At 35.0% G+C, this 72,089-nt stretch overlaps 1 protein-coding gene across 1 annotated transcript; it reads left to right on the forward strand.

The window, feature by feature from the left end:
- The first annotated feature begins 20,169 nt into the window (after nt 1–20,169).
- LOC101244625 (potassium transporter 7) lies at nt 20,170–46,238 on the forward strand. The gene is made up of 10 exons (XM_004248753.5): nt 20,170–23,823; nt 29,915–30,143; nt 30,242–30,490; nt 30,645–30,695; nt 31,326–31,586; nt 40,836–40,888; nt 41,058–41,172; nt 41,366–41,620; nt 44,350–44,872; nt 45,262–46,238. Exons 1-10 carry the CDS (start codon nt 23,542–23,544, stop codon nt 45,797–45,799), a joined length of 2,556 nt encoding a protein of 851 aa, XP_004248801.1. The 5' UTR covers nt 20,170–23,541; the 3' UTR covers nt 45,800–46,238.
- The last annotated feature ends 25,851 nt before the right edge of the window (nt 46,239–72,089 follow it).

A 72,089-nucleotide genomic window follows, 5' to 3' on the forward strand; every position in this document is an offset into this window, starting at 1 on the left:
TTTGCTATTATATTTTCCCTATAAACTATTTTATTAAATCAAAGAGAGACCGTGTAGGAACAAGTAAATGGAGAAGCAACAATCAAATAAGAAAATCAAATTTAAATACAAAGTAAACAGAACAATAACCTTATCCAAATCGTAGAATAAAACAATCCAAATAGAGGGTATATCATAAACACAATTTATACTAACTGAATTACAAACAAGGCCACATTAGTGGAATTAAATGAGCAAGCAAATTTTTGCAAAATCAAAAGTGTGACAAAAATAAAGAAAATAAATGATTAAAAATAAATTAATAAATAGACAAGCATCCATAATTAAAACAAAATAAAACTTAGTGGAACTAATTTCCTAAACTAGATCAACACCAAATCCATAAAATAATCTAAATGATATCAACAACATTCTTATTCATTAAAAAATAATAATAAAAACACAAAAAATTTTAAATAAATCAATAAAACAATTAAATACAACTTCACAAACATTAAACTCAAAGAAGAGATACATAGTAGTCAAAATTATGGAATAAAAAGAGAAGAAAGGTGTTTGGTCACCTAGAGATAGCAAATCCGGTGAGATCTAGTTGTTGAGCGCAGTGGCTCCATTTTCCGAATGGTTTTGATTGGTTTGCCGGTGCTTCGGAGCTCACAAGCTTGTTGGAGAGATAGAGAAGGGTTCGTTTCTGGTGGTTGTTGCTGGTTCTCAAAGCTAAAATCTAGAAAGTGGAAATTGGGTGGTTTCCGGTGACTATTGCACCGGAAAAAGGAGTAAAGGAAGAGGCTTTTGGGGTTGTTTGGCTGGTTGATTTTTTTTTTTTTTTGAACTGGTGGATTTGGGTGATGGTGTTAGCTGGAAAATGAAGGAAAGAGGTTGGGTTTCTATGGTGAGGAAATGGTTGGAGAAGAAGAGCAAAAATGGGTCTGTTTGTTGGCGGTTTTGGGGATTTCAGGTGGTGGTTTGGGATGGTCTGGAAGCTGGTCGGAGAAGGAACAGGTTTAAAAGCTGTGTTTAGTCAGTTGTTTGGTGGTTTTGGAGTCGGTTTGGTCACGATTTGGAGGTGGTGCTCCAGTATGGAGGGTTGTACTTTGATTGTTCTCCGACAGTGACATGGGGAGCTCAAAAAAATTGAGATTTTCAAGGTGGTTCTCTGGTTCTTGGCTGCTGAAAAAATAGGTGAATGGAGGTTGTTTCAGGCGAGATTCTGACCGGAAGAGAGGGGTATTGTGGGGTGTTGTTTGCTGAAAAAAATGAAAAGAAAAATAATTGGGGGTTTTGGCTTCGTTGAAAAGTGCTCCGGCGAGGGTGGTGACCGGAAAATATGAGCTCTAAAGAATTTTCTTTGCACATAAAAAATCTGAAAAATTCACCCTAAAACTTATCCACTACCCCCACCCCCCATTTTGACCTAATCTAAACTAAATAGAAAAGAATATAATGGCCCAAATGTGTGGGCTTAGAATTGCGACCCAAAATTATCGATGTAAATTTCATCTGTAATTTTAAAGAAAGAACTTAATGAACATAACCTACGACACGTAAAGACGCAATTTTAAAATTAAGTAAAAAGAAATTCTAAATTCTAACAAAAAAGGATAGTTATCGATAAACTTATTCAAAAATTAAAAATATATTTTTGAACTGTTAAATAAATAAACTTAAAAACAATGAATTTTTAAAATGTTAGGCAAAAATTGGGTGTCAACAGTACTCAATTTACTTCTCATTTTTGGAAAACATTCCAAGATTGGCTTGGTACCAAGGTGAAACTTAGTACCGCATTTCATCCACAAACAGTTGTTTGGCGGAATGAACCATACAAACCTTAGAAGATATGTTTAGGGCATGTGTTATTGACTTCAAAGGTAATTGGGATGATCATCTACCTTTGATTGAATTTTCCTACAATAATAAGTATTACTCAAGTATCGCCATGGCAACATTTGAGGATCTTTATGGGAGGAGGTGTAGATCTCTGATTGGGTGGTTTTAGGTAAGTGAATTTGCTCTAATAGGTACCGAAGCAATTTATGAGGTTATAGAAAAAGTTCAAATCATAAGGGATAGATTGAAGATGGCCCAAAGTCAGAAAAAATCTTATGCCGACAATAGAAAGAAGAACCTTGAGTTTATGGTAGATGACTTGGTCTATTTGAAGATATCACCCATGAAAGGGGTGATAAAGTTTGGGAATAAGGGAAACTTAGTCTCCGGTATATGGGGTCATATGAGATTTTAAAATGCATCGGAAGTGTTAACTATAATTTAAAATTACTCATTGATTTGGATCCGGTGCATCTGGTTTTCCATGTATCAATGCTCAAAAAGTGCATAGGCGATCCGGTTTTTATCTTTCTTCTATAAGGCTTAGAATTTTTTACTAACATTTCCTATGAAGAGGTCTCGATTGAGATTTTAGACCGGAAAGTGAAGAAGTTGAGGAATAAGGAAGTAGCTTCCGTAAAGGTTCTTTGGAAGAATCATCTTGTGGAAAGTGCTATTGGGAGGCCGAGGTCGATATGATGTCCCGATATCCTCATATTTTCCCTTACTCTTCTAGTCATGGTTAAGGTTAGTCATCCCTCATAAATTTTGGATTATAAAGGTTCATAAGAGTATTCAACTTCCATGATTTCCTTTAATTATAAATGTCCTTATAAGAATTCATGTTTCATATGCGTCTTGAATTATATGTTCTTCATACTTGATAACACTTGATTATGTGGCTGGTATAATTGATCTCATGTGAAAAATCTTGATTATGAAATTTCTCCAGTATGAAGTGATGAAATGATGTATTTTATCCTTGTTGAATATGTTGAGTTATATACGAAGGAGAAGGAAATTCCTCCTTGCATAATGTGAAATGATGAAATGAGTGCATAATTGGCTGTAGATATAGTTTATACCTTATAATGGTGCATCGTTGTGTTTGAGAATGGAGTTGATGTTTTCTCCTTTGTTATTCAAAATCATTATATACCATGCGTTGGTTGGGCTGTTTGTTTTGAGTCGTAAATTCCAAAAAGATGTTTATAGTGTCATTCGAATACGAATGTTCCCCAAGGGGGGATATTGTTACACCTCAAAAATCCAATGACCTAGGCTAGAGCCTCACATAATTAATAATGATTAAAATTATGTTTATAGACCTAAATTAATGTAATTAACTTGATTTGAAAGTAATAGAGCCTAAACATCAAGAAACGACCATGACGTCTGGAAACTTGTGAAATTGAACTAGTCAGTGTTCTTAGGTCTTGTTAATTCTTGGGAGTGTCATATGAAGAGTGAAACTTGTAAAAATACTTTAGCTAGTAAAATAATTTTTTTAGGATCAAAACGTCTGGGTGTAACCCCCGATGGACCACCCTAGGAGTCTTGAAGAGGACCCAAACATTTGGCAAACAAGTTGCCCATGGCAGCTTGTCCAGTGAATAGAGGGAGTGGGTATGCATCGCAGACTAGATCCACCAATGGACAAAATGATTCAGAGCTTTCTATCCCAAAAATAATTCCAGAAACTCTAGGTAATACCAACGCGCCGCGGACTTATTCCGCGATAAAAACTCTGAAAATAAAAGTCAAGTTAGAGTTAATTAAAAGGTCCAACCAAGTGAGGGGTGTTTTGGGTATTTTAGGGGCTTGGTATAAATTGATTTTAAGTCATTTATACCCATTCTCACACCAAAATAAATCTCCAAATTGAAAACCCAATTGCTCTTAATATTCTCTAAATTCTCTCACTATACAAAGACTCCATTGAAGAAGAATAAGGGAAAAGCTTCAAGTAGGGCTCAAGAACAAGGCCTTTATCCATTAATCTTTAAGTATTGATAAGGTATTGGAAGTCTTCACTCTTGGGATTCCTTTCCCCAAGAGGTTCCTTCAAATTGGTTTCCAATGTTCTTCTAATTTTCTAGATTTCACTCAATTTCGTGGGTCACCTTTAAACTTGACTTATTTAGTCTAGATTTGATTAATAATGATACATTATGAATGTTTATGAATGATTTGATGTATTAACTTAGGTTTTTTTGCCTAATTCCTTAAAGACCCATGAATGTCCCTCTTCTCTTAACCCTAACTCTTGAATTATGTTAATTAATGACTAGAGGTGATGTGATTGAGTATGTTCCTGTATAATTGAATATCGTATGATGATGATAATTGATTTGATGGATAAATATCATGTATTTAAGATGAAGTCTTGAAAGGGTTTCTTGGAGGCCATTGGTAAGATCTTTAAAGGTTTGAACATTCTATTGTAGTATTGTTGGTTTATCTTTGGTAATGTTGATTTATTGAAGTATGAATGATGAAGCTATGAATGTATGATCTTGCTATGAATGTATGATCTTGCTATGAATATGTTGGTTGTGAGATTCAGATGATAATAGGTGTGCTTTTACGAGGGATTGAAGGTAATTTCCATGTTCATCTTATGGTTATGCTATGATGTAATGTACTCACATGATGTTGCATTTGTGATGAAAGGGCTTTCTCATCCTAAAACCTATGAGCTATGAACATGTTATACGAGGGGTTAAACTCCTAAGACCTATATTATGAATTAATGTTAAGGAATACTTAAAGATACTTCAAAAAGGAAATTTATCTTAGCACCGAGTGAACTTGACAATGAGAGGTTTTCCTTCACAAAGGAATATAGGTTCACGCGATGTTCTAATGAGGTGGAAACTACAATGCTAATTAGCATAAAGAAAGTTTCTAGTTACAACCTCTTCGTTCCTTAACTATGTGCCCCCATAGGAACCCTGGCTAGTGACTCCACCTAGATGTTATACAAATGTGTATGTCTTAACTTGGCAAGTACGACACCCTCTTTTTTGTGTGAGGGAATGACACCGGATTTCATGTAGCTCACTTGGTCTATGTCGGTTATGGCAAAGTTACCAAATGTTCAAATGAATTAATCAAAGTAAGAAGATGAATACTAACTAGGACTACTTAAGAGGTGTCACTTAGTGTAGGTAAGGGAATGAGACTTTACCTATACATTGCACAAGTGGACCTTGAGGGGAATTCTAGGGTGAGTTATTTATGTACACATGTTATGAATGAATTGCATGATGTTGGTCTCATATGATGTATATGATATTTGTTTCACTTGATATTTATGATGTTGGTCTAAATTGTTATGCATTGTATTGACTACATTTGCTATGATGATGATGTGTGAGGTAAAAGACACTGCTTATGATCTATTTGTTAGTTTACTTGGTTTATGTGGGGCTATGGGGTTTCACATATAGATTGCACTAATAAACTTGGATTGGGGTTATGAGTAAGGTCTTGTGATGTATTGATGAAAGGGACTCTGAATATGAAATGTTGACTATGGTTCTACCTTAATGTTACTCTTGAATTAAGAATATGTCTTGTTGTTGTAATATGGACTTGTTTATGATTCTTGAAACGTGCATAAAGGCTTTTAAAGTGAACTTAGGATGGTTATAATAAAATGTCCCTTTGTGCATGTTTTGAATTGTTTTACTTGCATATGTTTCCATACTTAGTACATGTGGTTTGTACTAACTCATATCTCTTCTATTTTCTACACAAATGTAGCTTCGGATCATTTAGGTGATTCAAGGCCATTTTCTCAAGAATCTTTAATTGTTTCCCAACTTGGTGAATCCTCAAGTCCGGGGACAAATCCCTATGATTCTAGCTATTAGTTGTTTTTCTTATGTTTGTAACGACCTGTTTAGTCGTTTTGAGCAGCAGATTTTATTTCTGGAAAAACAGGCTGAGACGACGGAACCACGACGGAACGTCATGGTCACGACGGACCGTCGAGGGTGTCTCGTCCCAAAACACTTAGAAATTCTGAAATTTGGGTGCTGAAATCGACTCTCTGAACTCTGTGACGGACCTGCAGGACGGACCGTCACAGTCACGACGAACCGTCGTGATCCACCGTTTCAAAACACTTCAAATCTTGAGAATTTGGTACAGGGAACAATTCTCTGAACGTCATGACAGAAGTGCAGGACGGACCGTCGTAGGTACGACGGGCCGTCACAGACTCCTTAAGGAAATCGAGTCTCTGACGAACCTGCATGATGGACCGTCGCAGGCGCGACGGGCCGTCACAGGTCACGTAATCCCAGTTGAAGTCGGAATTCTGGTTAAGTTTTAAAGGGGCATTTTGGACTATTCCTGCTATAATTATATATTTCGTGGGTCTATATTAATAACTCAATTTCTTGGGGGATAAAAGAGGTAACCTTAAGTTAATTAGTGGGCTATTATTGTCATCTTTTATTCTTAATTATATACTAATTAGGGTAAAAGAAAGAGGGTTGTGAATAAAGAAAATAGAAAGAACAAGAGAAAGAGAGAGAAGGGAATCGATAGAGAGAGAGACGATCGAGAAGGGGAAAAACATAAAGCTTTGGGAAAATTTTCTTGCTTGATCACGAATCTTCGGTGGAGGTAGGTTATGGTTTTCATGCTTTCATAGTAAACTCTTAATAGAGAATGATATGTATTGATAGTATTGTAAACCCTGCTATGTGCTTAATTGTATGCATGCATGAACGTGATTATATAATTGTGATTATATTAAGCATGATGAAGTTATTGAATCCCAAATCTTGATAAAAACCTAATCTCTTTTTAATGATGAAGCCTTGGTAAGGGAGAAGGCTTGATGAGTTGATAGAATGAGATTAGGGGATCGGGTGTCACGAACCGACACGTAGATTTAGGAGATCGAGTGTCACGAACCGACACGTAGATTTAGGGGATCGGGTGTCACGAACCGACACGTAGATTTAGGGGATCGGGTGTCACGAACCGACACGTAGATTTAGGGGATCGGGTGTCACGAACCAACACGTAGATTTAGGGGATCGGGTGTCACGAACCGACACATAGATTTAGGGGATCGGGTGTCACAAACCGACACGTAGATTTAAGGGATCGGAGTGTCACATACCGACACAAGAGGATTAATGAATATGAGGGAGCGGAGTGTCACGTACCGACACAAGAGAAATAAAGATAATGAATCTTGAAAGATGTTAATATGCTCAATCTAAAGAACATAATTCCCAAATGAGTATGGTATTGAGGCTTGAGTCCTCATGTGTGAACTTGATGGTAATTGTTAATGATGTAGTACTTGTTGTTGCTACATGTTGAGTATCATAGTTGAGTTTATGATATTACTTGGTATATACTGTTTTCTATTTTAAGTTGGCCGATGATATCTACTCAGTACCCGTGTTTTGTACTGACCCCTACTTTTATGTTTTCTTCTTGTTTATTTGTGGAGTGCAGCAAACGTGCCGTCGTCTTCGACTCAACAGTAATTCTAGCCAGTCTTCGTCACACCAGATCTTCAGGGTGAGCTAACGCTTCTAGCTTGGACTGGATCTTCTCCTTCATGTCTTGATGCCTTGAACTTCCGGCATGGACTAGCCTTATTTGTTTTAGCTTTTTAGAATACTCTTAGTTTAGTACTTTGATCATAGATGTTCTTGTGGTGATGACTTCCAGATTTTGGGGATAATAATAGTTATTGATTTTATTAATGAGTTTAAGTCTTCCGCATTACTTTATGTTGATCTTACATTGAAATGTTAAGGTTTAGATTGGCTGGTTCGCTCACATAGGAGGGTAAGTGTGGGTGCCAGTCGCGACCCGAATTTGGGTCGTGACAAACTTGGTATCAGAGCATTAGGTTCGTTGGTCTCATCACACAAGAACGAGTCTAGTAGAGTCTTAAGGAACGGTAGGGGGACGCCTTTACTTTTCCTTGAGAGGCTATAAGACTTTAGGAAAATTCCATTCTTTCTTTCTTCTTTCGTGCTATTACTTGGGTCCAATTGGTATCTAGGTGATACAAATTGGTATCTGACCATCTTCACTCTATTTCGCAGATGGTTAGAACTAGAGCAACGACTACGCCAACACCAACACCAGCACCAGCGGAACAGGGTGCGTCTGAGCCAGCCACTGGGGCTATGGCTCGAGGAAGACCAACGGCAAGAGGCCGTGGTAGGGGTCGTCGGAGGACGTCCTCTAGAGGGAGAGGACGAGCACCTAGCCCATTTGATGCTAGGGCGGTGAATCCTCCACCGACTGAGGAAGTAATAAGAGAAGGGGAGGACGGGGAAAATGAACGAGTGCAAAATGAGGAATTGCCACCCCAACCTACCCCAGAGATGATCAATCAAGTTCTCGCTTATCTTAGTGGGTTGTCTGATCAGGGTCAGGCACCTCCAGTGTTTTCTGCACCAACACCTCCGGTTTCAGAGGTACAACATGCAGCCACTATGGCTCCTCGTATGGATGCCTCATTAGATATAGGCACGTTTCCACGTCTGACTACTGGGCCTATAATGACAAATGATCAGCATGAACTTTTCAGTAAGTTCTTGAAATTGAAACCTCCAGTCTTCAAGGGTACTGAATCTAAGGATGCTTACGATTTTCTGGTTGACTGTCATGAGCTACTACACAAGATGGGTATTGTGGAACAGTTTGGTGTTGAGTTCGTGAGTTATTAGTATCAAGGGAACGCCAAAATGTGGTGGCGGTCACATGTTGAGTGTCAACCAACAGAGGCACCACCTATGACTTGGGCGTCATTCTCTAGCTTGTTTATGGAGAAGTATATCCCTCGGACATTGAGGAATAGGAAAAGGGATGAGTTCTTGAGCCTAGCGTAAGGTAGGATGTCGGTCAATGCATATGAGGCTAAGTTTCGTGCACTATCCAGATATGCCACCCAACTTTGTTTCAGTCTACAAGAGCGGATTCGTCGTTTTGTGAAGGGGTTGAGGTCAGAGTTGCGGATTTCAGCCTTACAGGTAGCGGCTACGGCAAAATCCTTCCAAGAAGTAGTAGATTTCGTGGTAGAGGTGGAAGGAGTGAAGCCAGATGAATTCACCATGGCATCGACATCAAAGAGGTTTCGAAAGGGAGGTAAGTTTAATGGTTCTTACTCTAGAGGACAGGGTTCTGAAGGTTACTCAGTTCGACCAATTCAGTCTTCGCTACAGACTGTAGTTGGGGGTCCACCTCAGACCGGTCAACACTTCTCTGAGAGACCTATTCTTGACTCTAGAGAGTGTTATGGATGTGGGGAGACTGGACATATTAGGAGAAATTGTCCAAAACAGAGTTATAGACCCCCAATGGCTAGAGGTAGAGGTGGTCATGGTAGAGGCCGTTATTCTGGAGGACGTGGTGGTCGAGGTAATGGTGGTCACAAAAATGGCCAAGGTAATGGGAAAACTGGAGCCGCTACATCACAACATGGTAGGGGCAATGGACAGACAAACGATAGGGCCCATTGTTACGCTTTCCCTGGGCGGTCTGAAGCGGAGGCATCTGATGCTGTCATCACAGGTAATCTTCTGGTTTGTGATTGCATGGCTTCTGTATTGTTTGATCCTGGATCCACATTTTCTTATGTATCTTCCTCATTTGCTAATGGTCTGAATTTACATTGTGAATTACTTGATATGCCTATTCGTGTTTCTACTCCGGTGGGTGAGTCTGTGGTAGTTGAAAAGGTATATAGGTCTTGTTTAGTGAACTTTGTGGGGAGCAACACTTATGTAGATTTGGTTATCTTAGAAATGGATGATTTTGATGTAATTCTGGGTATGACTTGGCTTTCTCCGCAATTTGCGATCTTGGATTGTAATGCTAAAACGGTGACGTTAGCCAAGCCTGGGACAAATCCGTTACTGTGGGAGGGTGACTACACTTCCAATCCGGTGCGTATCATCTCCTTTCTTCGTGCTAAGAAAATGGTTAGTAAAGGGTGTTTAGCTTTCTTGGCACATCTCAAGGATGACACTACCCAAGTACCTTTGATTGAGTCGGTTTCGGTGGTCCGTGAGTTTCTGGATGTGTTCCCTGCAGATCTTCCTGGTATGCCACCAGATAGGGATATTGATTTTTGTATTGACCTTGAACCGGGTACTCGCCCCATTTCTATACCCCCTTATAGAATGGCTCCCGTGGAGTTAAGAGAGTTAAAAGCCCAACTTCAAGAGTTGTTAAACAAAGGCTTTATTAGACCAAGTGCATCTCCTTGGGGTGCTCCGGTTTTGTTTGTGAAGAAGAAGGATGGGAGTTTTCGAATGTGTATAGACTACAGACAACTAAACAAGGTAACCATAAAGAACAAGTATCCTCTTCCTCGCATTGATGACTTGTTCGATCAGTTACAAGGTGCTTGTGTCTTCTCTAAGATTGACTTGAGATCCGGTTATCATCAATTGAAAATACGGGCAACGGATGTGCCAAAGACTGCTTTTCGAACGAGGTATGAGCATTACGAATTTGTAGTGATGTCTTTTGGTCTTACGAATGCCCCTGCTGCGTTCATGAGCTTGATGAACGGGATTTTTAAGCCATATTTGGACCTCTTCGTGATCGTATTTATTGATGATATACTCAAAGATCAAGAAAGAACATGAGGAGCATTTGAGAATGGTATTGGAAATGTTGAGGGAGAAAAAGCTTTATGCCAAGTTCTCTAAGTGTGAGTTTTGGCTAGATGCAGTGTCCTTCTTGGGGCACGTGGTTTCTAAGGATGGAGTGATGGTGGATCCTTCTAAGATTGAGACAGTAAAGAATTGGGTAAGACCTACTAATGTGCCAGAAATAAGGAGCTTTGTTGGGTTAGCTAGCTACTACCGCCGATTTGTCAAGGGATTCTCTTCTATTGCTTCCCAACTGACGAACTTGACTAAGAAAAATGTTCCATTTGTATGGTCGGATGAGTGTGAAGAAAGCTTTCAGAAGCTCAAGACTTTGTTGACTACCGCACCCATTCTCACCTTGCAAGTGGAAGGTAAGAATTTCATTGTCTATTGTGATGCATCCTATTCGGATTTGGGTGCAGTGCTAATGCAAGAGAAGAATGTGATTGCTTATGCTTCAAGACAATTAAAAGTGCATGAACGTAACTACCCAACTCATGATTTGGAATTGGCCGCGGTAGTGTTTGCATTAAAGCAATGGAGACACTATTTATATGGGGTTAAGTGTGAGGTCTATACAGATCATCGTAGTCTACAGTATGTCTTTACTCAGAAAGATTTGAACTTGAGACAGAGAAGATGGATGGAACTACTGAAGGACTACGACATCACCATTTTGTATCATCCGGGGAAGGCGAATGTTGTAGCGGATGCTTTAAGTAGAAAGGCGGGAAGCATGGGAAGTCTAGCTCACTTGCAAGCCTCTAGACGCCCATTAGCTAGAGAGGTTCAGACTCTAGCTAACAACTTGATGAGATTAGAAGTAAATGAGAAGGGAGGATTGTTGGCTTGTGTGGAGGCAAGATCTTCCTTTCTTGACAAGATTAAGGGAAAACAGTTTGATGATGAGAAACTAAGAAGAATGCAAGATAAGGTATTGCGAGGAGAGGCTAAGGAAGCACAAATCGATGAGGAAGTTGTTTTGAGAATCAAGGGAAGGGTATGTGTGCCCCGTGTTGATGATTTGATCAACACTATTCTGACAGAGTCTCATAGTTCAAGGTATTCGATACATCCGGGTGCAACCAAGATGTACCGTGACCTAAAGCAACACTTTTGGTGGAGTAGAATGAAGCGTGATATTGTGGATTTTATTGCCAAATGTCCAAACTGTCAACAAGTAAAGTATGAACACCAAAGGCCCGGAGGGACACTTCAGAGAATGCCCATTCCGGAATGGAAATGAGAGAGAATCGCAATGGATTTCGTGGTTGGTCTTCCAAAGACAATGGGTAGGTATGACTCTATTTGGGTGATTGTTGATAGGTTAACTAAGTCTGCTCATTTTATTCCGGTTAAGGTGACTTACAATGCCGAGAAGTTAGCCAAGATCTATATATCAAAAATTGTTCGATTGCATGGGGTTCCACTATCCATCATATCAGATAGAGGTACGCAGTTTACTTCTAAGTTTTGGAAAACATTGCATGCGGAATTGGGTACTAGGTTGGACCTTAGTACTGCGTTCCATCCTCAGACCGATGGTCAGTCTGAGCGAACGATTCAAGTGTTGGAGGATATGCTTCGTCCGTGTGTGATAGAATTTGGTGGCCATTGGGATAGCTTCTTACCCTTAGCGGAATTTTCATACAATAATAGCTATCACTCGAGCATTGATATGGCTCTATTTGAAGCATTGTATGGTAGGAGATGTAGGTCCCCCATTGGTTGGTTTGATGCGTTCGAGGTTAGACCTTGGGGTACGGATCTCTTGAGGGATTCGATGGAGAAGGTGAAATCTATTCAAGAAAAGCTTCTAGCGGCGCAAAGTAGACAAAAAGAATATGCAGATCGAAAGGTTAGAGACTTAGAGTTCATGGAGGGAGAACAAGTCTTGCTGAAGGTTTCGCCCATGAAAGGGGTGATGCGGTTTGGAAAAAGGGGTAAGCTAAGTCCAAGGTATATTGGACCATTTGAAGTACTCAAGCGAGTAGGGGAGGTGGCTTATGAGTTAGCCTTGCCTCCAGGGCTGTCCGGGGTACATCCGGTATTCCATGTGTCGATGTTGAAAAGATACCATGGGGATGGAAACTATATTATCCGTTGGGATTCAGTTTTGCTTGATGGGAATTTGTCCTATGAGGAGGAGCCTGTTGCTATTCTAGATAGAGAAATTCGCAAGTTGAGATCAAGGGAGATTGCATCCATCAAAGTTCAATGGAAGAATCGACCCGTTGAAGAAGCCACTTGGGAGAAGGAGGTTGATATGCGAGAAAGATATCCACACCTGTTCACAGATTCAGGTACTCCTTTTCGCCCTTATTCTCCTTCTTGTGATCGTTCGGGGACGAACGATGGGTAAATTGGTATCTAATGTAACGACCTGTTTAGTCGTTTTGAGCAGCAGATTTTATTTCTGGAAAAACAGGCTGAGACGACGGAACCCACGACGGAACGTCATGGGCACGACGGACCGTCGAGGGTGTCTCGTCCCAAAACACTTAGAAATTCTGAAATTTGGGTGCTGAAATCGACTCTCTGAACTCTGTGACGGACCTGCAAGACGGACCGTCACAGGCACGATGAACCATCGTGATCCACCATTTCAAAACACTTCAACTCTTGAGAATTTGGTACAGGGAACGATTCTCTGAACGTCGTGACGGAAGTGCAGGACGGACCGTCGTAGGTACGACGGGCCGTCACAGACTCCTTAAGGAAATCGAGTCTCTGACGAACCTGCATGACGGACCGTCGCAGGCGCGACGGGCCGTCACAGGTCGCGTAATCCCAGTTGAAGTCGGAATTCTGGTTAAGTTTTAAAGGGGCATTTTGGACTATTCCTGCTATAATTATATATTTCGTGGGTCTATATTAATAACTCAATTTATTGGGGGATAAAAGAGGTAACCTTAAGTTAATTAGTGGGCTATTATTGTCATCTTTTATTCTTAATTATATACTAATTAGGGTAAAAGAAAGAGGGTTTGAATAAAGAAAATAGAAAGAACAAGAGAAAGAGAGAGAAGAGAATCGATAGAGAGAGACGATCGAGAAGGAGAAAAACACAAAGCTTTGGGAAAATTTGCTTGCTTGATCACGAATCTTCGGTGGAGGTAGATTATGGTTTTCATGCTTTCATAGTAAACTCTTAATAGAGAATGATATGTATTGATAGTATTGTAAACCCTGCTATGTGCTTAATTGTATGCATGCATGAACGTGATTATATAATTGTGATTATATTAAGCATGATGAAGTTATTGAATCCCAAATCTTGATAAAAACCTAATCTCTTTTTAATGATGAAGCCTTGGTAAGGGAGAAGGCTTGATGAGTTGATAGAATGAGATTAGGGGATCGGGTGTCACGAACCGATACGTAGATTTAGGGGATCGGGTGTCACGAACCGACACGTAGATTTAGGGGATCGGGTGTCACGAACCGACACGTAGATTTAGGGGATCGGGTGTCACGAACCGACACGTAGATTTAGGGGATCGGGTGTCACGAACCGACACGTAGATTTAGGGGATCGGGTGTCACGAACCGATACGTAGATTTAGGAGATCGGGTGTCACGAACCGACACGTAGATTTAGGGGATCGGGTGTCATGAACCGACACATAGATTTAGGGGATCGGGTGTCACGAACCAACACGTAGATTTAGGGGATCGGGTGTCACGAACCGACACGTAGATTTAAGGGATCGGAGTGTCACGTACCGACACAAGAGGATTAATGAATATGAGGGAGCGGAGTGTCACGTACCGACACCAGAGAAATAAAGATAATGAATCTTGAAAGATGTTAATATGCTCAATCTAAAGAACATAATTCCCAAATGAGTATGGTATTGAGGCTTGAGTCCTCATGTGTGAACTTGATGGTAATTGTTAATGATGTAGTACTTGTTGTTGCTACATGTTGAGTATCATAGTTGAGTTTATGATATTACTTGGTATATACTGTTTTCTATTTTAAGTTGGCCGATGATATCTACTCAGTACCCGTGTTTTGTACTGACCCCTACTTTTATGTTTTCTTCTTGTTTATTTGTGGAGTGCAGCAAACGTGCCGTCGTCTTCGACTCAACAGTAATTCTAGCCAGTCTTCGTCACACCAGATCTTCAGGGTGAGCTAATGCTTCTAGCTTGGACTGGATCTTCTCCTTCATGTCTTGATGCCTTGAACTTCCGGCATGGACTAGCCTTATTTGTTTTAGCTTTTTAGAATACTCTTAGTTTAGTACTTTGATCATAGATGTTCTTGTGGTGATGACTTCCAGATTTTGGGGATAATAATAGTTATTGATTTTATTAATGAGTTTAAGTCTTCCGCATTACTTTATGTTGATCTTACATTGAAATGTTAAGGTTTAGATTGGCTGGTTCGCTCACATAGGAGGGTAAGTGTGGGTGCCAGTCGCGACCCGAATTTGGATCGTGACAATGTTGTAAGACATTGTTCTATTTCTCCTATTTCAAGGACGATGTTCTATTTATTTTATAAGACTTGTAATGATGTAAGGGCTAAGTCCCAATTTTCATACTCTCACGTCTAGATGACAATGTGAGACAAGTTAGTTTCTTTTTTTGATATATGAAGTAAAGTTGAACTTCAAATGAAAAGTTTTAAATTTTCCACTTTTGTTCTATCTAATATGCGATGATGAATGCTAAGGTCTTGTCCAAGACCTCTTCAAGGTTGAAGACACCGGTTACGTCTAGGGGGTACTCTCAGGCATGACATATCGATGTTTTTTTTTTTCAAAATAATTGATTTACTGACCGAAGTGAACCGATTATTCAATTTTTTAAATTAATTCAAAATTTTAATTTTATATAAATTTATAATTGTACTAAATAATTTTTAAAATTTATATAAAAAAATTGGATAAAGTGACAGAATTGTACTGAATATATTTAAAGATATGTTTAAAAATATACAGTTTAATTAAAATAGAATCTACATTTGAATGAATTGTGGGTGGTATATTTCATTCACTTGTGTATGTTTATTATAAATAATCATATAATATATTATATCAACAAAAGTTAAATTTGAAAGAAGTGAATGAAGTAGAAAATAAATTAAAAATGAGAGACAAAAAAGAGTTGATCGGATGGTAAGCGACTCAGTTCCAACTTTAAGATTATGAGTTCGAATCCCAAGAAAGCATAATATGGGATATCCTAGGGAGAAGTATAAAATAAATTTGTGATGGGTGGGGGGAGGGGGGAGGATAATAGGAAATTTAACCTTTTTTATATTAATAAATTTGTCCCTAATTGATACATTTAATAACAAAATAATTTTTGGTATATAAAATATAGTCATTAGTAATGAAATTAGATTTTGTTCAACTACGAAATGCTTATAACTTTAGAGACAAATGATATCATCACTGATTGAAGTAAAATAATTAGCAACAATATAATTTTGTTGGTTGTAATAACTTTTTTAGTGACAAAACATATTATTATCTTAAAAAAATATACTTTTTACGACAATAAATTTTTCAAAAATGTTTAATCATTTGGGACGATTTTTCTTTTTGTAGTTAATATAATACTTTTAGCAACAAAGCACTAAATCGTCTTTGTATACTTTTAGAGACACACATTTAGTGACGCTGAGTGACGAATTATTTTTCGTGTCACAAGACTTTTAACGACAAAATATGATTTATAAATGACAAAGTTATTTGTCCTAGATAATCGAATTTTTTGTAGTACTTAAATCATCCTCAAATCCAATGGAACCATTGAAATTTTGATCTGAGTATCAAAACTTTGAATGTTGACTTACGTAAATCCAAAGACCAAAACCACCCAAACTTCTATTTAAGACCTCAAATTCACGAAACATTTAAGAGTATGAAACCAACAACTCTCCTAGACAAGGTTCCATATTATGGAGCGATGCAACTGATGAAGCTCTATATGGAAACTCGAAACTCTGATTATTATCGAAAATCACTTTTACAACTTAATCTTTCAAAAACTCAATAAGTACATAAATCACAATTTTTACTCAAAACTTGAAATCAACCTCACTTACCGATCAGAAACGATTCCGGTAACCATCTTGGACAAAATGATAATTTTATTTTTAAAAAATCAAAAAAATGGCGTTATGAGTCATTACACATATGTAATAAAGAAGTTTCTGTACGTCAAAAGCGATGGCTGGCTAGTGATCGACATGGACATAAGCCTGAATTAGTTTAATTTTGATTGTGAGAGAAGATGTCTTTTAATTTATCGAAATTCAAACTGTAAGCCATGATTTTTGAGGTCTCCTCCTCCATTTTGATGAAATTGATTTATGTTGTCTTTCTTACATTATTACTTTGAGTATAGAAAAATAAAGAGCCTAGTTGAAATTATTTAGTAAAACGGTTGTGAAAACCATAAAACAAAGTGTAGCTTCTAATTTTTGAAAATTCTCACTTTCTTATTTATTTTCTTCTTAATATATTGTGGCATTTCTTTCTTTATTATTTGTATATTCAAATTTTTCCACTGTGAACATTTTGAAAGTTTTCATTGTTTTACAAAAACTTAAAGAGGTTAGGATGTGAATCATAGAAAATATAAGATATGGTACGAATCACAAAAGGAGACATACACAAGATGTACAAAATGCAACGAACTTGAATTTTGATGACCTTTTGTCTTTTCCTACACAATGTAATATTAATATCTCACGATAATCAATTTAATTATTGACTAATCAATCTTTCTTTATTAGACTAAAAATAAGTTATCAAAGTTCATGAAGAAAATCTTGATACCTAACCCAAAAGAATTCAACTTTATACTTGAAAACGAAAAAATAGATAAATACCATGAAAAATTCAAGGCATCAACAAAATTCAAGGGTTAATATGAATAATTCAATTAGATTTAATTTATTTTTACATTTTGAGTTTTATGCCTAATAAATATATGATGAAGGTGTGGTGACTTTGGGATAGCAGTAGGAAAAGGATTAGTGTGGTAAACTAGCATATGCCATTTTGACTAAGATGAATGGAGTTAACGAATTAGAAGGGAAAAATTGAATCATCTACCACTAAAATCTATAAGAATAATGCTAAATAGAATTTATTAGTAATGCTTGTACTAGTTATACTTTCAATGATTTTTATGGATTGTTTGATTTGGTGTATTAAAAAGAGAAAATGCACAAGCACCCCCTCAACCTATGCTCGAAATTCCAAAGACATACTTATACTATACTAAGGTTTTATTAGCCCCTGAACTTATTTTATAAGTAATTTTCTACCCCTTTCGGCCTATGTGGCACTAATCTAAAAAAAAAGTCAACCAGCGTTGGACCTTCAAGATAGTGCCACGTAGGCTAAAAAGGGGTAAAAAATTATTAATAAAATAAGTTCAGGAGGTAATAGGATTTAGTATATTATAAGTGTGGCTCTGAAATTTCGGGCATAGGTTGAGGGGGTACTTGTACATTATGCCTATTAAAAATATATAGTGGAAAAGATGTAAAAAAAATTAAGGGGCACTTGGATCTTTAACTATGCTAATGCATGCATTAAATTTCTTTGTATTACTTGCACCAAAGATTTTCATGTATTAATAACACACTCCATTACAAAAAGATACTATAACATAAAGATGATATACACATTATTTTTACTAATACACTCTACCCAATGATCCCTAGAAGTATGTATGGATCAATTGTATCATATTAAACGGATATATGGAGTTAATAATAGAGGAATAAAAATGAATTTTCTCTTTCCACTATTTCCAAATGAAAACTCTTAAGCAGGGGTGGGCACAATGCGATATAGAAAACTTTGGTTTGGTAATATGATTTTTATTATTAAATATATTGTATCATAATTATACTAAATTATTTCAGCATGATTTGATATTTGAAAGTTCAATTTTAATATTATTTTTTTTGTGACAAGCGAACCCACAATTGCTATCTTTTGGATGTGTAAATGTTAAAACTCTCACTTCTGTGCAATAGCTCGCAAATCACATATGACAGGATTCACTTTTAGTATCGATAATCATAATTTCTTCACGTTGACTTTTATGAAATACATCAATTATATCATACAAACACCTTACAATATAGAAATGTTCAAAAGTACAAGCAATTTCCTTCTTTAACCAATTACATGAAAATAAAATTTCAATCAACATAAAATAGCTAATTGAGAAAAAGGACAAATATACCCCCCCACCTATTATAAATGGTATGCAAATATGTTCGGTCATACTTTTGGGATATAAGTACCCCTGCCGTTCAAAAACTAGAGCATATATACTAACAGACAAGCACATAATCTTATCCACCGACCCGATATCGGATCGATAGATAAGATTGTGTCACATGTCCTTATTTAACCTTCAGTTAGAGTGAAGGGCATATACGCTCTAGTTTTTGGACGGCAGGAACACCAATGTTCCAAAAGTATGACGGAGGATATCTGCATACCATTTAGGATAGTTCGAGATACATTTGTCCTTTTTCCCTAGCTAATTTTCCAATGTCTAATTAATTATTTTTGTCTAAACGATATTTTATATATTTACTTTATCATAATAATATACTTGTATATAAATGAGTTCGAAACCTAAATAAGCCACAAAAAGATAAAAATTTATCAAAATAAGCCACTATTTTGGGAAGTAACTAAAATAGGCTTAGTGGAAGAAAAAACTCCACTTTATCTAATATTCTAACGTTTTTCGTTAGTCTCATAACGTGTACATTTTAATATATAACAAAATCTTACACTTTATAAAGTGGAATAAAAAATTATGTTTTACAAAGAGAAATATTTTCACATTTTGAAGCTTTATGAAACTTTTGCAGTGTTTGTCATACAATTATATTGATTTGACATATCATAAAAACGGAAAAATTATTATTTTTTGAAAATAGAAAACTCTTCCAAACTCTATTTAAAGACATTCAAACATAGCACCTTTAACATCTTTAGTCTTCTATTTTTCTTCATTTCAATCACAAAAAAAATGTCTTCTACCCAAAAGTTAGAGTTTTTGATTAATTGGGATGGCGAAATTGTACATGAAGAAAATACCGTTTATAATAATTGTCCTCCCAAACACAATGCTAAATATTCAATTAATGTCTGATATCATAAATTTCTTCATCAGTTTATAAAAGAATGTGTATAAATAGTACTTACTATAATTTGATTATAGTCGAAAAATATCCTACTTCATTTTTATCACAATGAAAAATAAAATTTAGAGAATTGATTATTTAGAATGACGAATTGTTGACCGACTTTTTGAGGGTTTTAAATGACTATATGAATTAACTGAAGTTAATAATACTTGAAATTTATGTTAGAAAGGAGCCTAAGACTTGTCAACAACATTTTCCTTTATCGGTTGAAACCTATGTTAAATCTATATTTTTCTTTGTAAAACATAATTTTTTTCTTTCTCTTTATAAAGTTTAAGAAAAACTTACACTTTATATTGTGTAATAAATAGTTCCGTTATATATTAAAATAGGGCAAATTTTATGTATATCAAATATAAAATTCTTAATTTAGGCTATAGCAAAATTTTCAAAATTGCATACCGTAGCAAAATTTAAGTTTGCTACAGATGTGTTTTTTTTGAATAATTGTTGGATGCCATTTATACATTTTAATTTTTTTTTTTAAAATAGGTGGTATACTCTGTTAGATAAATAAGGAAAAATATTCCAGAATTCACGCGAACTCTTTTCAGTATAATTTCATCCCTCTTCATCTCCTTCAACCGTAATAATTCTATTGTAGTCAGTTCAAAAAATCAATATGTGATATGAGATTCACTAATTTCACAGTAAATTTTGTGCTTGGAAATGTCTATGTGATCTGAGATTCGCTGATTTCATGTATGAAATTATTATGCTTTCAATTTATAGTGTACATCTTCATCCTGTTTTTTGATATTTGAGTTTATACAAATGCAAAAACGTGTATTGTGTGAAAGTACTGTACTATTTGAAGTTTTTTCAAATGGAAAATTGTGTATAAAGTTGCAATTTGTATATATGATCTTTTATATAATTGTATATTCATAATATGTATAAGTATATGACGATTTTGAGTATTTATACACATCTGTATGTTATATACATATACCTATTTAGTGTTTTTGGTGAATTATATAAGTATATGAAGATGTTGAGTGTTTATACGAATTTTTAAGTTATATACATATATTTATTTAGTGTTTTTAGTGAATTGTATAAGTATATGAAGATGTCGAGTGTTTATACGAATTTGTAAATTATTTACATATATCTATTAAGTATTTTTTCTGAATTATATAAGTATATGAAGATGTCGAGTGTTTATACAAATTTGTATATTATATACATATACATATTTAGTGTTTTAGGTGAATTATATAAGTATATGAAGATGTTGAGTATTTATATGAATTTGTAAGTAATATACATATGTATATTTAGTGTTTTTGGTGAATTGTATAAGTATATGAAGATGTCGAGTGTTTTTATGAATTTGTAAATTATATCCACACATATATATATATTTAGTGTTTTTGGTGAATTGTATAAGTATATGAAGATGTCGAGTGTTTATACGAATTTGTATATTTATATTGTGTAAATTATACATCTATACACCCACAATTGTATAAGGAGGCGGTATAAGAGATGAATCAACTCAAACACAAAAACAAATAGTAAGATAGATTATACATTTATAAAAGCACAATTGTATAAACACAGGAACAAATACTAAGATAGATCATACATTTATACAACCACAATTGTATAAGACATGAATCAAAACAACACAAAAACAATAGTAAGATATATAATACATTTATACAGCCACAATTGTATATGCAGACAGTATAAGACATGAATCAACACAAAAATATAAATATAATATCAAAATTGAAACATATACATGGACAATGATTATACAGATACCTTATGATGCTCGATTGACCTAGAACCAACAACTTCATTTTTATCATTGTGTATTGTATAAATGTCAGTTTTATCTTTCCTATTCTAACTTGACTCATCAACAACATCGACATGATCTTTCACTCCTCCATCCACAATCTAGTTGGGTTATTCCTCTATTTGGATTTGATCTCTTGCATGATATTCGATTTGGACATTGAACCTGAAATCTCCCCAAAATCCTGAGTTAGACCCAAGGAAAACGATGGGTGTTCAATATTATTTTCAACATGTAATAATCTCTTCGATGGAGATTGATCATTCTTTGTTTGAACCAAAAATCTGTATAGATTATGAAGTGAAGTGAAAAAATAGTTTGGAAAATTGAAAAAGATAACAAAAATTGATAAAACGAGATGAGTTTTTGGCAGTACCTGAAATTTTTGATGTACTTTTAATAACGACGATGATGTGTTAGAGAATTTTGAAATTTGAAATTGAATTTGTTTAGAATATTAAGGAGAAATTGAAGGAAAAAAAAGAAGATATTGTATAATATGAAGGGGAAAGAGAAAACAGACAGTTTTATTTTTGGGCAAATATTTTATACAATTCAGTGAGCCCTAATATAGCAAAGTGACCGATATTTTGCTTATTAAAGGGAATAACTGAATGGGAAGTTATTTCATTTAATTACATTTGTTAGTTTGTCATTCTCTACAATTATCCCATTAAAATATACAAATTATGAGACTAACGGAAAACATTTAGAATATTGAATAGGGAAACTTTCACATATAGCGAATACAAAATTCAAATTTGTATGTTATAGCAAAGTTTGCATAATTGTGCTCCATAACAAACGTATATATGTATAATTCGCTACACATATACAACTGTAATTATGCCTATTTCGATATACATATATACAAAGAAACAATTGTATAATTCGTTGGTTCCTCTTCAGATTTGTATACTTTCGCTGGCAGGTCATTTGTATAAATTGTTGTTAGTCTCTCGTTTGTATAAATCGTTGTTAGCCTCTCAATTCAATTGTATGAGTTTGTATATTTGTATAAAATTTGAATTTGTATACAATCGAATTGGATTGTATAAAACGAGAAAGAGAGAAATTATATATAATTTGAATTTGTATAAAACGAGAAAGAGAGAAAGACAAAAGGGACTTGGGCGGAGAATATACAATTGAATCGAATTGTATAAAACGAGAAAGAGAGAAATTATGTATAATTTGAATTTGTATTAAACGAGAAAGAGAAAAAGGCAAAATAGACTTGGACAGGAAAATAGTGTATAAGACGGAGATATATGTATTTGCATGTATATATACAATTTTCCCTTGCTTTATACAAACAAAAACACAATTAATACAATTCTATTGTATAAAGCGAGAGAGGTGAGCGATAGGGAGTGAACGAGAGAAGGAGAGTGACCAGCGAGAATATGAGGGAGAGAGACAACTGACAAACAGTTTGCTATGGAATAAAAATAAATCAAACTATAGCTACCTTATAAATTTTACATTATTAGTTTGTCATTCTATATAATTATTCAGTGAAGTTTTTTCTTTTACTAATACTATTTTAGTTACTTTCTAAAATAGTGACTTATTTTGATTACTTTTTTTTTTTGACTTATTTAGATTCTGGACTCTATATAAATTGCATCTATAATTATATACTTCGATATGTTATTAATTAAAAAAATAATACTTGGATATGCCATTGGGAAGTACAAAAAACTGGATTTCCAATTTTCCATATGGTAATTGGTTTTTTAGCTTTACCATGTACACCCCTAGTTCTTAGCAAATGTAAATAAGGCAACAAACTACGTGATCTGATGAAAATAAGTTATCATTAAACATAAAGCACTCCATACACCCAAATCTCTGTAAAATCTCATCCAAATCCTTCACAATTTTCTAGGGTTTCGATTCAATCCTCTGGAAAATGCACACATATACGTATAGGAAGATGCACAGAAGAAGGAATATTCAGTTCCTTTTGGTTGATTTTTGAATTGTACGAGAAGAACTAGTATCAAATCTTATACGCAAGTTGACAGAATATTTTTAGTATGGTGGAGATGGGATCGGAGAGAGAGAAGGATTTAGAGAATAATGGCGGATTAACGGCTACAGATTCGATTGAATCTAGGTGGGTGTTCCAGGATGTGTATGATTCAGATATGGATAGTGGTGACCATGGTACTGATGACGGTTCAACGCCGCGTAATGACTTGGAATTGGACTCTGATGATGATGATGATAATGCCATGAGGAAACTGATCCGTACTGGCCCTCGGATTGATTCGTTTGATGCTCTTGAAGTCCCTGGTGCTCAACGGAATGACTTTGATGTGAGTTATTGTTGGTGAATTCGGTGAAGTGCATAAACCTTTAATTCACTTAAAATTATGTGTTATAGCATAGTTTATTTTGTGAAATTATTGTATTTACATTCTACAACCTCGTATTGTGTCATAAACTTCCCATATAGATGATCTTTATTTGGTGATGAAGTGATATTACCCATATAGATGACTTTAAGATAAACAGGTAAATCTCCCCCAAACAAATGGTACTCATTTTATTTGTTGTATAGCCAACCTTAACTAGCCCAGAATTGAGGCTTGTCAGTTAAGGCCTTACTTGCCAATTCTTGTGCATTGATTTCACTTCCCTTATGTAATGAACATACTATAAAATCTGTTAGATGCTTGATAATTTCACTATAAGGAGGGAATTATAGTGCTGTAGGCAGTGAAGCTTATCCGACCACCAAGTATGCTAACACTGAGAGGCAGAAAGAGGAAAAACAAAACATATAGAGGGTAATCAAGGTTAGAAGAAAGGAACAGGACAGTAAAGTATTTCTAAAGCAACAGAGGAACACTTAACCACTCAACTTGGACTAGTAGTCCTAGATGTGAAGCATAAAGAGTAGTGGAAAAAGAGAAACATATTATGCAACAAAGAATTCTACAGTAGACACTGAACGACATATAAATAGCATTTAGTGACAAATTAATGGAAGGAAACCATGATATTGAAGTGGGAACAGATATCCAACGGAAGGAATGACAAGTTACAACTTAAAGTATTTAGTGAAGTTGTGGGTGTGTCTGTGACCTAATACCTCAATCACACTTCACAAGTATTCTGTTGAAATGAGGAGGTGCAAAAATATGTTAAAGCAAAAAATGTAAATTTGTTATTTCAAAAAATAGAGAAGTCTTTTAAGAGTGTAAGAGTGTAGTCCCATTATTTTATGATTGGTCATTTGTGCTTGTTCTGGAAAATAGCATGGACGTTATGGAATATGTTCCTTTAACTTTTTAACATCAACTGGGCCATCTTTGGGAAGTTGACACAGTTTTTCTTTTTCAAAAGTTGGGCTAGAATGAAGCTAGAGAAGAATCACAATAAGCTATGGAAACAACCTCATTATGCAATATTATGGGTCATATAGAAGGAGAGGAATGTGGACGCTTTGAAGGAATTTGTTGTTTTGTACATCAATTGAGTTTTTTTTGTTTTTCCTCTTTTGTTGATTTGATCAGAGTATGAAGTCATAAATATTCCCCATATTTCATTTTATGTGAAACTCTTTCCTTTTAACATGTTTAAAAAAGAATGATACATTTTTATACCCAAGAAATATGTTGTTTTAAAATTTTCCATTTACCCTTAAAATAGAAATGTAATGATGTGTTTAGGACCTTAAGTTTATAATAGTAGTGAAAGGTACATCGCACACGTGAAGATTTTCGTTGGTTGAGGTTTTAATGGCCATATCAAAGCAACTTTGAGTGGCTTTGATGATGTTCATGAAGGCTTTGGTTTTGCGGAGAGCAATGGGGATTGAGCTGCGCTTTTGGATTTTTCCAAAGCTTTTGAATTGGTAATTGCTAACTCGTGCTTTTTGAATAGGGAGAACCAAGTGGTTACCTTCGTTCGTAGCACGACCCAACACCCCTATAGATTACTTACTCCTTAGGAAGGGTGATAGAGGCATTTGTAAGGGTTGCAAGGTTATTCTATGTTAGAATTGTACTACTAACACAAGTTTTTGATAATGGATTGGAGATTAAGAGGGATAAAAAGATTTTGTATAAACAATCGAGGATTAAATCAGGTGGCTTAACCTTTACCTTTTCTTGAGAGATGGGGAGAAGTTGATTGGTATGGGGCCTGGAGTAGTAGCTGGGATGTGAACAACATGGGGGTTGGGGGATAACATAGCTAGTTGCATTGGGGAAGCATCTATAGATGTGCTAGGATATCGAGGGGAACTTTGATGGTCATCAAGGAGATAAGTGGCGGAACGGAAAAGTTCAAGGCAAAGTGAAAGCAAAGAAGGTTGCATATACAAAGTTGGTGGAGTGCGTGGACGAGGAAGAGAAGTGGACACTTAAACAAGGTGTCAAAGACAGATGCTAAGTTAGCATGTACAACTTCTAAGACGACAACTCTTAAATGCTTGTGTGTTGAGCTAAGGGACAAAAGGTAGGAAAAGAAATTGTACATGCTCACAAAAGCGAGAGTGAAAGGCTTGCGACTTGGATCAAGTGAAGTGCATCAAGGATGAAGAAGGCAAGGTGTTGGTGAAAGAGACCTCCAGTAAGCAAAGATGACAAGCATACTTCCACAAACTTTCAATGAAGAAGGGGACAAAGACATTGTGTAGGGTGAATTAGTGCACTCTGAAAGACTTTAGAACTTTGGGTACGCTAGGTGTTTTAGGGTTGAAGAGGCTTAACGTGCTATTAGAAGGATGTGCAGGGGAAGAGCGACAAGACTTGATGAGATTCTGGTGGAATTTGGAAGGGCATAAACAAGGCAGGTTTGGTGTGGTTGATTGAGTTGTTTAATCTATCTTAAGACGACAATAATGCCAAATGAATGGAGGTTATGATGGTTCCATTGTACATGAACAAGAGTGATATCCAAAACTGTAATAATTACAGAGGCATCAAATTGCTAAGCCACACTATGAAGGTTTAGGGAGAGAGTGGTAGAGATGAGGGTGTGGAGAGGGGTGCCCATTTTCGAAAATCAATTTGGATTCATGATGGGTGATCGACTACTAAAGCCATCCATCTTGTTCACATACTGGTGGAGAAATATAGAGAAAGGAAGAGGAACCTACATATGATGTTCATTGATCTTGGAAAGGCCTATGATAGTCTCGAGGAATGTCCTCTAGAGGTGTTTGGAGCTAAAAGTTGTGCAGATGGTTTATATTAGGGTGATAAAGGACATATATGCTAGAGCCTAAACTTGGGTTAGAATAGTGGAAGAAGACACTCGAAGTACTTCCCAGTTGAGATGGGCTATATCAAAGATCAGTTCTTAGCCCTTTCCGATTTGCGTCGGTGATGGATGAGTTGACGTAGTCTATTAAGGAAGAGGTTCTATGGTGTATGTTATTTGTGGACGACATCGTACTACTTGATGAGACATAGAACAAATGTAATGCTATGTTGGAGGTTTGAAGAGAAACTCAGGAGTCTTAAGTCTAAAGAGTTTAGGTTTGAGCAAGACCAGATCAATATATTTGGAGTGCAATTCAGTGTTGTGTTGGATGAAGCGCATGTAGAAGTAAGGCTTGCCACATAGACTATCCCTAAGAGAGAAAGTTTTAAGTATCTTTGGTCAGTAATCCAAAATAGTGGGACATCGATGATAATGTTAGACATCGCATTGGTACGACATGGATAAAATAGAGGCTTGTGGCTTGAGTCTTGTATGATAAGTAGGTAGTATCGCCCAAACTAAAAGGTAAGTTCTACAAAGTGGTAATTAGAACGTCCTTGTTGTATAAGGTAAAGTGCGGCCAGTGAAGAACTCACGTGTTCAGAAAATACATGTTGCATATATTAGGATGTTGAAATAGATGTATGGACATACTAGGAGCGACGAGATAAGAATTGAAGTTATCTGCGAGAAGGTGGAGTGGAAGTCGACTCTGTGGTGGACAAGATGAGGGAGACAAGATTGAGATGGTTTAGACATGTGAAGAGGAGGTGCGCTAATGCTCAGTGAGAGATCTTTATAATTTGCTATTAAAAGTCAAACTAGTAACTAGAATTGAACTTGTGGGTTTTAAATGGAGAATTATTAACTAATTAACTACTCAGTTTGTAATCAAGAATTAGTGACGAACTAAGGTTACAATTCTTAGATGTCGAAATTCAAGCAGATAGTTGACTATCAGCTCATTTATGTGTGTTAATTGTGTAAAACTAGCGAATTTAGATGTCTCCTAAAGTCGCGCGGCTCAATTAAGAGAATATCACCTTATGTCCACGTCGATACTTGGGTTTCAAATTAATTTGTTCATTCATCACATGTCTCAGGGTAGCTAGCTTATCTCTAGCTCAAGATATTAGATGAGGTTGAGATCTAACTTCCTTATATGATTCTTTTTCCTAATATTAACACTTTTTTGTCAAGCAAGTTAGAATACAAGGGAGCTCTTAATGTTTGCAACCATTAAAAAATAGTTGTTATGAAAGAACCTTAATACACAATGTTCACCCTTTCATGAGAAGATTTTAGTGTAAATAATTTATTATCATTATCCCCACTCTAAGTTCTATAACCATAGTTATGAGTTAAGCAATTCATAGCTAGTTGGATATAATAACTAAGGAATTTAAAGCACTAACAAATATATATGTAAAAGAAAGTAAACAAAACCTTTGATTAATGCAACTCTTGCAAGAGTATCTTGTTCATTCCATCATAATCTTCTAAGATAACAGTAATTAATCCTAAAAAGCTAAGAATGCCGAAAACTCTTAAGCTAATAAGAATCCTTTACTTCTATGACTAAAGGGTAATCCCTAATAATAATTCACGATCCTAGTCAAAATGGCATATTTATATTCGTAGAGTCAGAATCCTAATCCTGGTTGAACTCTTCTATGATTTTATGAACCCAGATCCGTTAAACAGGGGTGTCACGGCATGGGGCAAGGGAGCGCACCGCTATCAGTTATGCAAGGATTAGTTAATCATGAATTAGTTATACATATATTAGTTAGTTCTCCTTCTATCCTACATAAAATAATACATAAATTTCCTTATAACTTAAACATGTATTAGTTTTGCGGGTTTCTAAAGTGTCAACCAAACGCTGAATTAACTTTATACAAGAATAACTTATTTCATAGCTACCTTACCAAACATTGTATCAGTTATATGGAAATTAATACATGGATAACTTATTTTTTTTATCCAGCTACTGAGTTACCAAACAAACCCTTAGTGCACAACTCTGAAAGTTGAAGATGGGGCGAGGAAGACAGCTACAGAACAACAGACAAAGAACAGATTTAGGCAACTTAAGTGACATACTGGTATCTAAAGAAAGGGGTAACACTCATTTGGAAACGAGAAACTTGTCAGTTTCCAAGCAAAACCCAATGCTACTTCAACACTAGTGAAACTCTATGTCCATGTCCACCATTGAAAGTGGCATCTCTATTTGCACTCATTTGAGAAATACCAAATGAGTGAAGAAGTGTATCTTTGTTCTGATATACAAGAGCAAAGCAGGTTCAAAGTAACAGGAGTTGTCACAATATTGAACTTATAAGTCACTTCAATGAAATTTCGGGAAAGAGTGATAGACTATAGACTTGAGCTAGGTCGGATTTATGATTGCTAGATCTACTACTGATTTATGTTAAGAAGATGGATAAAATTTATTTATATGAAGAAGAATTTCCACATGATATTCATTGACCTAGAGTTTGCACGAATCTGCCTTGAGTCCATACATGGTAAGAACTAGATATGTATGTTCTCATCAAACGTGTACCCTACTTGAGAAAATTCTGACTACATTCCAGTTTTATCTCTCTTGTTCCTCCAACCTTCATTTGTGGTTTCTATTTTATTTTACTTCATTCAGTGGATGTCCTTTCCTGAGGGAGAATACTAAATGAACCTCTGTACCAGTTTCTTTCTTTTTTTTTTTTTTTAAATAGAAAAAGTGACAAGGCCCTGCTTCGCTTGAGGCAAAGTGCTCACTTCACTGAAGTGTAGCACATTTCTTAAAGAAAGACCAAAATAAACCTTACACAGAGACAATACATATAAGTACATGTTCAATTTAAATATTAATAAGTAGTTAGCACAAAATCCTCCATAGACCATAATACAAGCAAAATCAATACTAAAACATTAACTTTTGCAATTCTTCCTTCACGTGAGCTGGGCAACATGGACAAGCAGTGATGATTGGATTACCACCGATGAGATGATGTTTGTAAATGATAATTCCCTCTTTTTTGATCTTGTTACAAAAGAGACTTTACAAATAAGTCTTGTCTGTATCGCTAGCGAAACCAGGTCTTTCTTTTGACCTTATGAAATCTAATAAGCATTCGTTTCAGAGTACTGAGTAAAACTAGTGAGTGATTTCAAGTTTATTTGCAGGATGTTTCAGCAGGTAGGAAAATCCTATTGGCCTTTCAGACTCTTGGAGTTGTCTTTGGGGACGTGGGGACAAGTCCCCTATATACCTTCAGTGTGATGTTCAGCAAGGCCCCTGTCAATGGCAACGAAGATGTTCTTGGTGCATTATCCTTGGTTTTGTATACCTTAATCCTCATTTCCTTGGTTAAATATGTTCTTATTGTTCTTTGGGCCAATGATGATGGTGAAGGTGAGCTGACATTTGAAATTTGGCAAGTTGTTTTACATCATTATGCTCCGTATTTTGTGTTTTCTGATTGATTCAATGACTTCCGTTAATAACTGCAGGTGGTACTTTTGCTTTGTACTCACTGCTTTGTAGGCATGCTAAGGTTAATCTTCTTCCAAACCAACTAGCATCAGATGCTCGAGTATCAGGCTTCAGACTGAAGGTGCCATCTCCAGAACTTGAGAGGTCTTTAAAAATAAAAGAAAGGCTTGAAGCTTCATTGACATTGAAAAAGCTTCTTCTGATGTTAGTTCTTGCTGGTACTGCTATGGTGATAGCTGATGGAGTTGTTACACCTGCTATGTCAGGTATCTGTAGGCTTCTTTTTACCTGTTAAGTAAGTGGGTTGAGGGAAACAGGGGTATGGACTGCCTTTTGGTCCTCAGAGGTCCTTTTCTTTTGAATGAATTAGTTATTTTTCCCTTTTTGAAATTTAAGTTTCTTTCAACTATGTTGATGCAGTAATGTCTGCTGTTGGTGGTTTAAGAGTTGGAGTCTCTGGGGTTAAGCAAGGTAATGTAATCTTGCTTATTGAGCACAAACCTTTAAAGAATTGTTCACTACTTGGAATTTATGTGATCTGCAAGTCTTTTGATCCCATAATTCTCTATCAGCTCAGCATGCTTTCTATAAATTGAATAGTGTATTCTGGTAGATAGTTTGCTTATAGTTTCTATAGTATCATTCCTTCACGACATCCATTACAATTGTAATGACACAAGGAAGATTAGTGTGCCACATTGACGGATGACATGCACCAACTGAGGGAATGGTCAGTGATTGTTCTTAAATGCAGTTTTCTATTGCACATGAGGTATAAACCTCATTGATATTGCCTAGCTCAGTAATGAAAGAAATTTGTGGTTATATTACATTCTGTATAGTTTTGCTCATTGAGAATTTGTACATTTTAATAATTCTGCTGCTCAAAATTGCCAAGAAAGCACAGTTGTGTGAACTCTGATAATTTCGACTGACAACACTGAGTTGAAATGCTTATACCTTGTATCTTGAGGTGTTAGGCTTACCCTATTACTTAGATGATAGGATGGATATGATTTGCTCTTTCTACCTTATTTGATATCTTGATGCACTCGAAGTCCTTTAAGCAGTTAGATTTCTTATACTCTAATGTCTTTGCAGATCAAGTTGTGATGATATCAGTGGCGTTTCTCGTAATTCTGTTCAGTGTACAGAAGTATGGGACAAGTAAAATGGGACATTTCGTAGGTCCTGCTTTGTTTATATGGTTCTGTTCCCTGGGTGGCATTGGCGTCTACAACCTCATTAAGTATGATTCTAGTGTTTGGAGAGCATTTAATCCAGTTCATATATACTATTACTTTAAGCGCAATTCAACAAAGGTGTGGTACTCACTTGGAGGCTGTATTCTTTGTGCAACAGGTAAACTCTTGATAATGGATGTTACCGATAGTTGACACTAAACTTGTAGTCGGAATTACACACTGAAAATGCACTGTTATTTGTTTCCTGTTTTATTTTGTTTGTTCTTGGGTTACTTGAGTGAATGCAGGTGCTCTTTTTTCTTTATTAAGAAGATTTTGAAATGCAACGAGGTTTACTTTCTTATGTTTGGACTCTATTTTTGCATCTACTGTTACAGCTTGATATGTATTTGAAAGCTCACTTCACTAGCTTCTTTCTGCAAATTTATTCACTTTTTCAGAAACACTTCACTAGCTTCTTTCTGCAAATTTATTCACTTTTTCAGAAAAAAGTAAATGTTCCGGAACTGACAAATGAGACCTTGAGTTGCTAGTTAAAGAGAACTCCCCTGAAAATAGGGCAGTGGGATGAACTTATGTCAGCTTTGGAAAGAAACAAAAGACTTGCAGTTACCATGAAACCTTTGTAATGCAATTTGTGATTGGAATATGCAATTTTTCTTTTCTTCGCATTACAACAACAAACCTAGTGTAATCCCACAGGCCACAAGCGGGTTTGGGAGGGTAAAGTGTACCTACATTACCTCCTTCCTTGAGAAGGTAGAGAGGTTGTTTCCGATAGACCCCTCAAAGAAAGATGTAAAAGAAGACAATAACAACAAGTAGAAACAACAACAAAATAATGCAGTAATCGAGGGTAAAGAAATAACTCGTAGTAATACAAATCTATGAATAAGAAAACACAAGAATAAAACTAAAAGAACAGAAATAACAAGAATACTGTATTCAATCCTACTTAGAATTAGGAATAAGAATATGAAAAGTATATAGAATCCTCCATGGAAAAGGATTGTAATGTAGTGTCCTAGTTGAAAAAAGAGTTTAATTTAGTGTCCATAAATAGGGTCTCAATGTAACTTTGTACATACACAATTCAATAATATTTTTCTCATATATCTCTCACATGGTATCAGAGCCAAAGTTTCTATGATTTTGGTAAACAATTTAAGAGATCACTGCCGACGAGTGACATTGATTCGTATATGCTGCCCACCTGGCCGATGGTTGTGTTAACAAAAGTAGGACCAATGATACATGCATGAACCCTATATACAAGGGAAGATAACTCAGTCAGGCAGGTCACCGCGTGTCAATTATTGATGACTTTCTAGGACTTTTTTGTGTCAAACTCCATATCCATAAGGATCTGCGTAGCACCATGCCATCTTCCCGGTGACTACTTTCTCATATTTGATTTGTATAGCACTGTGTCGTACTTTCTGGTGACCACTTTCTCATATTTGATTTGTGTAGCATCGTGCCACTTTTCTGGTGACTACTTTCTCATATTTAATTTGTGTAGCACTTCACTATTCTTTCGGTAACTATTTTCTCATATCTAATTTGTGTAGCACCGTGCCATCTTTCCGGTGAGTACTTTCTCATATCTGATTTGTGTAGCATTGTGCCATCTTTAAGGTGACCACTTTCTCAGCACCATGCATCTTCTGGTGACTACTTTCTCATATCTAAGTTAGGTAGCACCATGCGTCTTTCTGGTGACTCAGATTTAATTTATGTAGTTCGAGCATTTTTCCAGAAACAGTGAGACTCTCCCATGGCTAAAATAACATATGTCCGCCTTGTTCTATCTATTATTGTTGTTCGTCATTGGTCTTTTAGTTAGTTGGACATTAAGAATGTTTTTCTCCACGATGATCTTGAGGAAGTTTATAAGGAGCAACCACTTGGTTTTGTTGCTCAAGTTGAGTCTAAAAGCCTTGTATGTTAATTGAGGAGGTCATTTTATGGTCTGAAATAGTCTTCTCAAGATTGGATTGGGAAGGTAGCATAGTAATTCAAGAGTTTGGCATGACTCATAGTCGAGCTGATCACTCTGTGTGATCGACATTCTGCATCAATCCAATATTTCATGAGAAGGCTTAACATATTGAGATTGAGTGTCAATTTTGTGAAATCGAGTGATCAACTTGCAAATATCTTCATCAAGACCCTCATCAGTCCTCGTATTAATTATATTTGCAACAATCTAGGTACATATGACTTGTATGCACTAGCTTGAGGGGTAGTGTTAGAGTAGGGATAGGAACAAGAATAGTATGTCCAATCCTACTCAGAATAGGAATATGAATAGTATATAGAATCCTACTTGGAAACAGATTGTAATGTAGTGTCCTAGTTAGAAGAGGAGTCTAATGAAATGTCTATTAATAGGGTCTCAATGTAATAATATAGATATGCAATTCAATAATATTTTTCTCCTATATTTCTTAAAAATACTAATACTCCGCCAATGGAAAGCAATACATCCGATCACCTACTAATCTTTTACCTTAATTTGTGACCTCTGCACCTTTCAATCAAGGGTTATATCCTCGGTGAGCTTAAGTTGTACCATGTCTTGCACAATCACCTCACCCCCAATACTCTACCTTTTGCCAAGCTCACTATGACCAACCTCTCGCACGTCCTTACTGGGGCATCTACATGTCGTCTTTTCACATGCCCGAACCACCTCAACCTCTCTTCCTGCATCTTATCCTCCATAGGCTTCATTGCAGTGGCTTGCTAAAAACGTTTAATATTGAGAATGTTGGATGTATTACACATTGGTGAAATTGTGTAATAAGACTTAACTAGCTTAGTGAATCAATTTGAACTAGTAAATATACTACAAAATTCTTTGGGAAGTTGAAAATTAGCTTAGATCCAAAGATTTCCAAATAGGACTACTTTGACCCGAATAACTTCATTCAAAATCTTATCTGTTGGTATGCCCACACATTCATCTTAACATCTTCATCTATGTTACTCTTATCTTTTGGACATGAGAGTCCTTGACTGGCCAACACTCCACACCATATAACGATAGTGGGTCTAACCACCACTCTATAGAACTCACCACCAAGTCTTGGTGGCACACTCTTTATCACACATAACACCGGTTCGAGCCTCCATTTCATCCATGTCGTCCCAATAGAATGTGTGAAATCCTCATCAATTTCCCTATTACTTTGAATATTGATCTGTAGGTACTTATAACTTCCTCTCTTGGGGATGACATGCGTGAATCCTTACATGCACGTCCGTTTCATGGGTTATGTCACTAAACTTGCACTCCAAGTACTCGATTTTGGTCTTGCTCAACTTGACACCTTTTGATTCCGTGGTCTGTCTCCAAACCTCTAGTCTCGCGTTAACGCTGCCTCACGTCTTGTCAATTAGTGCTATGTCGCCCGCAAATAACGTGCACAATGACACCTCGCCTTGAATGTGTCGCATTTGTACATCCATCGTTGATGCAAATGAAAAGGGCTAAAAGTGGATCCCTAGTGCACTGCAACCCATCATGCCCAGAATTGTTCTAAGTCGCCTTCCACATTCGTATCTCGGGTCTTAGCACCATAATACATATCCTTAGTCACCCTAGCGTAAGATACTGACACACTTCTAGCCTCCAAGTATCGCTAGAGAACCTGTCTTGGGACTGTCATATGTTTTTCAGAAAAGGGCCTAAAATACCCTCAAAGTATTGAAAATGGTAAAAAATTACCCTTCATCCACCTATTGGCTCCAAAATATCCTTCCCATCCATCTAATGGCTCAAAAATACCCTTGTCATCCACCTTTTGATTCAAAATTGACCACTTATTTAACGATTTTAAATTTAAACTATTTAAATATTTTTTTAAATACATGAAAACTCAATTATTTGTTATAATTTAACTTGTTAGTATTATTTATAAATCAATCCACTACCCACCCATTACTAATTACGGCCCTCCAAATTAATAAACCCGTCATATTATTAATGCAACAACAGGAAAGCTACAACCAATGAGTGGTTTTAAAAATTGGAGGAGAAAATATTTATAGAAGTAATTATCATACATTCAAGTGTTTAAATAAAAATTACTGATAAACTTAAAAGTGTGACTATGCTTATCTTAATTATTCGTTCGTCTCAATTATGTGATGTTACTTCATAGGTAACTTTTTTTCAAAATAATATATTGTTTTTTAAAAAAGTAAAAATATTTATAAAATTATATTAAAAAAAAGTACATGAGTTAATTCGGGATGTACTACTTCTTTTCCTTTCATAAAATTCTAATTCAATCTGAAAGAGAATCTTATTGAAAGTGTCCTCCTAAATAAGCGACTCAATCTAAATTTAATTGAGGCTTTGACTTAGACTCAAATAATTTTGAATGACATTTTTAGGAATCTATAAGTTTTGTCGTGTTTTAGTAGTTTTATGGAGATTGTGATATTATAATTGATTTATGAATTGGGTGATTTTAGTTGGAATGAGTGGGTAATGAGTTGGTTTATAAGTTATATTAATAAATTAAATTGTAACCAATAGTTGAACGCAAAATATTTTAAAAAATATTTAAATAGTTTAATTTTAAAACAGTTCAGTTAAATAAGTGGTCAATTTTGAACTCAAAGGTGGATGACAAGGGTATTTTGGAGCCAATAGGTGGATGAGAAGGGCATTTTGAAACCAATAGGTGGATGGAGGGTAATTTTGTACCATTTTCAATACTTCGAGGGTATTTTAGGCCTTTTTCCGTATGTTTTTTAAGGTCTATGAACACCATATGCAAGTCCCTCTTTTCTCTTTCTACACTGCTCTACCAACCTCCTCACATGGTGAATGACTTTTATAGTTAATTTCCTTCATATGAATCCAAAATGGTTCTTTGAAATAGACACACTCAACCTAAACCTAGCTTCCACCAGTCTCTCCCAAACTATATTAGTGTGGCTTAGAAATGTTATATTCCTATAATTGCTGCAGTTTTTGATATCCTCTTGTTCTTATACAATAGAATGGCCATACTCCACTTCCATTTTCTTGCATCTTCGTCATTTTAAAAATGGTATTAAATAACCTAGTAAGCTACCCTAAGCCTGCCTTGCTCGGGTTCTTCCAAAATTCCATCTGGATTTGGTATGGCCCGACATTTGTTTCCCTATTTACCTTCTCATAGCCTCCTCCACATCCTCAACCCTTAAACACCTGCAACACCCAAAATCTCAGTAACTCTCAGAGTGGTCTAGATCACCAAGAACAATGTTCATGTCCCATCTTCATTCACGAGTTTATGGAAGTAACTTTGCCTTCTATTTAATATGTGCCTCGTCCGCCAATACTACGCCTTCCTTGTCTTTGATGCACTTCACTTGGTCCAAGTCATTTGCCTTTCTCTCTCTCACCTTGTCTAGTCTCTACAACTCCTTTGTCCCGAAGTCTTCATACAAACGTCCAAATATCGTCGTCTTTGCTATTGTAACCACCAACTTCACCTGTCCCTTATTCACCTTCTTATACCTATTTGTTCATCATTTTATTCTCTTCGTCCTTGCTCTCCACTAGCTTCACATACGCCACTTTCTTAGCTTCCACTTTCCCTTGAACCTCTTCATTCCACCACCAGTTCCCCTTATGTCTACCAAGGTAACCTCTCGAGATCCCTAGCACTTCTCTTGCCTCTCTAATGCAAGTCGTTGTCGCAGACCTCATACAACTCGCATCTCTGCTGCTCCTCCAGGCTCCCATTGCCAACAAGTTTTCCCCCAATTTTTGAGTCTTGTCCTTAGTCAAGTCTCTCTATTTGATCTTCACATTGTATATGCATAATATGTGGAAGTATAATTCCAAAAAATAGACCCCCAAGGTCTAGCTCGAGTGGCAAAAGGTGGAGGATTTGTCGCTTAGATCGCAGGTTCAAGCCCCATACCATGCAAAGCAAAGCCCGGTATTTTAGTGGACAAAGGTAGAGGGGCGTGTCCGTTATCCACTGAGTTTAGAAGGCTGTGATTGGTCCAAAAGGCAGGTTATAGTCGAAATTCTCGGTTATTAAAAGAATAGATGATTCTTGTGAACCTGGTGCCTTATGCTAGTCAATACTTAAACTTGGAGGTCTCTGTAATGCATCATGCTGGTTTTATTCGTGTTACTCGATAATGATAGTTCTTTGGTTCAAATGTCGTTACCCCATTCCTTAATTTTTTGTAGGGATCCTTTTTTTTTTATGACAATATCCGGGCCAGCTTGTGCTCATCTCAACTATTCCACTAGGTACATGCTACCTCACCAACACATGTATTGGGTAACTATATCAACTAAGCCTTAAGCAAGTGAGAAGAAATTACCTTATCTTTTTTGCCTTCGCTGGAATTAGAACTTGAGACCTCACCAGTTTTCCTTCCACTTTATTGACTACAAAGCTACACCTCTGATTGCATAGAAATCCAATCTGCATATTGTAACTTTTTCTATTGTAGGTTGAGCAAATTTAATCAAGCGTTAAGTAAAATTATGTGACCTGTTGTAACAGCCTAGCCCAACTTCCAAGGTATTGTTTGCTATGGCTCAACTTTTGTAGCCTCACCGTTTTTTCCCCTTGGTTTTTACTAAATCCTGAGCTTTTCATTTGATCACTAACTTTTCCCTCCCATTTTGATGTGTGATCTACCCAAGGTAAACTTTACGGCAAACTCCCTTTCAAATTTAAGAATCAACGATCTACAGGCTGTTTGGCTCACATCCTGAGAGATTCTGCATCCTCAGTCCTCACTTAGGTTTGCTTCACCGCTGTACAAGTGGAGGTACCAGCCTTGATACCGCTTGTAACGACTCTAGCCCAAATGCCATGGTATTGTCCTCTTTGATCCAACCTTTGGTCCTTTAGGGCCTCACGCTTTCGTTCCCCTTCGGTTTTATCCAAAAAAGCACAGTTGAATCCTAAACTGGCGCTTTTATGATCCCTTACTTTGTAATCCCATTGGGATGTAAGATTTGCCTAAGGCAAGCTTCATGGGCAATGCACTTTCGAGTTCAACTGTGCATGATTCGTGGATTGTTATACCTGTTGTACATTTCAACAGAAAGGAAGTGGATGTGGCCTTTGAGTTGCCAATCATTGGGCGATATGAAATAGAATCTCAAGAATTGAAATCATTCTTTAAAATGGGCGTGTGAAACACGAAGGTATAACAATATCATTTGAACTAGATAGTCGTTTTGAATCTTCACCTGTCTAGGCCTTCTTAAGTTATTGTCTAGAGCAATCAGGGCTATTCACATTTAATCATTTTCTCCTTTATTGTCCTAACCCTTTTTTTCAAGTGCTTTCCTTTGGCCTTTAACTTTTGGAAGGTTAGCTTGTTTAGTCGAGGTTTCAAAATTTGCTTATTTCTAAAAATGCTTTTTGTCAGAAGTGTTTTAAAAAGGTACTTCTGGAGAGTAGTAGTGTTGGTTTTTTAGAAGACGGGGCTGCAAAAAGTATTCATTAAAATGTCTCAATAATGTAAGAAGTATGGGAGGGCTTTAAATAGCCATTTTGAGCACATCATATGCAGAAAATCTGCTATTCAAAATTCAAAAAAGCTAAAATTTATCAATAACTAAAATAACCTAGGAAAATTAAATTTCAAATTTTTCCTAAACCTAGACTTAAATTACTGCAGTTACAAAAGTAAAATTCAACAAGTAGTTTGTGTTTGGTACTTTTGGAGAGTAGTAGTTTGTGCTTTGTCAACCTATTTTTAAAGCACCTTTGTCAATATCAAAGCAGTTATTTTTCTTGGTGAAGGATCTAAACTGCTTCGGGGAAAATTTACTTTTTTTCAGCTTATGAAAGATAGCTTCTGCCACAACTCAAATACACTTTTTTTCCTAAAACTTTGGTAAAACACCTTAACTCTGAAATAAGCTCTTTATATCTGAATGATTGGGAGATTGGGAGGATAACAGAATTCTATAGCTCAGTAGCAAGTTTCAACAATCTGAGTGACGAAGTGGACAGACTAGAATGAAACAGAAACAGTAAGGGAATTTTTTCTGTCAAATCTGCATGTAGGGAGCTAAATGTAGAAGTGGTGAAGGAAAGAGATTGGCCTTGGAAGATGATATGGAAACCCAAAATTCCCTACAAAGTTAACTGTTTCATCTGGCTCCTGGCCAAAGAAGCAGTGTTAACTCATGATAACCTGAACAAAGGGGTCACCAACTAACCGCTAGCTGTTTTTTATGTGGGAAGAAGCTAAGACAATTAACCATCTTTTTTTGCACTGCAAATGGACAGATCAGCTTCGGAGGATGTTCATCGGTTGGAAAGGGATTAGTTTGGTGAAACCTGGAAGCATTGCAGACGTCCTAAGATGTGGAATATGGATGGTAATGTGAGCAAGAAGGAAGAAAAATGGAAGATCGTCCCAGCATGTATTTGGTAGTCAATTTGGATTGAGAGGAACAAAAGGTGCTTCGAGGGGACTCAAAACAACATTCATAATCTTAAAATGAATTGTTTAGGCCTTTATTATTTTTGGTGTGAGCAAAAACTACTAGCTCAAACAGAAGATATTTGTGATGTTTTAAACTTTTTGCAAGGTACAGAACTGAATTACAAGTTGTAAGTTGTAATACTTTTGACGGGGTACTACACTATGGTTGTAGTATACCTGGGGATATATAGAAGCAAAGTTACCATTATCAAAAAAAAAGAAAAAAAAAGAAACAGTTTTGGCTTCCCAAAAGCTTGGCCAAACAGGCAATGAATTCCAATAAAAGCTTTGAGATTTGGTTTACTATATGCAACAAAAGGTGATTAAGCTTGTCTCTGGGTCGGTTTGTGGTCTTGGGGTAAACCCATAACTGAATGCTACTCTCCATTTGTTCTTGCATTGTCCATTTGTGATTGTGTACTGGGAAAACCTTCTGTTTCAAGAACTAAGTTTTAGGGTTTGGTCTAACAAAGTTAGGTGCAGCTCTTCCATTTTCTTTGCCAAAATGTACACTTAAATGTTTAGGACAACTATGCAGATGAAACATGCGTCAGATAAATTTTGACTCTCCACCTCTCTTTTGAGAGATAGGTCAATTGCTTAACGTTGCCACTTGGCATTGATATTAGCCATTGTAATTTCTTGATGCGTTTTCTCCACTTGGATGACGGCACCTTATACTCACCTTTTATATCACATGTCTTTCTTAACTGTTGACATTTTCTTGGCCTTCCGAAGAAATATACTTCTGTGTGTGTCTGTAAGCATTTTTTCGCAATTCTCTTCTTCTTTTTCTCCATGAATTTTAAGAATATTTATAATTCCTCAATCTTCTTCTTTTAGGGGGGGTTAACTTTTTTGTTCTATAATATCATTATTTCTCTTAACTTACTGGGATATGAAGCTGATCATCATTTCTAAAACTCAGGTTCCGAGGCAATGTTTGCAGATCTTTGTTATTTTTCTGTGAGATCAGTCCAGGTATGCAGCAGCAGATCTGGTGATAGAATTTGTGGCTGGGTTGGGATTGGAGTGGGAGTTGGGAGGTGTATCGATATAATTATACCTACCCCTTTTATATTCTTGATAATTTTTTATTTCTTTTTATGATTTGAAAAAATTTATTGAGTATCAAACTTCTTATTTACAGCTTACCTTTGTGTTCCTTGTGCTGCCATGCCTTCTGTTGGGTTACCTTGGTCAAGCTGCGTATCTTATGGAGAACCATGCCGACACAACACAGGCTTTCTTCTCTTCTGTGCCAAGTAAATTTCTGGTTCTGTTCTTACCCTGATAGCCCCTGTTTACTTGCTATGAGAAAAAATGATAACACTTATTTTCAATTTAATTTTACTTGCAAATAATCCTTGATCTCTATGCTTTCGGAGATATAAGTTAATGAATCCAAAAGGAGTAAAAAACCAGTTTTTTAAGTGAAAATTTCTAATCATGATGCAGGTGGAGTATTCTGGCCCATCTTCTTGATTGCTAATGTAGCTGCATTGATAGCCAGTAGAGCGATGACCACCGCAACTTTCTCTTGCATTAAACAATCCACAGCCCTCGGCTGCTTCCCTCGCCTTAAAATTATTCATACATCTCGGAAGTTCATGGGTCAGATATATATCCCGGTGATGAACTGGTTTCTTCTTGCATTGTCCTTGGTGATGGTTTGTTCTATCTCAAGCATATATGAGATAGGAAATGCTTATGGTAATGCCTGGTTCCTTGTTCATTAGAACTTAGTAATGTCTTTGCTTCTACTTTTGGTTCCTTTCTTGTGGTTTTTTCCCCTATTACTACTTGGATGTATCTGGTGCATATGTTGAAGGTCTTGATATTTATTTTTCAGTAAGGTTCATTTGTTTCCATTGAGATTAAGATATCTGAATCTGAATGAACATCTAAATATCAAGTTGTTGTTTTGAGATCTGAACACAAAATAATAGACTATTTGTTTTTTAGTATCTGAATGAGTATAAAGTACACACATTTGAACCTGTTTAAATATAATTTAAACTAAATAATAATTAACTATTATATTGATACAATATTAAAATAAAAAAACCTTAACCTACCTATTTGTACAATAAATAAATAAAAAAATGATACAACTGACAGAAAAGAAGTTAAAAGATGTGAAGAGGTCAAGTTCTAGATTTCCTATTAGATGACTTCCTTCAATCATATGTTACAATTTGCACAACTTCTATTCATTTTGTGGACATAGCAATCTCATTAGATTTCCGAAAGAATTTCATCTTGGCCTTTTTGGTGTTATGGTCGACTTCTTTCTTAATCTCAGGAACAATTTTTGATAGGGTGCATCTTTATCCAAATTTTCTTGTTTTTCCTCCCTTTACATTTGAGCTTCTAACTGTCCCAAATCCAGTTTTTAATGAAATAGATTCAATTATCAATTCATTTGTTCTCCTGATCCCTAAAATCTACCTCACCTACTCCAATTGTCAGAACCTCCAGTTCCATCAGCGGTCTTCCATATCTACCATTCTCTAATACGCCATATTAACCCACTGGGTCCTATCTAGGTCAACAAATATCAGATTCACTGCCCCATCTGACTGATCAGACATCTGATGAACTTAATGCAAAAATACTGACAAGAGAGTTGAGATCTCACACTGCTGCAGTTTTGAACTTTTGATCCCTTTAGCAATTATAATTTTGTTCTGTTCAGTTATTTGATCTTTGTCATCACCAAGTTTCAATTAGTTAGGACAGAAGTGTTACTTAGCTAGAAGCTGGCATGTAGATAATCATTGAGGGGAGCATTCAAAAGAAATCCTTTAAAAGGTCAACAACACCTTTAGAGAAATAGAATTTTGTGAGTGCATTTACCAGAAAAGAAAGACAGATAAAAAGGCATCCATTAGAAAAAGAAAAACAACCTAAACTTCAATTTCTTGTCCTTCAATTTTATTTTATTTTGGTAGTCTTAGTCGTACAATTTAAATCTATGCACTTGATCTTGTTCAGTTTTCGATGTATGTGAAGTCAAATGTGTTTTGGAAATGGGATGGAGGAAATAATATTCAACTTGCAGGTCATGACTCTATACTTATCAGTTGTTAAACAAGGATCTAATCATCTAAATATATCTAAGTGTATTGTTCCAATTAGTTCCACAGGATATAGTAACATGTAATGACCATTTATTTGTGCGTGAGGAAACTGAAAGTACTTAAGATATAGGGTTTTTGCCTGTTAGGTAAGATAGCAAAAGAATACTCATATGTTGCTTTGATAGTTGGATTGCAATTTAGAGGTCCTGATCAGTTTGACTAGTAAAACAGTGGGATTCTTTCAATTTTAGTGGAGTCTAATGGGTTCAGGCTGATTAGAACCAAGACAAATTACCTGTAGTGCAAGTTAAGTAATGTAATGCCTGAGGCTGGCTGGAAGTATGGCTAGTGATACACAGATTATTCAAAAGGGAGGAAGTTTCAAGTATCTTCGGTCTATTATCCAACAAATGGAGAGATTGATGATGATGTCATATGTCATGGTGCAGGGTGGATGAATTGGAGATTCGCATCCGTAGTCCAGTGTGATAAGAAGATACCACCTAAATTTAAAGGAAAAATCTACAAAGCGGTGGTTAGACTAGTTGTATATGGAGTTGGTTAGTCAATAACTCCCATTTTCAAAATATGCAAGTTTCGGAGATGAGGATGCTGAGATCGATGTGTGCATACAAGAAGAGAAAAAAATTAGGAATGACGATATCTGGGACAAGGTAGGAGTGAACTCGATAGAGGACAAGATGCGGGAAACGAGGCTGAGATGGTTCAAGAATGTGCAATGGAGAGGCATGGATGCCCAAGTGTGGAGGCCTGAGAGGTTAGATATGGATGGTTTCAAGAGAGGGAGAGGTAGCACGAATAAGTATTGAGGAGGTGATTAGACCGGACATGACAGAACGCCAACTTACGGAGGACATGATCATAGATAGGATGCTATGGAGGACAAGGATTAAGATAGAAGATTAGCTAGATAGTTAAACATTGCCTCACTTATCCTTGTGTGCTATTAGTCATACTATTAGTGGTATGTTACTGTTATAGTTTGTTTTCCTTTGAGTTTGGTTACTATTGGTTGATATTTGTACTTCCATTATTGTTTTATTTTGTTATGACTATTGTTAAGGATGATTTGTAAGTTTGTCTGTAGTATTTTGCCGTTACTTCTTCATTTCCGCTATTTCTTTCTCTATACTGCTTTGGACTGTTTTGTTTCCTCGAGCTGAGGGTCTATCGGAAATAGTCTCTCTACCTCTCAAGTAGGGCACACTTTACCCTCCCCAGACCCCACTTTATAGGATTACACTGGATATGCTGTTGCTTTCTAGACTGCATAATTAGATGAAGATTTAGACTGGCTTGTTCTAGACTTCCTAGTCTGATGCATGTGCTGTCTCACAGGAATAGCCGAGCTTGGTGTGATGATGATGACAACGATACTAGTTACTATTGTCATGCTTCTGATATGGCAGATCAATATCATTATTGTGCTTAGCTTTGTTGTTATCTTCTTGGGATTGGAGTTAATATTTTTCTCATCAGTTTTATGGAGTGTGGGAGATGGAAGTTGGATCATTCTGGTTTTCGCTGTTGTCTTGTTTTTTATTATGTACATATGGAACTATGGGAGCAAGCTGAAGTATGAAACTGAAGTCAAGCAAAAGATGTCTATGGATTTGCTACGTGAACTAGGCCCAAACCTTGGAACAATCAGAGCACCTGGAATTGGCTTGCTTTATAATGAACTGGCAAAGGGCATACCAGCTATATTTGGACATTTTCTCACCACTCTTCCTGCTGTTCATTCAATGATAATTTTTGTTTGTATAAAGTACATTCCTGTTCCTGTAGTACCTCAGAATGAAAGGTTCCTGTTTCGCCGCGTCTGCCCCAGAGGCTACCACATATTTCGTTGTATTGCCAGGTAAGCATGCTAATTTATTTTCATTTCTATTTGTTTGTTTAGACTAGGTGGTCTGATTTACGTAGCTAAGGAGAACTTAGTATAAATTTTACAAAAAGGTCTGCTGCATGACAGTTGATATCTGTAAATAGATGTGGAATTTGGACAGTTAACTGTGAGAAACCGGAACCTGCCTGTGTTGTGATACCTAATTTTGTCTGCAAACAGGTTGTTAAATTGCCTAACTACTATGGGCAGTGCTTCTGTCATGATTCTATTTGGACCAATGATTTATGTTTCGAGTTTTCCATAGTTTACTTTGTATGGATGCATTTTCTTTGCTGCTTTTGGTGTTTGATTTGCCATGGAACTTGGCTACTAATATTTTGGTCGGAATTCTTGAATGACAGATACGGTTACAAGGATGTTCGCAAAGAAAACCAGCAGGCTTTTGAGCAGCTACTGATTGAAAGTCTAGAGAAGTTCATTCGTAGAGATGCTCAGGAGCGGTCACTTGAAAGTGATGGCAATGATGAATCAGACTCGGAAGAAGAGCATGCCTTTTCAAGGGTCCTTATTGCTCCCAATGGGAGTGTTTACTCACTTGGTGTTCCTCTCTTGTCTGATTTTAAGGACACCGGCAAGGCAGTTGTGGAAGAAAGCATTTCAGAAGAGCTGAAGGCTGGCCCTTCGTTGGAGTCGCTCTTGACAGATGCTGAACAGTCCTTTGAGAAGGAGCTCTCATTCTTACGCAAGGCCAAAGAATCCGGTGTGGTTTACCTCCTTGGTCATGGAAATATTAGGGCAAAGAAAAGTTCCTGGTTCATTAAGAAGCTTTTCATAAATTACTTCTATGCTTTCCTTAGAAAGAATTGCAGGAGGGAAATTGCCAATTTGAGTGTACCACACTCGCATTTAATGCAGGTTGGCATGACATATATGGTGTGAGAATTAGCTTTCTCGAAAAGGCCCATACTAATATATTTTGGTGAAAGGCAGTTTTAGCGTCAAATTTTTTGTTGGTCCCCTGTATCAAAGTGATGAGTGCAGTCAAGTGTCCATATGTCTTCTTTGCACACCACATCTGAATTGAAATCCTTCGTCTTATAGCCTGGAAATCTTTGCACTGATCCAGTTAAAGTAACAAACTTATCGCCATAGTCATTTGGCACTGCCTCAACCCGTTGACTTATTCAATGCCTTTCCATCTGTTGAAAGCTAGATGAGCAGGAATAAGTGAGGAACAGATATACAGTGACCGCCAACACAGATGCAAACTCATAATATTGTAATTCTTTTTCACTTATTACTTTTGCCCTTAACTTTTATAATTTTCTTATTGAATCACCTTATAATGCTGATGAAGTTTTTACCGCATTCACAAGTTCATTCATCTTATTCTTAGATAATTGTTGTCTTGCTCTTTGTTTTTTTTTCCTTTACGAATGGAACGGTAAACCTTTGTGGTCTTGCAATTTGTGACTCCATATTGTCCTTGATGTTGGATTTGAACGATCAGCCACAAATGGTTGAAATACATGTGCCACGCAAAGTCTATTTTGTATTTTTCGTGTCATGATAGTTGTAGTTGGAATACTTAACATCAAACTTTATGAAACTTTCTAGATTGTACTTAAAAACTCATATCATTTAACTGTTATAAAATGATTTAGGACTCATTAGTTTGAATGTTCTGAAAGTTAAACAACCGTTGCTTTTTCCTTGTTTTGGTTATCGATTTCAAGAAACTGAATTGAAGAAAAACATTTTAGTGAACTTATGAAATTCCAGCTATTCATTAATTTGCAGAAATATTGAATTTACACAAAGGAAAAGACCTAACCATTGTCTATCTAGTAGCCACTTACAAAGTGGAGAAGTGGATAAAAACATGTGTCATTACCAACCATAAAAGCGCCACTAAAGTTGAGTGAGTCTAACTAGAAAATAGGAAGTACTAAACTAAAATAAGTAAAGAAAATGGAAAAATTACATAAACAAAGGTCTTTTATTTTATAATTACCAATTTTAAATATGCTTTTAATTTATTACCTTTTTTAATCAACTTTTAGCAATACTTAAAACAATTTCAATTTTTTTTCCTTTTTCATATAATTTTTAAACTAAGCAAAAAAGTGTTGCATGTTCGCTCATATCCTCTCTCTCTTTTCTTTCTTACTCTTTTGTCCGAAAGTCAAGGGTTTGTTGTTCTTTCTTCCTCATTTTTCTGCACAAATTCTAATGGAAGAAGGTAAAGGAAAATCGCTTAGAAGAAGTCCACAGCTATTTAGTGATGTTGATACTTCGAATCAGAAAGTTTATGTAAGAAGTCGAAAGAAGGGTCAAGTTTCATCTCCTACCGGTACAGATGAAGTTAATGACGGTCCAAGTTTTAGTTTGAAAATCTCAGAAGTATCAGGTGAGCAGAACAAGAAGCAGAACAAAGGTTAAAAAAATGAGTTAAAGAAGTGAAAAAGGTGAAGAAATCAAAAAAAAAATGTTGATTTGGCATCTACGTCGAAGAAAATCGTGGACAGTGATGACGATTTTGAGGATTTACCTCCTGAATCAGTCAAAAATTTAAAAATAAAGATGGACCAGAGAATAAGAAGCCAGTGAAGGATGCAAAAACACGAAATTGATTGCCCAAAAATGTCATTCTACTAGAGAGTAGATATCCGGTATGTGGTAGTATTTTGAATTTATGTCTATGTGTTTTTCTTAGTTAGTTGTTGTTTAGGAATGATTGTATACCGATTACTTCCTTGTTTTTGAGATGTGGTATGTGGATTTCATCTTTAATTCAACTTTATCATGTAGTAATACACTATTTTTAGACACTCAAATATGAACGCTAGATGTTAAATTAGGATTCCTTCTGTTGCAATGCTAGTTAGTTTGAGATTGAGTCCTGATGTCTTGAATCTATTAGTAGCTTTATATCTCAGGCTTAATGGATTCATCCTCTGAAGAAATGACAGGAAGTGAATAGAGCAGGTTTTGCATTTGTTGACTGATAGGATCCGGAGTGCTGACGTTAACTAGTTTGGGATTGAGTGTTGTAGTATATTGAATATATTAGGAAGTTATATATTGGGCTCATAAGGCCGAAATCATGTGTGGCCCCTTAAAGTTGTCCGCATAATTCATTTAGACACCTTAACAGACCCTATTTCCTATTAGACACTTCAATCTTAAAATATAAATACCTATTGAACATTTTAATAGACACTGGGTAAAAAAAGGAAGTGCGTGTGATACACATGCATATGATGTGTCAATATAGCAAATCAAATAAAGACATGTGACATTTTAATTTAAAAGAAATATAATTATAATTTCTTAATATAAATAAGTCAAAAATTAAAAAGAAAAGTTTCCCAACTTATTTTTTTTAAAAAAAATTATACACCTCTCACCCACCTCCCATTGCATCCCAATCCCAATGTCCCTTTCTTCCTTTTCCTAATACTCACCCTTCTTCACCATTGTTGGTCTCCATTTTTTTAGCGAAGAAGATGTAGATTTATATCTTCATTTTTTTCGGTAAAGAACCGCTGATATTGATCTTTATTTTTCGGAAAAAAAGGGAAGTTCTTTCTACATCTACAGAATTAATAATATAATGATAAGAAAATAAATTAAACAAAATTAAGAACAAAAAAATGGAAATTCATATAAGAAAAAAGTGACATCAAATTGTTTTCAAGAATGGCTGCAGAAATGACGAGAGTATTCTGCAAAAATACAAGATTGTTTTTTTTTTTTTAAAAAAGAGAGAGAAAAAGAAAATATAGAAAAATAAAAAGGAAAAAAAAAGAAAAAATTGAAAGATAAAAAGGAAAATGTTAAAATTACGATTTCACACGCTTACCAAGCGTGCATCACACTTCTTATGCCACATCTGCATAAAGTGTTTAAATGGTTCAAATTCTAGAGGGTAGAGGTTTTCAATAGGTATAGGTCCTAGTTAAGGTGTCTAAATGAATTATGCAGACAACTTTAAGGGGCTACAGATGACTTAGGCCAGCTCATAATGTTCTTCTTAAAAAGTGGAAGGAAGCAATATTAGCAAATGTTCCATCATATTATTTGAAAGGGACAATGTGTGTGGGAATCATGTATATTAGTACATGACTATTTCAATACTCTTCCAATGAAGAGTAGTACTATAGCAAAAAGCTAGAACTCGCTTTGAATTTGACATTGTTATCTTAGATTTTGATTTGTGGCTTGAAAGTCTTAGAGAAATGAAAGCACTAGCAGCAAAGTGGTTGAATCACAGGATGAATATGTTTGTACATCTATTCTTTTATTTTTGTAAATACGTAGTTGAGATATTTCAAGCTACAGCTCCCTCAAAAGCATTTTTTCTACTTTTTGTTTTTCAGGGCTTTCTCTCGTCCGGACATTTTCTTGAGATGTAACTTGGATGAGATGTCGGGATCTTGAGACAATTGTGTCATACTCCCAATCACATCAATACTACTACATGAGAACCCTTTTAAGTTGATTATTCGACCAAAGATTCATAATTTCAAAACCCCCAAAAGAAGCAGGCCAGTATGATTATTACAAGACAACCTTAAATTTTGTTAATTAGGAAAAACATCAAAGAAATCATGAATAACACTAACAATACTAGCATTCCTAGCATATAAAGATCCCAAATTTGTACTTTCAGTTAAATACATAGGGATTTACCAAGGAGAGAGTACCATTTTCACTAATACTTAAATTTACTAAACTGGGAACCCCCAAAAGGAAATAGTTTGACCAAGTATTTCTGTTTTACTTAATTGCAAAATATCTTCTCTTTGTCCATTTTTTGTCTAGAATTAGCGGGAGCTTGTCAAATAGCTAGTAACACTTGTTCGTGTTAATTTGAAAACAAATGAAAAAGCTGAATAAGACAACACATCATATATTTGGAATAACATTGTTTCATGTTCTATTTGAACTTTTTCCCCGTACTCAATGTTTTGTTCTAATGGATAACGTGAAAATGTAGGTTTAAGTTGCTTTCGATGTTGTTTTTTAGATGGAAAATAGAGCTTTAACTATATGACAACTTGATCACTGTTTAAGCTGTTTGTGTTGAAGTTGATAAGCTTTGTATCTAGATTTGGAACCAGAAGTGGTCATTATTGTAATTCATCTTTAATTCAACTTTAGCATGCAGTAACACATTTTTAATTCATGTTTAATGCATATGCAGGATCATAAATTTTGAAAACATTCGAATGTTGTGTATGTTGAGAGTAGGTGGTCATCTTACACTAATCATATTGTAAATGACCAAATCAAACTATCTTTATCTGATAAACAACTTGAGTTGTTCAGGAATACATGTTTTGGTTACTTTCTTGACCTTAAAAAAACGAGCACACAAGTTATCCACTGCCTTGTAAATAGAGAGTTAAAACACACACCGGATGATCTGTAAGAGATTGTTTCTGATATAAATGGTATCAATTTTCTTAACTTCAAATAAACATCTTTCGTTTTATTTTAATAACATTATTAAAATATTTATTTTGCTTACAGTCCAAGAGGTAGTTGATGTGAATACAGTTGGGGCGCAACCTGATGGTAATGTAGCCAACAAAATCAACATAAATAAATGTTGCATCAGTTGATTGTAAATTAATCAATATGTCTATTATATGCAGATGCATCAAAGGATTGTTAAAAACCTTTACATACTCTTGATGACTTTATTTTTATTGATGAAGATCTTTCTCAAATCAATATGACGGAAGAATCTTATCTAAAAAGAAGATCCCCTATTGATCAAAACAAAAAGAAAGCGACACCGAAGAAACATGGCAGAAAGAAAAATTTAGAAAAATTAATAACATCTTCCTTCACACAAAATTTCGAATCTAGAGAAACTTTATGTGTTACACGTCAATTTTTTAAGACAAAACATCCTTTTTCATATGCAACCAGAGGAGATAATGAATCTGATTTGATCAATTCTTTCACTAAGTGGCTTTATGCAGGTACAAAAAAGAAGTAATTCATTTTGATATTTTTTGGTTAAATTATTATATTGAATAATTTACATAATTCATAATATATACAAGCTTAGTTCAACCTATGGAACATTTGTTACCTCTAATTCATAAAGATACAATTTTCTTAATTCACTCTTCTTTAGTTTCTTTTTTTATTTGTTGTTTTCCCGTTTCTAAGTATATATGTTTTAATTGTTTTTTCTGTTTTGATAGGGGAAAGAAACCTTGCACAGATGCTCTTAATATTATCAGGCCAGCATTTGAATTAGGTATTTGTAATGTAGATGAAAGACTGTGGCTTTTCAAATTGGCACATTCTGAACAACAATGTGATGAGGTTAGTTGTATAAAGTTTAGTTGGACGTCAATATTTTTCATTCATAACACTTGTCATTCTAAGAGTCAGACTACCTATGTTGTGTAATTTTCTGAATTATTTTTCTAGTGAGCACGTGTTTATCTTTTCCAACATCTTATCTATACGTGGTTGACACAAACTGAAAACTTCTTGGAGATTAAAGTAACTCCAAGATATTGAGTTTCTTGAGGTTAATTGAATGTTTGTTTGTTGAGACTTTTTACATTTCAATTCTAATTTTTTGCAGCATATTGATGTCATTTCTATTACCTAAGAAAGAAAGGAAAATATGAAGCTAACAGTAATGTTCGATTCACGATGACTAATTGTGTGTTCAAGACAAAAATTACTAATTCTTTCTCAACTTTGTGATGCTCATGAGGATAAGAAGAACTATAAAGTAAAAGATTCTGATGATATTTCTCGATATATATGTGGACGTCATTTGTTTGCAAATACCTCGTGGAGTAAAGTGGATTATATTCTTATTCCACCAAAAAATTAAAGAGAATCATCATTGAATTTTTGTGGTGTTTGATATTAGGCAAAGTTCTTTGGAGGTGTATGATTCATTTCCGGCTAGGGGTGTGGTGAATTTGGAGGTCAAAAAATATTGTTGAGATGCTTTCAGTTGTTTTACCATATTAGTTAAGTGTGATCAAGTTCTATGATAAGCGTCCTGAGTTGAGGGCAACACCAAAATACAGTGAGATAGAAAACACTTTGTTCAATACATTTTAATACATTTTTACTGCAATTTAAATTCACTTTTAATACATAGTTCAGAAATTCAATATAGAAAACACTAGTGTATTATTCGAAAGTCTCACCTGCTGCATCTAAGGTATTAGCGGTTATTAGTGTTCCTTTGTATGCTCCTTTTAAGAAAGTTCCATCAACAACTACAATTGGTCTACAATATTTCCATCCTTTTATCGAAGTGAACAAAACTACAAATGTATATAATAAACGGTCATCCTCTGATTTGTGCAATCTTATATGAGAACCAGGGTAAGTTGCCTCTAGTATGTGAAAGTAGCTTGGAAACTTTGCATATGTTTGAATTGGATCACCCCAGATTAATCCAAGAGCTTCTTCTTTAGCTCTCCAAGCTTGCATATATGTGAGTCCCACACCATATTCAGCTAACATGTCACGTTGTATATCTTTTGGTGTGTAAATAACATCGGATTTAGCACATTTATCCACAATAATACTCCCAACAACACTCTTAGTTGCTTGCCTTTTCGATAATGAATTATGTAGCAACAAACATGCGTGCTCGCTTTCAAATTCTCTAATCTTGAATATTTGAGATTGTTCAAACTCGAAGCTCATAAAATCCAACTACAGCTTTCTCCTAGACATTGTATCGAATAGATGTTGAAAAAAAATTAATATACTATCAATAATTTAAAGTGACTTGAATTTAGGTCTTACCTAATTGAGCTTGATCTTGTTGTCTTGCATTGAAAATGCTTAAGAATGAAATGTAGTTTTAGTGCACTATTGAGGACTTATTTATTCTTATACACCTGATCTTTCTCAAATAAATAGTGATTGGGATTAACAATGATGCATGATTTTAATTCTTCTAGCTCATAAACTTCCTCACATGATAAAAATCCAACAAACCTTATTACTTCACCAATACCATTGAATGTATTAGAGAAGTATGAATTGTGTATAACCCTCATATCTTCAGAAGTGTCTGAACATAATTGTGGAATGAGTGCAAAATTAGTCTCCAAGTTTACTGGTTCAGTTGTTGTGACACACAAAGGGTATCTTGTCATATCTCGATGTTCCTTTTTGGTTTAAACATATACTTTTACCCCCATATCATTATGAATTTTAAATGGAGAGAATTTTCATCAATTTTATATTTGATTTCAACTTTACTTGATGTGTCTATTGACAATTGTGTAGCAATTACAGAAACAAGGATGGAAAATGTTGATTATGTGTGTATCAACATACCATCTTCCAAGTCATTAATATATTTGTTGCTAGGTTCCCAACGTCCATTGAAGTAAAGCATCATATTTTTTTCTACACATAATTAAAAAGTGTATTACACAACAATGAAGTTAAATTAGTAAAAGAGAATTAAGCATGAATTAAACAAGTAATTACTTAAATGAAAAGACTAGAGAGAGACATATAGACAAATCTTCTAGAAGAGCATCACTTTGAAGAGAGTGGGTTAGAAAAGATCATACTGATTAGAGAAGAGAACTGAATTGAATGTCTGATACTCACATGAACTTGAACCAAATGAAACCTCAACATAAATCAACAAACAAAGGTTTTTTCACAAAAAGAAGAAATTAAAACTTTAAGACCACAATTGTAAGCACAGAAAGAAGAAACAATTAAGTGTAAAACAGGCCAACACAAATCGCTTGGCAAATCATGAGAAATGGCGCAAATAATATTTAAAAATGCCCTTTATCTCAAAGCACTAAAAAAGATATCCAAATTTCAATGCAAGCACCCTAAATGACCAGAGCCTACTGAACAATAACATTTAAAATTTCCAAATCATTACTATTTTGCAGCCCCTTTTTTCTCGAAGGCCTAAGACGATATAAAGAATGCATTGGAAGCACCTACACAACCAGCATACTGAACACTAACCTTAAAATTTTTTAAGTCCAATTATCCATTACAGTTCACGATGTAGGGTATATACATCCTTTCGACACACAAAACTCAAGTTGGTGTGATAAGCAAAAAGAAAAAGGAAGCCACAAAGATGAGCAACAAGAACACAAAAGATAGATGATCATGATAACTTGGAAAGTAAATTAAACCTGAAATAAATATGAACTGATGTTGTATAACACAAATACTAACAAGTGAATTAATGTTGTAACTATTGCGATTATAGCTTCCATATACTGCACCGAATAAATATGTCAGAAATTAAATAAAAATGACCATCGAAAAGTAAAAGTTTCAGTTAAACAAATTGCTACAAGAGCACCACTTTGAAGAGTGTTGGTTAGAAAATATCATACTAATTAGAGAAGAGAAGAGAACTGAATATCCGATAGATTAGCAGCAAAAATAGAAAAGATAGATGAACAATTTTACTAGGCAAGTAAATTAAACATGAATTAAAGCTATATTAAACAAATTCTAACAAGTGAATTAAACCTGAATTAAAGTTGTATAACACAAATACTAACAAGTAAATTAAACTTGTATCTATTCTGATTATAGCTTGGAGATATTGCACCCAATAAATAAGCCAGAAATTGAATAAAAATGAGCATTGACAAGTAAAAGTTTCAGTTAAACAAACTCCTAGAAGAGCATCGCTTTGAAGAGAGTGGCTGAGAAAATATCATACTAATTAGAGAAGAGAAGAGAACTGAATACCCGAGATTAGGAGCAAGAACACAAAAGATAGATGAGGATTTTTACTGGGCAAGTGAATTAAATCTGAATTAATATATTGCATAAATTCTAACAAGTGAATTAAACCTGAATTAAAGTTGTATTACTCAAATGCTAACAAGTGATTAAACTTGTATTTATTTTGATTATGGGTCGCAGATACTACATCCAATAAATAAGTCATAAATTGAATAAAAATGACCATTGACGAGTAAAAGTTTCAGTTAAACAAACTGCTAGAAGAGAACCACTTTGAAGAGAGTGGGTTAGAAGAGATCATACTGATTAGAGAAGAGAACTGAACAGAATACCCGATAGATTAGCAGCAAGAACACAAAAGATAGATAACAATTTTTACTAGGCAAGTGAATTAAACCTAAATAAAAGCTATATTACACAAATGCTAACAAGTGAATTAAACCTGAATTAAAGTTGTATTACACAAACGCTAACAAGTGAATTAAACCTATATCTATTGTGATTATGGCTTGCAGATACTTCATCCAATAAATAAGCCCTAAATTGTATAAAAATGAGCACGAATAAGTAAAAGTTTCAGTTAAAAAAACTGCTAAAAGAGCACCACTTTGAAGAGATTGGGTTAGAAGAGATCATACTTATTAGAGAAGATAACTGAACTGAATACCCGATAGATTAGCAGCAATATAAATAACCATGTTCTTGCTGCTAATCTATCGGGTATTCAGTTCAGTTCTCTTCTCTAATCAGTATGATCTCTACAGTAGACTAACCTACTGTAGAATGCAAGATGATTACAAACTTGACTAACACAAGGAATATAAATAATGTGGTGTGAGTATGTTTGATAGACTCTTCACTTACCCCCACTTATCTTACAAATTGAAAGGTTATTAGACTCTTTATTATCTACATTTAATTAGTATATGAATATTTGATGCATTAAGATATTATTTGATGCATGAATTTAAATATAACTTTTACTTAATATTTAATTAATCAAATAGATATTAATATTAATTTATTTTAGAGGTAAAATAAGGGTAAAATGGTAATTCAACTTTGAGGTTAGGAGCTTCCCACTTATAATAATATATGATTATGTAAGTTATTTAATATAACAAATTAACCCAAAAACTTCAAAATGAATTACCTCTTTTTTGTACACGTATAAAGCCACTTAGCAAATGAATCGATTAACTAAGATTCATTATACCATCCGGTTGCATATGAAAAAGGATGTTTTGTCTTAATAAACTGACATGTAATACATAAAGTTTCTCCAGATTTGAAATGTTGTGTAAAGGAAGATGTTGTTAATTTTCTTGGATTTTTCTTTCTGTCATGTTTCTACGGTGTTGCTTTCTTTTTGTTTTAATCAATAGAGACTCTTTTTTTTAGATAAGATTCTTCCGTCCTATTGATCTGAGAAAGATCTTCATCAAGAAAAATAAAGTCATCAGGTGTATGCAAAGATTTTTGACAATTCTCTTAGGCATCTGCATATAATAGACATAATGATAAATTTACAATCAACAAATGTAACACTTATTTATGTTGGCTTTGTTGAATACATTACCATTAGGTTGCGCCCCAACTGCATTCACATCATCTGTCTCTTGGACTGTAAGCAAAATAAATATTTAATAATGTTATTAAAATTAAAAAAAAAGTTTATTTGAAATTATGAAATTTAATACCATTTATATTAGCAATAACCTCTGACAGAACTTTTACAATAGTGATTCCTGCAACATCTTCATCTGTACATAACAAGAACATTTAAAATAATAGAGTTGAACTATAATATATGAAATATGTAATATATTTGTATAAAACCCTTCATTACCTATTTTACTTGATACTCTTTTCAAAATTTTCAATGTCAACAAATCCAACTTATGCTTTAAGCACTTGATATTCTTCATTTTGATTTGATCCCATAACATGAGCATCATGCCCTCTTGATTCATTTATGGATGCATTAACATAGGGAGAGAATGTTGTATATGTAATTAATACATATTATAAGAAAAACGTATTAAAATTGTTATATGACATCAATTTTGTAATCCACCGAGAGATCAGAAAGATGAAAAAGAAAATGAAATATTGAGTTCCTGTCACTTCTACATGAACCGGAAGAAGTCACTTGACTATATATTAAAAGTATATTATGACTATAACAGAAATGTATTGAAAATATAAATAAACTTCCATTAAAATCTAATCCACCTGAAAATGTCTCGCCAGCCTGCTTCTTGGATGTGTCCTGACTTCTCGGATAACAGAGTTGTTACCACAACTCTTAGCAAACAACAAAGAAATATCCTCCAATATTGTTTGTTTGAATTCACCATAAATTCTCTGATTTGATTAAATACTAATCAATTTTCTCTTCAAGCACTTTGTTATTTTCATTCACCTAATAGATATCAAATTCTAACACAAATATTAAAATTTAACAATTTTGAAATAAATGCCTAAAGTCAAGTTTGTGTATACCTTTACAAGTTCTTTTCTCAATTCTATAACTTCATTGGTCAAAATTACTAGACCATGACTTGATCCTTGAGACTCTAATTTCAAAATTTAGCATAGTAATCACGAAGTTCAGGAAGTCTGAATTTAGATAAATCATCTTCACTAGCCACTATGTTCTCAAACTGAAAACCAAATAAATCAAATAAAAATAGATATAGTAACTTGAGTTGAACTAAAAAATGTCATAAAATGTATTAACTTTGTACAAATACCTTGTTTTTTGTAGGCATGAAGAGACATTTCTCAATATATTTTTGTCATGGACATTCAGCAATTGTCTTCCCAATTTAAGATTCTTGAAATTGAGTCAGGAACTCGAATAGCTATATCTTCATCAACTTTTGAACAACACTCAAATATCCAAACTTGAAGAGCAAGATGCAAGCCATCGATTCTATAGTATTATGGGTTAACTTAAGCTCATGTCTCAGAGAATGAGACAACTTTTTGTAGTCATCTAAACCCCACAGATATGATTTGAATTTTCCACTTTTCACAAGGTAAAAATACCTATTACTAATTTGGTATTTTTTGTCCTCATATGAAAATAAAAAATCATTAATAAAGTAAAGCACAATCAATGAAACAATTGAGTCATCATCTATTAATTTTTTTATCCAAAAAGAACGAATGTAGATGACTCTTTGAAACTGTAATTTTTCTAAGAAAATAACTACTCAACAAACTACATTTAGAATCGGGAACATTGATAGGAATGTCATCACTAGCACAATTTAAGTTGGTAACTATTCCAAATTCTCTAAGACCAAAAATAACTTCTTATTATTTATTTCAATAGCAAACACATCGTTCGGTGTGTGTTTTAACTCTCTATTTACAAGGTAATGAATAATTTGTAGTAGTGTGCTCGCTTCTCGAAGGTCAAGAGAGTAACTAAAACATATATTATTGAACAACTCAAGTTGTTTATCATATAAAGATAGTTTGATTTGGTCAATGACACTATGATTAGTGTAAAATGACCAATTATTCGCAACATACACAACATTCGGATGTTTCCAGAATTTACGATTCTGCATATGCATTAAACATGAATTGAAAATGAGTTACTACATACTAAAGTTAAATTAAAGATGAATTTCACATACTATGTATCAAAGAAAGATAGTAATCAGTTGAATTAAAGATGAATTACAGCAATGACCACTTCTAGTTCCAAATCTAGACTCAAAACTTATCAACTTCAACACAAGCAGCCTAAACAATTATCTAGTTGTCATTTAGTTAAAGCTCTATTTTCTATCGAAAAACCAAATTTCAAAGCAACTTAAACCTACATTTCCATGTTATCTATTGGAACAAAATGTTTGAGTGCAGGGAAAAAGATCAGATAGAACATGAAATAATATTATTCCAAATATATGATGTGTTACCAGCTATTTGGCAAGCTTCCGCTAATTCTAGACAAAACAATGGACAAAAAGGAGATATTTTACAATTAAGTAAAAAAATTTAGTAACTTTAAACAATAGTAAAAATGGTAGAATCTCTCCTTGACAAATCCCTATGTGTTTAACTGGAAGTACAAATTGGGATCTTTATATGCTAGTAATGCTAGTATTGTTGGTGTTATACCTGATCTCTTTGATGCTTTTTCTAATTAACAGAATCTAAGGTTGTCTTATAGTAATCATACTGACATGCTTCTTTTGGGGGTTTTGAAATTATGAATCTTTGATTGAATAATCAAGTTAAAGGGTTATCATGTATTGATGCGTTTGGAAGTATGACACAATCATCTCAAGATCCTAACATTTCACCCAAGTTCTTTTTCCAAAAAACAAAATTAAATAAATTAACAGACACAAATTACATCTCAAGAAAATGATTGGATGAGAGAAAGCTCTAAAGAGCAAAAAGTATAAAAATATTTTTGAGGGAGATGTAGCTTAAAATGTCTTAACTGCGTATTCACAAGAATAAAATAATAATTGTAAAAATACATTCATCCTCTACTATTTACTATGTGATTCAACCAATTTTCCTCCTAGTGATTTTCGGTTCTCTTAGACTTCCAAGCCAAAAATCAAGATCTAAGATAACAATATCAAATTCAAAGTGTCTGCTAGCTTCCTGGTCTAACACTGCTCTTCATTGGAAGAGTATTGAAATATTCATGTACTGATGTACATGATTCTCACACACTGTCCCTTTCAAATATATGATAGAACATTTTCTCATATTTGCTTCCTGCCACTTTTTAAGAAAAACATTGTGAGCCCGATATATAATCTTCTTATATATTCAATACACTAGGATATTCAATCCCAAACTAGTTATGGTCAGCACACGAAATCCTATTAATCAAAAAAATGCAAAACCTACTCTATTCACTTCTTGTCGTTTCTTGAGGATGAATCCCTTAAGCCTGAGATATAAAGTGGCTAATAGATTGAAGACACCAGAATTCAATCTCGAACTAGCTAGCATTGCAACACAAGACATTCTAATTTGATATCTCACATTCATACTTGAGTGTTAAAAAATAATGTATTACTACATACTAAAGTTGAATTAAAGATGAAATCCGCATGTCACATCTCAAAAACAAGGCAGTAATCGATATACAATCATTCCTAAACCACAATTAACTAAGAAAAACACATAGACATATATTCACAATACTATCACATACGGGATATCTACTATCTAGTAGAATGACATTTTTGGACAATCAATTTCGTATTTTTGCATCCTTCAATGGCTTCTTCTTCTCCGGTTTATTTTTATTTTTTAATTTTTTGACTGAAATTGAGGAGGTAAATCTTCAAAATTATCATTACTGTCCACGATTTTCTTCGATGTAGATGCCAAATCAACAATCTTTTTTTCAATTTCTTCACATTTTTCACCTATTTAACTCATTGTTTTACCTTTGTTCTGCTTCTTGTTCTGCTCCTCCTTGTTCTTCTCCTTTTTCTGCTCACCCGATACTTCTGAGATTCCCAAACTAAAACTTGGACTGTCATTAACTTCATCCGTAGCATTGGGAGATGAAACTTGACCCTTCTTTTGACTTCTTCTGTAAATTTTTTGATTCGAAGTATCAACATCACTAAATAGCCGCGGACTTTTTCTAGGCAATTTTCCTTTACCTACTTCCATTAGAATTTGTGCAGAAAATGGGGAAGAAAAAACAACAAACCCTAAATTTTCGGACGAAAGAGTAGAAAGAAAAGAGAGAGAGAGAGAGAGAGGATATGAGCGAACAGACAACATTTTTTGTTAGTTTAAAAATTATATGAAAAAGGAACAATTTTTTTTTAAAAATTGTTTTAAGTAAGTATTGATAAAATTTAACAATAATGGTAATAAATTAAAAATATACTTAAAATTGGTAATTATAAAATAAAAGACCTTTGTTTATGTAATTTTTCCTTAATTAAAATCAACCAAATTGTCATATATGGTAAAAACAATAGTTTTTACAAATATGGTAATTATTTTTGAAAAAGTACACAGCTATGTGATTTACCCTAAGCTGGAAAAACTGTCAATTCTCTAACACTCCCCCTTTACGTTTTTGTGACAAACACCAATTCTTTGTCTCGGATCTTCAAATATTTCCTTTGGTAGTAATTTAGTAAAAATGTCAGCTAGTTGGTTCTCGGATGAACAATGAACAAGAAGCACTTCATTAGATTGTTGGACTTCTCTAACAAAATGATAGTTCTTGATATGCTTAGTTTGACCATGAAAAAAATAAGGTTTTTCGAGATTGAAACTGTTGAGTTGTTGTCTCACATGATCTTGGTAGCCTATGTAATTTGTTTATGCCCCAAGCCCTTCAACATCTTCCTTAGATAGATAGCTTGTTTAACAGCAGATGCAACAACTATGTGCCCAACTTCTTCTGTTGATTGAGATGAAGTTTCTTATTTCTTAGAGCTCCAACTAAAATGTGCCTCCAAACAGAAAACATATTAAGAGTTGCTTCTGGAAACATCAACTTTACCACCTCAATCACTATCAGAGTACTCGACCAGGTTCAGAGTTACTTCAACAGATGCTGGGAAAAAAGTTTCGAACTTGGTTGTTCCTTTAATATACTTTAACACGATCTTGTAGCCGATGTGATATGTGTCTCTAGGTGAATGCATGAACCTAGAGAGAAAACTTAAAACAAACAGAAGATCAGGTTTGCTTGCGGTTTGATATAGAAGATTGTCAATTAAGCTTCTATACATACTATCATCCATTTTTTCGGAATCCTCATCCTTGCCAAGCTTCACACCAATAGAGATTGAATTACTCACTGGTCTGTAGTGTTGCATTTTGAACCTATTTAGAATATCTGAAATGTATTTCTAGTGGCACATGAAAATTTCATCTATGGGTTGTCACACTTCCATGCCAAGGAAATACTTTATGACTCCAAAATCAGTCATTTCAAATATTTTCACCATTTCATCTTTTAACCTTTGGATTAGTTCAATTTTTCTTGCTGTCACAAACATTTCATCCACATAAATTGAGACAATCAAGGACTCACTTACAGTGACTTTCACATGCAAAGTAGTTTCACTTTGACTTCTACTAAAGTCAAGTTTATTATATAAGTGCTTGAATAGAATTTCAATGTTTGTTCCAGATTTGTGATCAAGTATGAAAGACTACTTCTCATTTTTAGCTTTTATTTTATTTTTATTGTAGTTAGTTTCAAATAAAAAACCAACAAGACTTAGATAGTATTATAAAAATCCTAGATCAAATAGAAATAATAGGCGAAAAGCCCTTAAAACATTGGGAAAATAACAAAATTGTGTGTAAATAGACATTATAAACCCCAAATATATAATAAAAATTGTTGCGATAGAAGCAACTAATCAAGATCTGGAAGATTTTAGTATACAAATTAAAGAACTATTAGAGTTAGGAGTAATAAAAAGATCAACCTCAAAACATAGATCGGCAGCATTTATTTGTCTAACTGCCAACTAGACAAACAACAAACATGCCTTAAAGATAATATATGGATAGCACATAATAAAAAAGACACAGATGTTTGATAGTGAGTAAAGTGAGACTCACAGATTGTCTAAAGAAGCACCCCTCTTGATTGCATAATACATTAATTATAAAAATACAAGAGATTAAAACAGAATTAGCATTACTAAAAGAAAAAGTTCTTTCATGATAGACTTAGTAGAAACTGAGACACATAAAGAAGCTACTACGAAAAAAGAATAACTCTTCCTACAAATTACAAAGATTTTAATCCATCTTCAAAATCAGATCAAGTTATCATAAAACAAAATAATATAATAATAACACTGTTATTACAAATAAATAACAAAATAGATTAAAAAAATTAAAGAAAAAAGAGAAAATATAACAGAGGTAGATGAATTAATAGAAAAAATAGCTAAAATAGAAATCGCTCCACAAAAAGAAAAAACAATAAAGAGACAAAGGAAATGGACATTTTTTCAGCTAGATCAAGAAACGAAGAAGGATTAGAAAGACCTAGACCAAGCTACTCCGGAAATAGCATAGAGAATAATTTTATATCAAGAATATTAAATAAAAGAACTAGGGAAGAAAACAATCAACAATTAGATGAAATAATAGATGTGGATAAAGATATACAATTTTTTTAACAAAGTCAATTAAGATTATTAAACCCTAAAGTTTTATATAATATAAATTACCTCAACAAATCTCAATTATATAGGCACTATAGAGAAGAACAATTATCAGTAATAGGAAATAATTCGGTATCCCTAAATCTTATAAATTCAGAATCCCTAATAGAACTAAATAAAATAAGAAAAGACTTAATGCATATGGGATTAATAATAATAAGTGTTAAGGGGTTAACTAGAAAAAATTTAGGAACAAAGATATTAATTGTAATATATGATGACAGATGGTCAGACCTAAAAAAATCAATTATTGGATTAACTGAGGTAGATATGAAAAATAATGGAGGAATATTTTATATAAGTCCAGACTTCATGATGACTCTAAAAGAATTTGGAAAACATATTAAAATAGGAATACAATCTAAAGGATATGAAGAAATGCAAAATGGAAAAAACCTACTAATGTGCATAGGATTTTTAGGAAAAACAACAGACAACAGTAATACTAGATTTAAATTACAAATAAAAGATGTAGTAGAATTAATGGAAAATAAAGGAATAAAACTAGTAAAACCTATAAAGATAAATCCTGAAGAATACGCAAAATTAGATGATTAAGAAAAGAGAAAGTTTAATTCCTGATTCTCATCTAATGTACATAAATTCTAAGGGTGAGCCCTCGATTAGATTTACAGATTATAACTATGTAACTCAGAGAGATATAGAAGAAGAAAGCGTCGTGAAAGAAGTACCATTAGAAGGAATGAACATTGAAGTAATATTAGAAGAAGAATTTGCAGTAGATCTAGTAATAGAAAAAGCAAAAGAGATAAGTTATAGCAACATAAATAAACTGTTTAAATGAAAAGGATGTAAACTAGGAAATTTAGACTTAGAAAAGTTAACATCTCATTTTAAAATATGTGAATTCAAGACAGATAATAGAGGCTACAGATTAGAAAAAATATTACAAGAAAAATTAGAATGAGTTGTGACTTTTTCAATAAGTTGTAACTTTTTCATTAAGTTGTGATTTTCCAAAAGGTTGTGAATTCTAGGTAAAGTCGTGATTTTTTAGATAAGACACAAAAAAAATTTGTCCATACTACAATTTGTTACTATAAATAGAGGGGCTTCCTCTCATTTTCAACCATAATTTTTTCTAATCTTCTACTCTTCTTCTTTTTGCATTTTAATTTATTTTGTAAAATTTATTATTGTCGAGTGAGTTCGAAGTTTATCGGATAACCCCGGATACTTGAGGAAAATAATCTAATTTTAATGATATAATAATTATTTTTTACCTTAATATACACATTAATATGTAATGTTTCAATCTATGAAGTTTACATGATGTAGTCTACATTTATTTGTTTTTGTTAACAATTTTCTTGTGATGTAGATATATGATTCTGAATAACTTTTTCTAAAATTTAGAGAACTGCCACGATTTGTATTTGATGATCAAGACAAAAGAATGACTTTGTTTATTAATGTTACTTGTATGATTTAGACTCCCAGAAAATTTGCTTCAAAATAATTATTACTATATAAACATTGTCCTTTTGTTTTACATATTAATTGTTTCTTTATATTTTAGTTTTTTACACGAAGAAAAGTTCATATGACTTGTAATAACGAGAGTTAAAGTTTGTATTAGTTAAATTTATATTATTTATTTAATAGCTAATTCTATGTGAGAAACATTTTCAGTAATGCAAATATATATTTATTTTTAGGTAGGTATTTGTATTTGAATTAAAGTATTATATAGTCACAAATGTATTATCACATTAACGAGATCTTATAACTTGAAAATATATTGTTTTGAAATGTGTAGAGTTCTTTTTTTAACAAAAAATAATATCATAACAAATGTGTAAATATGTGATATATAAAATTTAGCTTTTGTCATCACGTGTTCATGATATGACATCATGCAAAACATATTTGGTTAGATGGCAAGAAAATACAAAACAAATATTATCTATAAGATAATATTAGTGAGATAAGACTAATTACATGATTGAACCTTATCTAACTGAAATAAATTTATACATTATTATTTTTAACTAAAAAAGTTTACATTGACCATCCATATAGGTTTGCGTGAATAAGATATATATATATATATATATATATATATATATATATATATATATATATGACGATTCACATAGAACATTCACAAAGAAACCTGCAATATTATTTTTTGGTAATCTTATTATTCAAATCTTCACTTAAATAAGCAATACTATTTAGTATAACATGTAATTATGAAATTGGAAATCACGTGCAACACACACATAAAAAACTAGTATACATATATACCCAAAAACTAAGAGCATATTTTGTCATGCGATATGACATTATGATTTGAAATCCGAGATGAAGTTGAATTTTTTCTTGGACATACGATTTAGACTTTTTATATTTTCTGTTTTTTCATTAGTTGTAAAACTATCAAAATTGTCCCAATTATTTATACAATCTTATCAAATAAATAATAGTTTATAAAATCTCATATATACATCACAAAAGTATTCTTTAATAATACAATATTTATTGATCAAACTTTAATTCAATAAAAAAATTTAAATATATATAAGTTTTGATGTACTAGTCTTTAATATAGTCCTTCCACAATATAGTACAGGCAATTTTCTCATGTTGAACTTTCATTTCTCGTTCATATAACTTAGAAGATGAACCAACATTGTTACTTTGGGTCATTTGCTGGTCAATTTGATTGGTAAATAAATTTGATAAAAATTAATGAATTTGTGAATATAAATGGGTAGAGTAAAAATTGATTTAAAGTATTAACAAATTTTATGTTAGTGAAAATACTAATCATATGAGATGTAGATGGTTTAAAAAGTAATGATATGAATTATTAAAATTTTATTAAAAAAATTACGCAGTTAAGAAAACTGATACTACTTAATTACTTATCATACTTATAATTTATTATAATTACCACTGTCGACAAACATTATACATTAATTATGTGGGCGGACTTCGAGTTTGTATAATTAGCCACGTTTGTATATGTATAATTAACACGAATATACAAATACATATGTATAATATACAATTATCTAGCCGATATACATATAGAATTCACCTCTCTCTCACTCTTTGCCCTCTCTCGCTCGCCTCTCTCCTCCCTCTCCCAATCTCACTTTCCATATATACAAATGTCTATGTATAATATATAATTATCTAACCCATATAAATATACAATTCACCTCTCTCCCACTCTCTCGCTCGTCACTCTCCTCCCTCTCCCAATCTTGCTCGCCTCTCTCCTCCCTCTCCCAATCTTGCTCGCCTCTCTCCTCCCTCTCCCAATCTTGCTTGTCATATATACAAAGACATATGTATAATATATATTTATATAACCGATATACATATACAATTAACCTCTCTCACTCTTTGCCCTCTCTCGCTCTCCTCTCTCCTCTTGTAACAAACCATTTAGTCGGTTTGAGTAGTAGAATTATTTCTGATAAATACTTACTGGGTCGACAGACCATGCGACGGATCGTCATGGTCACGACGGACCGTCATGGACTCCTTCGTCCCATACTTGTGAAAATTCTCCTGCTGCTCCCTTCACTACCCTCGACGGCAAGTATGACGAACCGTCATAGGCACAACGGTCCGTCGAGCGTCTTCGTTCCAAAACACTTCAACTCTTGGAATTTGGGTACTGGGACTAATTCTCTAAACTTCGTGATGGACCTGCAGGACGGACCGTCACAGGTACGACGGACCGTCACAATCTGCGTAACCCCACTGGGACTAATTCTCTGAACTTCGTGACGGACCTGCAGGACGAACTATCACAATCTGCGTAACCCCACACGGTGTCAGACTTCCGCTAAATTTTAAAGGGGTGTTACGGACTATTCATTTTTATAATTATGAAATTAGTGGGGTAAGTTTAATAATTTATTTAGTTGGGGGTTAAAGTAGATAGTAGGGAAATAAATGGTGAGTTACTTTTATCATATATTTTTATAAAATTGATTATATGATAATTAGGGTAAAAGGAATTGGTAGAAGAAAAATAAAAAAGAGCAGAGAGGAGAACGAGCGAGAGAGAGGGAAAGAAAGAAGAAAGCAAGCGACTTAGACTTCAGCGAGAAGATTCATAGGCACTGAGGAAGGTAAAGGCATTGGAGAGGTAGCTTGCTTGGTTTCGGTTCTTCGGTGGAGGTAGGTTATGGTTTAATTCTATGTGATAGATAAACTCTTAATAGCGATCGATATGTATTGAGTGATGTTATAATCTCCTATATACTTGATTGTGTGGTTGAATGTTTGGTTGTGTGGTTTGTGGTTGGTCTAATATAAGGAGACTATTGGATTTCTAATCTTGAAACCTCTCTATTAAACTGACGCCTTGAATAAAGAAGGCTTACTGAAATAAAATAATGAGATTCTTGGATCGGAGTGTCACGTTCCGACACGGTATTCTTGGATCGGAGTGTCACGTTCCGACACAGCATATGGGATCGGAGTGTCACGTTCCGACACGGTATATGGGATCGGAGTGTCACGTTCCGGCATAATAACATTAAAGGAAAGGAATCCTGAATTATCTTAATATATTCAATTTCAAAGAACCTAATTCCCAAATGAGTATGGAGTGGAGGCATGAGTCCTCATAGGTGTGCTAATATGGTGAGCGATGGTGTACCTATTATGGTGTTGTTGTCAATGGTTCATGTTATTGTTGCTTGTCACCTGTTAAGTATTGTAGTTGCTTTTATATTATTCTTCAGTATATATATTGTTTTCTATTTTGAGTTGGCCGATGATACTTACTCAGTACGTATTCCTTGTACTGACCCCTACTTGTATTTTCTTCCTTGTCATTTTGTGGAGTGCAGCAAGCGTGCCATCGACTTCGACTCACCCTTAACTCTAGCAAGTCTTCAGCACATCAGAGTTCTGGGTGAGCTATTGTTCTTAGCTCGTGCTGGATTCTCTCCTTCACGTCTTGATGTCTTCGAATTTCGGACATGGACCATCTTTTTACTTGTTTCATTTTCTTAAATACTCTTAGATTTGGTAATTTGAGGATAGATGTTCTTGATGTGATGACTTTCAGATTTTTAGGATAAAAATTGATAAACTTTAGAAGCCTATTTAATTGGTTACATTAATAAGTTTTGGATCTTCCGCATTATATTTTGTTATTCATAGTTGAACTATTGGTGAATGTTGGGGTTTAGAATTGTTGGTTCGCTCACCTAGTAGGTTAAGGGTGGGTTCCATTCACGACTCGTTTTGGGTCATGACAAACTTGGTATCAGAGCATTAGGTTCAATGATCTCATCACACAAGGACAGGTCTTGTAGAGTCTTGCAGAACGGTACGGGGACGCCTTTACTTTTCTTCAAGAGGCTGTAGGACTTTAGGAAAACTCCATTCTTTCCTTCTCTCGTGCTATTACTTGGATCAAATTGGTATCTAGGTGATACAAATTGGTATCTGACATCCTCACTCTATTTCGCAGGTGGTTAGAACTAGAGCAACAACTGTGCCAACACCAACACCGGCAGGACAGGGTGCGTCTGAGCCAACCATTGGGACTGTAACTCGAGGAGAAGCAGTGGCAAGAGGTCGTGGTAGAGGTCGCAGGAGGACGCCCACTAGAGGTAGAGGGCAGACACCTGGTCTAGCGAGGAATAGAGCAGTGACTCCTCCACCGACTGATGAGGTAATAAGAGAGGGTGAGGAAGGGGAAAATGAGCAGGTTCAAGATGAGGAATTACCACCCCAGCCTACCCCAGAGATGATTAATCATGTTCTTACCTATCTTAGCGGGTTATCTGATCAGGGCCAGACACCTCCAGTGTTTTCTGCACCAGCACCTCAGGTTTCGGGAGTACAACATGCAGCTATTGTGGCTCCCCGCATGGACGCATCGTTGGAAGTAGGCACATTTCCTCGATTGACTACAGGGTCTATAATGACAGGTGATCAACATGACCTTTTCACTAAGTTCTTAAAGCTGAAACCTCCAGTCTTCAAGGATGCTGAATCTGAAGATGCCTATGATTTTCTGGTTGATTGTTATGAGCTGCTACATAAGATGGACATAGTAGAACGATTCGGTATTGAGTTTGTGACCTATCAGTTTCAGGGGGATGCCAAAATGTAGTGACGGTCATATGTCGAGTGTCAACCAGCGCAGGCACCACCCATGACTTGGGGATCATTTTCTAGCTTATTTATGGAGAATTATATACTCGAAATTTGAGGGATAGGAGGAGAGATGAGTTCCTGAGCCTAGAGCAAGGAAGGATATCTGTTGCTGCTTATGAGGCTAAATTTCGTGCACTATCCAGGTATGCCACTCAGCTCTGCTTCATTCCACAAGAGCGGATTCATCGCTTTGTGAAAGGATTGAGGTCAGATTTGCAGATTTCAGCCTTACAAGTAGCTGCTGTAGCAAAATCCTTTCAGGAAGTGGTTGATTTTGTGATAGAGGTAGAGGGGGTGAAGCCAAACGACTTCACTACAACATCGACATTTAAGAAGTTCCATAAGGGAGGTGAGTTTAGTGGTTCTTACAATAGAGGGCAGAGTTTAGGAGGTTACCCAGCCCGTCCTATTCAGTCTTCACTGAAGGCTGTAGCTGGGGTTCCATCGCAGATCGGTCAGCATTTTTCTGAGTTTAGAGGTTATCTCCAGACTTCGTCATTCTCACAAAGACCTATGCTTGACTCCAGAAATTGATATGGATGTGGAGAGACTGGACATATTAGGAAATATTGTCCAAAATAGAGTTACAGACCCCCAATAGCTAGAGGTAGAGGTGGTCATGGTAGAGGCCGCCATTCTGGAGGACGGGGTGGCCAAGGAAATGGTGGTCACCAAATCAGTCGGGGTGGCGGGCAAGTTGGGACTACTACAGCGCAACCTGGTAGGGACAATGGACAGACAGGTGATAGGGCCCATTGTTATGCTTTCCCCGGGAGGTCTGAAGCAGAGGCATCTGATGCTGTTATCACATGTATTCTTTTAGTTTGTGATTGCATGACTTCTGTATTATTTGATCCTGGATCCACATTTTCATATGTATCTTTCTTATTTGCTACTGGCCTTGATTTACATTGTGATTTGCTGACATGCCTATTAGTGTCTCTACTCCTGTGTGTGAGTCCGTGGTAGTTGAGAAGGTGTATAGGTCTTGCCTTGTGACTTTTGTGGGGAGCAATACTTATGTAGATTTGATTATTCTAGAGATGGTTGATTTTGATGTAATTCTGGGTATGACTTGGCTTTCTCCAAATTTTGCAATCTTAGATTGTAATGCTAAAACTGTGACATTGGCCAAGCCTATGACAGATCCTCTAGTGTGGGAGGGTTACTATATTTCCACTCCAGTTTGTATAATCTCTTTTCTTCGTGCTAGGAGGATGGTGAGTAAGGGTTGTTTAGCTTTCTTAGCACATCTCAGGGATGATACTTCCAAAGTACTTTCGATTGAGTCTATTTCGATATTCCGTGAGTTTCTGGATGTGTTTCCTGCAGATCTTCCGGGTATGCCACTGTATAGGGATATTGATTTTTGTATTGATTTGGAGTCGGGTACTCGCCCCATTTTCATTCCCCCTTATAGAATGGCTCCAGCTGAGTTAAGGGAGTTAAAGGCCCAACTTCAGGAGTTGTTAGGTAAAGGTTTTATTAGACCGAGTGCACCCCCTTGGGGTGCTCCTGTTTTATTTGTGAAGAAGAAAGATGGAAGTTTTCGAATGTGCATAGACTACAGGCAGCTGAATAAGGTAACTATTAAGAACAAGTATCCCATTCCTCGCATTGATGATTTGTTCGATCAGTTACAAGGTGCTTGTGTCTTCTCTAAAATTGATTTGAGGTCCGGTTATCACCAATTGAAAATACGGGCAGCAGATGTGCCAAAGACTGCTTTTCGAACCAGGTATGGGCATTATGAATTCTTAGTAATGTCTTTTGGGCTTACGAATGCCCCTGCTGCTTTCATGAGCCTGATGAACGGGATTTTTAAGCCATATCTGGATCTCTTTGTTATTGTATTTATTGATGATATACTGATATACTCAAAGAGTAGGAAAGAACATGAGGAGCATTTGAGAATTGTATTGGAGTTGTTGAGGGAGAAAAGGCTTTATGCCAAATTATCCAAGTGTGAGTTTTGGCTAGATTCAGTGTCCTTCTTGGGGCACATGGTTTCTAAGAATGGAATGATGGTGGATCCTTCTAAGATTGAAGCAGTGAAGAGCTGGGTAAGACCTACTAATGTTTCAGAGGTAAGGAGCTTTGTTGGTTTAGCTAGCTACTACCGTCGATTTGTCAAGGGATTTTCTTCTATTGCTTCCCAGCTGAAAAATTTGACTAAGCAGAATGTTCCATTTGTATGGTCGGACGAATGTGAAGAAAGCTTCCAAAAACTCAAGACCTTGTTGACTACTGCACTGATTCTTACCTTGCCAGTGGAAGGTAAGAATTTTATTGTTTATTGTGATGCATCTTATTCTTGTTTGGGTGCAGTGCTAATGCAGGAGAGGAGTGTAGTTGCTTATGCTTCGAGGCAATTAAAAGTGCATGAACGTAACTATCCGACCCATGATTTGAAGTTGGCTGCAGTTGTATTTGCATTAAAGCAATGGAGACATTACCTATATGGGGTCAAGTGTGAAGTTTATCCAGATCATCGTAGTTTACAGTATGTCTTTACTCAGAAAGATTTGAATTTGAGGCAAAGGAGGTGGATGGAACTATTGAAGGACTGTGATATTACTATTTTATATCACCCAGGAAGAGCTAATGTTGTGGCAGATGCCTTAAGTAGAAAAGCAGGGAGCATGGGTAGTTTAGCCCACTTACAGGTTTCTAGACGCCCATTGGCTAAAGAGGTTCAGACTTTGGCTAATGACTTTATGAGGCTGGAAGTACTAGAGAAAGGAGGATTTTTGGCCTGTGTGGAGGCAAGATCTTCTTTTCTTGAAAAGATTAAGGGAAAGTAGTTTGCTGATGAAAAGCTGAGCCGAATTCGAGATATGGTATTGCGAGGAGAGGCCAAAGAGGCAATAATTGATGAGAAAGGCGTTTTGAGAATTAAGGGAAGAGTATGTGTGCCCCGTGTTGATGATTTGATTCACACTATTCTTACAGAGGCTCATAGTTCAAGGTATTCTATACACCCTGGTGCAACCAAGATGTATCGTGACCTAAAGCAACATTTTTTGGTGGAGTAGAATGAAGCGTGACATTGTTGATTTTGTTGCCCAATGCCCGAATTTTTAGCAAGTAAAGTATGAACACCA

The sequence above is a fragment of the Solanum lycopersicum genome, chromosome 10 (genome assembly GCF_036512215.1).
Source record: "Solanum lycopersicum chromosome 10, SLM_r2.1".
In the NCBI taxonomy this organism is placed as follows: Eukaryota; Viridiplantae; Streptophyta; class Magnoliopsida; order Solanales; family Solanaceae; genus Solanum; species Solanum lycopersicum.

Coding starts and splice junctions, on each gene's coding strand:
- LOC101244625 (XM_004248753.5), top strand. CDS start 23,542: ATGGTGGAGATGGGATCGGAGAGAGAGAAGGATTTAGAGAATAATGGC. Junction 30,491..30,644: donor TGTTACACCTGCTATGTCAG/GTATCTGTAGGC, acceptor ATGTTGATGCAG/TAATGTCTGCTGTTGGTGGT. Junction 40,889..41,057: donor TTTCTGTGAGATCAGTCCAG/GTATGCAGCAGC, acceptor TCTTATTTACAG/CTTACCTTTGTGTTCCTTGT.